The sequence below is a fragment of the Cibotium barometz genome, chromosome 34, assembly GCF_041138505.1.
Source record: "Cibotium barometz isolate CiBa-2024 chromosome 34, ASM4113850v1, whole genome shotgun sequence".
In the NCBI taxonomy this organism is placed as follows: domain Eukaryota; kingdom Viridiplantae; phylum Streptophyta; class Polypodiopsida; order Cyatheales; family Cibotiaceae; genus Cibotium; species Cibotium barometz.
The window spans coordinates 51,246,944-51,319,032 of record NC_141079.1 but is presented as its reverse complement, the minus strand read 5'-3'; the positions used below and the strand labels follow the sequence as shown (position 1 = coordinate 51,319,032).

The 72,089-nt window shown below is 42.1% G+C and overlaps 1 protein-coding gene across 6 annotated transcripts; it reads left to right on the top strand.

Annotated features, from left to right (window-relative positions):
* The first annotated feature begins 15,218 nt into the window (after nt 1–15,218).
* Nucleotides 15,219–51,399, top strand: LOC147619158 (uncharacterized). Of its 6 annotated transcripts, none has more exons than XR_015262033.1 (7): nt 15,219–15,683; nt 26,620–26,760; nt 49,388–49,507; nt 49,616–49,711; nt 50,542–50,634; nt 50,777–51,008; nt 51,103–51,399. XR_015262033.1 is itself a non-coding variant. In XM_086774334.1 (6 exons), the coding sequence occupies exons 1-6, from the start codon at nt 15,453–15,455 to the stop codon at nt 51,115–51,117; spliced, it is 696 nt and encodes a 231-aa protein (XP_086630460.1). In that variant the 5' UTR covers nt 15,223–15,452; the 3' UTR covers nt 51,118–51,399. The 6 variants fall into 6 exon arrangements, 3 of the variants coding, with proteins under 3 accessions (XP_086630460.1, XP_086630459.1, XP_086630458.1); XR_015262034.1 differs by having other exon boundaries at nt 51,093–51,399; XM_086774334.1 differs by lacking the exon at nt 50,777–51,008 and having other exon boundaries at nt 15,223–15,683.
* The last annotated feature ends 20,690 nt before the right edge of the window (nt 51,400–72,089 follow it).

The window sequence follows — 72,089 nt, the reverse complement described above, 5'->3', positions numbered from 1 at the left end:
TACTAGCTTCTGCACACTTATACCATTGGCACAGTCAGTGAGATTATGGTTGATATGCCGCTAGTGAATAGCAGCAGGCTGTGTGATAACCACATTTGTATTACTAGAGTATGGCATAGTTATAGCACCAATTCATATAGTCAGGTTCACACGATGGACTGACCTTTGTATATTATATGAAGAGAGTACTTTCGCTTATAGTATGTACTCTTATATCTTTAATTTATTCTTGTCTAATTTTCTATTATAGTATGTACTCTTATATATTTAAATTCCCAAGGATTCACTCACAAAATAAATGGGGGCATCACTTGCATGCATGAACCTCAAGAAAATTCCCTATATATGATGCTCATAAGATGATAATACCCCTCTATTTAAGCTTATAAGGATAACTTTTAAAATGACTATGTCAACCCCCTTCCTTATATCTATGTTTTTTCTCTAGCATTTACACACCCCCTCTCCTTAGATTAAAGTATGCTACTTTGAACCTTATTGAGTACTTCATGCATGCTACCAAGAAATAGATGTTAAGTACCAGGAAATCATGTAAATCACCATAACCTAGTTGAATCATTATTGAAGCATGTTGTGATCATTTCTTGATATCAATCATTAACATACATGCACCATGAAAGTGATGTGAAACCATGACACAACATACACATGGTGTGCAAAATGAGGACTTCCAAAATATATAGAAACTAATGATGTAGCATTAACTTTCAACTATTTCAAATGAGGACTTCTAACACCAATGTTATCATGGGATTTTAGCATGCTAACAAAGGTGTTTGTGTTTGGAGACAATTTAGTGCTTTCTCACCATGCCCATGTTGGGAATTCCCTAATATTAGTGTAGACTAGATGACTAGATTTCAGCATGCTAATTTAGTGATTGTGTTTAGATATATGTCTATTTGGAGACAATTTAGTGCTTGCCCTACTATTAGTGTAGACTGGATGCCCCCCCCTCCCCCTCCCCCTAACTTCAATTTAAGATTTAGTATTCACCTAAATACATGGCCTTACCGCTACCTTATAAGCTTATGCCTCATTTTAAAAAAACCTCCTCTTGTGTACTCACGTGATATCATAAGTTTTCTAACAGTGAATCCCCCAAGTTTAATTTATTGTTGTCTAATTTTCTCTTTTTATATTTGCTTGCAAAGGAACTCAAGCTCTCCCTCTCCCTCTCCCACACTCTCTTTATGGTATTAGAGCTTTGGATTGTGTGAGAGTTAAGAAGGATGTAAGCAAGAGGCAAGAACAAGGCAAGTAAGGAAGCAGTACACAAGTAAGGGTATTTCAATCTCTTTCTCTTTGATTTTGGAGCAACACCTTTAGTAGCTATGAGCTACATGAAAACTAGAAAGTCATTATCTCAGATTGAGGCATCCTCTTGGTGAAGGAAGAAGGCCATAATGTGTGTACTTAACTTTGTGAACTACCTTGGCTGAAGGAAGAAGACCATATTGTGTGTATTTAACTACCTTTTTGCAAGTTTTCAAGTGTGTTTCGAGCATGTTATAGGCCACTACAAGGTTTATGCAAGCACTATGGGAAAATGTTATTTCAGGATAATTTTTGGCCAAACACGTTTTTATAGAGTAGAACTAAAAATTTGTTGTGTAGACAATTTGTGCACATATCCTAAGTGTTACAGGTGTTGGCACATGTATATGTATGTGACTGGCTTATGAACTGGTTCACATACATTGACATTATAATAGATTTACATTACTGCAAGAAGGCAGGGTGACTATCAAATCTTGCATGTTACTATAAGTGAAGAAGTTGCTAAAAGTGCTTAGTTGCTCTATAAGTAAAGATGTCTGATAGAATATTGATCTTAGAGCACTCTTTATTCCTTAGAATTTCCAGGACCTTGCGCACATGGTCTTCATGATCTGCAGCATTCTTTGAGTATACTAAGATGTCATCAAAGAAGACAAGAACAAAATCATCCAAGTATTCTCTGAGAATATCCAGCATAAGACGATTAAATGTCACCGGGGCATTAGTCAATCCAAATGGCATGACTATGAACTCATAATGCCCATAGCGAGTGTTGAATGCTGTCTTTGGGATGTCCTGTTCTTTGATTGTGATCTGGTAGTACCTGGATTTGAGATCTATCTTTGTGAACATTTGGGATAGTATACTTATTCTTAATTGTTAACTGATTCAATCCTCTGTAGTCAATACAGAGAACGGGCGCACCCCAAGGTGAAACACTGGGTGTGATGAATCCCTGCTCTAACAATTTTTTTAACTGCTCCTTAATTTCTATGGCTTCGGGGACTGGCATTTTGAATGCACTGGGCTATTGGTTGAGCTCCGGGGGTTAACTCGATCTCATGATCTACTTCGCGAGTCGGAGGCATCTCAGTCAGCTCTTCTGGGAACACATCTACATACTCACTTAACCACTCTGGTTCTTTAGCCTTACATTTTATGTCTACCAGATTCATCTTAACGACATAAGCACCTTGCCTCTTTCTGAGCCCTTTTAACAATTTAGAAGCCTTGACTAATTGCAGCACTGGTGGGGATCCGAAAATTCCAACTCCTTGAACTTTATTCCTGTGAAGGTCAAGGAAAGAAATGGTTCCATTGTGACAATGAATGTCAGCCTCCTCTGATTCTCATGGAGCCAATCCATTCCAAGGATTCCATCATAGATTCCCAAGGGTAGGACTCTAAACTAGCAATCTGCTACGTTCCCATCTAGACTAAACTGAATAGGGTCTGTCTCAAGGTGTGTGAAAAGAATCTTTCCACACTGGGCCAATTCCACTTACTTAGGTTTCCCTGATTTTTTATTTAGGACTTACATAGACATCTTGGAGAAATAAAAAAATGAGTACTGCCTGAATCAATCAAAAGCTTGAATTGCTTACCCTGGTACTCTACTGGAGTTTGGAGGATTGAGAATTGACGATTCTGCCTCTAATGCTCAATTGTGGCATAGATCTGTCCTTTTTCTTCCTCCACTTCCTCAGCTATAGTGATGGCTCTAGCTGCAGTCCTGAGGTGGAACTCTCTGTTTGGTTTCCCCAATTCTGGGAGAGAGTTCGGAGACTACTTTGCATGGAGGCTGCAGGCTAAGCTAGCACTCTTCTGGGGTTGCCCTGATTTTTCGCGCAGGGGACCCTGATTGGACTGATACGAAGGAGTCTTTCTCTGAACTCTGGCTTCCTTCGCCCACAGAAGGAGATGGGCAATCCTTGAGCTGGTGCCCAATCCCCTGGCATCCAAAACATCTGTTTTAACTTCGAAGCTCTTCCCTCTGCATTCTTGAAAGAGTCGGAGTTCCTAAGAAAGAGCTTTGAGGAAAAGGTCTTCATTCCTGAAACTTCCTGTCTCCTGATTTTGATTGGGACCTTGGTGTCTCTTTGGAGGCGGAAGGTTGGAAGAACTTCCCGGTAGTGTTTGGAATCTCTTGAAGGATGAGGGAGTTGGCTTTAACGATAAAGGCTTTGGCAAAGTCCTTCACCATCCTTGCAGCTTCAGCCATGGAAATTGGCTTGGCATTCTTAACCACCAGGATGTCCAAAGGTTCGTTCATTCCTCGAATGAACCTGGCCATGAGTTGCTCTCTTCGTCTAACGGTGGTGAGTACTTGAGGAGAAGAGCAAACGCCTGGTGATATTCTTCAATAGACTTGCTCCCCTCATTTAACTCTAAGAATTCATTCATCTTGGTTTCTAAAAATTCGGGGGGGACAAAATCTCTTCCTTAGATAAGCTTTGAGATCATTCCAGGACTGGGTGTTCCTATCCAGTTGGTTGGTATCGCAATGGTTTCTCCATGTCACCCTGGCTGTTTCCACTATCTTCAGCCTTGCGAGAGCCATTTTGCTCCTCTCATTTTCTAACCGGTGACATCAAAATATTCTTCCATGGCCTCAACCCACTTCTCCACAGCCTTGCCCAAGTTCCCCCTTCACCCTTGAAGGGACTTGGCTGAGTTCTGTGAAGGGCCTTACGAACATCGGGGTCAAGTTCTTCCTCATCTATGAGGAGAGGATCCGGCTGTTGGCCACAGTTTGCTTGCCTCGTGATTTTGCCAAAACTGATACATTATTAAATTTTTATTTTGATTTCGTCAAAACGAGATCCTAAGACTTAAGAGGTTTGGAAAATAATTGCTTAAACAAGATAAACGATCTTATTGGAGATCTATGACATATGTCCGAGTAACAGATCTTGCTTCTTCAATTCATCATATAATAAACAATCACTTATATAACAGGGAATTTTCCACAAAACATTTCTTTATTTACATAAAGGTTGCAATATGTATATAGAGCATCTCGGCTCCAGAAAGTCAAAACCTCCGTGGGAAATGCATGACGGCGATACTGGGCTACAGACATGCCCCTATACAAATGTTCCCTCAAAGGAGCTACTATCTTACTACTTGGGATAAAACATCTAAGAAGTCTATAGATATGGCAGGAAAGTCTGAAATCTCGAGGCGTGGGGTGATACAGAATAACACGATGAATCACTTTTAACCTCAACAGGACCATGGCCAACGAGATATTCTCCCTCAGCAATCATGCGCTGGTTGCACGAGGCGTGGACATATTGCCCTACGTGCCACTTGTGCTGCTGTCTCTCCGCTGGATCTCGAAAATATAAATCCTCGAAATGGCTTGCGAGTTTGGCTTGGCTCATTCGAGTTGTAGCAGAAGAGACGATATACTCGAAGGCGAAGGCAGTCATATCCTATGTGACTGGGTGAGATCAGGAATACCGGATAAGCGTGGAACTTCCATCTATAAAACCAAATTCTTTGATTAAAAATCTTCATTAAAATGAAGCTTAAGGAATGAAAATATAATATGTAAATGCTCTTTCTGAGTTTTTATTATAAATTTTTTGATAACAATTCTTTTTTTCCTTATTAGCTTTTCACGATGCTCTGATACCAGCTGTGAAACCCAAGCCCCCTCTCGAGGTGCCCCCTCCTATGTAAATGCTCTTTCTGAGTTTTTATTATAAATTTTCTGATAACAATTCTTTTTTTCCTTATTAGCTTTTCACAATGCTCTGATACCAGCTGTGAAACCCAAGCCCCCTCCGCCGTGGTGCCCCCTTCGAGGGCGCTGGCGGTGGAAGCAGCGTCAGCCTCTTGCACAGGGCAGGGATCCACACTCTGGGCCTCACCCCCACACATGTCCGGACAAGAGACTAGCCCGACGGTTCCTCCGAAAACCGAACCCGAAGAAACTTCCCTCACTTGGAAGGCACGGGCGATTCCACCAAGAAAATCATCTAACGAGAGAATTGATTTAACGAGACAAAGTCTTAGCTAACCAAACTGATTCGACCGAACCCAAAAGTCACATGGTCAAATGAAGGAAGAGACTTGCACTTGGTCCATAGAATCACCGCGTTTTTTTCCCTTTTGTGAGGCACAACCGCTGGTTCCCTCCCACCACAGAACAAGGGTCTTCCTAGGTCTTAATCTAACTAACGTAATTTAATCGTAAAACTAATTGTATCGCAGGAATCCCCCGATCCACCAGCCTCGGCCCATGGGTTAGCCAACCATTGTAATGGGATTCCTTTATAAAAATTTGGTTATGTTTTCCTCAGGTACCGAGGAAAAGAGTTCCCAGGCCCCCTAGCCGGCACTTCCAGCAAAATTCAAGTAGTCACACCACTTACACACCCAATATGAAATTGCCATTATAATAGATTCGGTTGTCTTTAAAACAATCTTTCAATGAAATCATAGTATTGCTGATCATAATCCTCCAAAATATTGAGTCCGTTGTTTTACAAAGATTTATCATCTAGACTCTCCGTTGAAGACCAGCTAGTCAATGAGATCCAATATCAAAATTCAGTTCACAAAGGTAATTCCCTTCAATTCATCCATATCTTCCGACATACGCATGGGTGTCCTAGCAACCGCAAACCTATGCATCACCTAGTCAAAACCCTCTAGGATCCTACTTCGGTGTCCTAGCACTTCACTCAGGGACCGCTTCGTTGGTCCTCGCCCATCGTACCGAAAGCGCACCATTTTAACCATACCGAGGTTGGTTAAGACCTCGGCAGGCTTTGCTACGCAACGTCCCTCGTCGACAACTCCCCGATAGCTATTGCAACGAGTCTCTCAGTTAAATCCCAAACCAAATGCTTCCTCCAACATTATGGCGTAAAACAATCCTTTAACAACAACAGAGGTTCTATGCAAGTAGTAATCCTGGTTTGAGTTTGATTCCACAAAACCCTTTTTCCCACCATAATCCAGATTTTCTTAATGAGAATCATTGATCTCACATCAGGGTAATCTACCCATCATTTGATTGAATTTCCAACTTGATTCTTGGTGATTTCTGTTAAGAAAAAACTACTCTAATTCAACAGTAATCTATTCTTTGTGTCAAGATTTGAAATTGGTCACACGAGGTTTTTTGCTTGATTCAGATTCGAGAGATGGGCAAGTAATTTATTGGCCGCCATTCTTACAGTCGTGGTCTAACAAAAATTATTCGGTTTACTTCTAACTTTGATTCTTAAGGATTTTCTTCAGATAAAAATCTACTGAACTTCTAACCGTAAGGAAAATTCTAACTTTATGAATTTTATTTCTTCCTAACCACAATAGATTAAGAAATAGTTCTATACGAGAATATCGAGATTTTATAAAAATACTCTTCTTTCACTAATCCAATTTTGGGTATATATCAATTTGGTGATTTATCCACATAAATGTCTAAGAATATTCTTTCCACCAATTTTTAATATACCCTAATTTTCTAGGTGGGATTATGGTGAAAATTTCTTTTTTGTTATCAAAATTAATTAAAACCTTTTTCTACTTAAAATACCATGAAAATTCCTCTTTTTAATTAAATACAAATATCCATTTTTTGAATACGCCAAACATTTCTCTTTTTGCATTCCTCTTTTTAATTAAATACAAATATCCATTTTTTGAATATGCCAAACATTTCTCTTTTTGCATTTAAATGATTGAATTCCAAATGTCATGGGAATTCCTCTTTTATCATTTAAAAATTCTTATGCATAAAATAAATTTATCATAAATTTCTCTCTTTTTAAAATTAAATAATTATACATAAATACAAAAAAGTATTCTTTCATAAATATAGTCAAAATCATTCTTTTTACTTAAGATTTCTAAAGCTACAATATGGTAGGAGTTCCTCTTTTAGTATTATGCATAAAAATAAGATATGTATTTTTTTTAAAAAAAATTACCATAGCTTTGCTGCTATTACTGATAATTTTTAAATTTCCTAAAAGAATAAAAGCTTGTAATGAAAATATGATAGAAGTTCTACTTTTAAGCTTAAATTTAAACTATGAATTTAAATCATAATTTTAATCATAATTATAAAGATAATTATGATTATCCCACTAGATTAAGCTAATTTCAACATTCCTCCTTTTTCAATTTGTTAGGATAATCCATTTCTCATTTAGAATGAGTTAAAGTAGTTTTTTCACTTCTCATAAACAATCTAAAAGATTTAACCATTATTTTAATAGCACAAAATCATGAAAATATCACTCTTAATCTCTAGCTCATCAAGCCTAGAGTTTAGTTTTGAAATAAGAGATTATCTTTGAGAAACATTCTTTTGTTAAAGAATTAGCCATAGAGATGACTATTCTTTTTCAGAGAGAGATTTACTTAAAGAAAGCATTATAAATAAGCATAAAGATTAACTTTCTTAAAACTTTAAGACTCTTAGGGAAAGCTTGATTTGAATTAAAACAATCATTTAAAAAACTTCTCAAACTTGAGAGGGGTTGAGAAGAAGAAAGTCATTGAGAAAAATTGGAAAAAACCATAAAAATCATTCTTACCTCTAAGATTGGCTTGATTCTTTCCTTTATTAGGAGTGAAGTCCCCAACCAATCAATTGGTTAGCAAGAGAAGAAGAGAACTCCATACATACATACATACATACATGTATATGTATATGTATATGTATATGTATATATGTATATTTATATATGTATGTATGTATGTATGTAATACACACACATACATACATACATACATACATATGTAGAGAGAGAGAGAGAGAGAGAGAGAGAGAGAGAGAGAGATAAAGAAAGAAAGAAAGTTGTATTAACGTCTACTAGAGGTCGAACTTGACCTATGAGACAAATCAATGTACAACTGGATGTCCAAAAAAAAGGACAAAATGAACATGAAATAAATTATGAAAGTACTCAGCTAGTGGGGGGGTGTGATGGATGGAGCACTACTGCTGGAGGCTCAGTATGCAACCTATATGCATAGGGTATACAAGAATGCAATGCAGATCTGTCTAGCTCCAGCCAGTACCATAATGGGGGTGTAATATGTGATACAGAGGCGATGACGAGGCAAAAATCCCTCGGAGCATGATCTCTGGGTGTGAGTGTAAGTGATCTAGTTGCTCCTGGATATGGTGTTGATGTCGAGCTCGTATCTCTGTGATCTCCCTCTAATGTAGTATGGGAGTCTGGTAGCCTAGAAGAAATCAGTGAGCTAGAGCTGTCGCTCACCTCTCCCTGTGGTATAAGTTCATAGTAGTGCCTCTCTGTGGCGTTGTGTCTCTAGAAAGAACTGGCCAAATCTACGGTGGTCTGCGGATTTCATGATCTGGTGGAGTGAGGGATGTCCATTGAAGATGGTGGTGTATCTCTGTGATCTCCCTCTAATGTAGTATGGGAGTCTGGTAGCCTGGAAGAAATCAGTGAGTTAGAGCTGTCGCCCACCTCTCCCTGTGGTATAAGTTCATAGTAGTGCCTTTCTGTGGCGTTGTGTCTCTAGCAAGAACTGGCCAAATCTACGATGGTCTGCGGATTTCATGATCTAGCGGAGTGAGGGATGTCCATTGAAGATGGTGGTGTATCTCTCTCTAATGTCACTATATGCTAGGCATCTACATACATAATGCTCCTCACTCTCAACCTCCTCCTGGCATAGTCTGCATATCCTCTCTGCTCTGGGGATCCGTGTTGCCCTACCTGCCTCAATCTCAAGCTGGTGCGCTGACACTCTGAGTTGGCCAATCACCACTCGGGCAGTGTGAAGCATGTACACATCCATATATCCGAGTCGCTGAATGAATCCATCTGCTGAGATACACAAACTGATATCTATAGTATAGCATCGTTGGTGGCGGGGTAAAGGCTAGCTGGGTGTAATCCAAATCTTCTGAGTGTATCACTGCCATAAATCCTACCAAAGGACTCTGTTCCTCTCACTGTGAGAGTGCTGGATGTGTGGTGCATGTATATCATACTGGAAAGGTGGCAGGTGATCCATGTTGAGAGTGAGCCACTGTATCATCTGTGAGTACCATGATCTCCTATCTCCACTCTCTACGAACTGCCTGGACGCCTCAAAAGCTCTATGCGAGAGTCGATCTGATGGCATATCTCTGATCCTCTGTATGAAGCAGATCATCTGGAAGAGGACCTCTACTAGCATAGGAGGTGCAGCAAACTGACAATGTCATATGGGACAGAGGGTTTATTGTGGATCATCCGTGAGAGCATGAGAATTTGAGGCCTCTTTATCTGAGACCATGTGGAGGTGGCAAGCCTAGGTGCCCATACTGCTGCAGCATACATCAAAGCAGGGGTGACTAGTGTGTCAAACAACAACCCCTTCGTGCGGGGCTCTTGGTGACATTGTCTCTCTAGCATGGCCAGAGCTGCATACCCTCGTGTCCTTGCTGCCTGTGTCATAGTAAATCTTCCTGGCAGAGTCGCAAATGTAATCCCCAAGTACACATATGAGTCCACCACCTCTACCTGTCCTCCTGCTAGTATGAAGATGGCCTATCGTCGTCTAACCGGTCCTGAGGTGTAGAAAATCATGACCTTGGTTTTCCCAAGGTTCACTGTAAGTCCCCTCTGTGTGCAGAAGTCATCGAGTGCATGGAGATGATGATGTAGTCCCATCTGCGACTCAGAGACCAAAATAATATCATCTGCATATAGCATAATGTGGACTCTGGTACCTGAGATGTCTACCTCGTCCCCACCACCGTGAACAATGAAGTCAGCCACCTCATTAATGTATAACCCAAATAGTGTAGGAGAGTGTGCGCATCCTTGCTTCACACCTATGGTGCTTGCAACAATAACATCAGATAGCCCCCCCGAGACATTGTATACACCTGAGTACCTGCTCATATAAAGCATAGATGTCCCAAACCATATGTGATGGAGGTGCTGGAAGAGTCTCTCCCGTGGCACCGTGGTGTCAAATGCTTTGCGAAAATCCACAAAGCAGCAGTATAATCTCCTCTCCCGTGCCCTAGCCTGATCAATCAAACATCTCATAGTGAATATATGGTCAATAGTGGAGAAAGCTCGTCGGAATCCAGCCTGCCCTGGTGCTCGTAGTCCCTCCTTCTCTGCATATGAGCTCAACTCTACCTCAAGCACTGCATCATAAAGTTTGGCCAATGTATGACCAATCATGATAGTCTTGTAGTTGCTAGAGTCTAGCATGTCTCCCGCTTTGTGGAGAGGCACGATGGTGTGCATAGTCCACTCAACTGGTAGGCCCTCCGCTAGTGCCCTATTAAAGAGGTGAGCAACAAAGGGTGCCAGTGTGTCAGTTGCATAAATAAGATGCTCACTCTGTATTCCTGTGTGGTCAGCTGATCTCCCATGCTGTAACCGGCGAATAGCTCTCTCTACCATCGCGGCGGTAAAGAAAGTAGAGGTGGTGGTAGACAGGGCTCCTGTGGCTATGGTATGGGCAGTTGTTGCTGAGGGATATGGTGGAGGCTCTTTGTATATGTGTGCCATTTGCGAGGGCAAGGCTCTCTCATCCTATGCCATACAGTGGCTGTATCTCTGCTCATGAGTAGGTGGTATATATCCCAGTACTGTGCCTCCTCATATGCACGCCTCTTATTGCGTGTGAGGGTCCTTATCTGTTGGCTCGCCTGTCTTTGTGTAATGGTCCCCAGGCACGGAGGTGTCTGTATAGCTCTCTGCACTCATCATCATACCACCGATTCTGGGGCATGCTCCTAGATCTATCTGTGTGTGCAATGTGTGTATGATGGGGGAAGCTGCGGGTGGCGGCCGTATGTAGTGGAGATGACATCTGAGTGGTGAGTGTGTCTAGAGGTGACAGTGGATCCATTTGGAGTAGCCCGTCATATACATGATGCTCATACATGTCTGCTAGGTCATGGGTGAAGTAGAAAGTGGTATGCGATGCCTGTGTGGGCTGTGTGGGTGTTGGTGTGTGGAGCTCGCCAGTGAGACAGCCAGAGGTACGTGTGATCCGCACACTGATAGGACAGGGGGGGATGGTGAAAGATGTCACTGCCTGTGTGGTCTCCATGGACCCCATGATGTAGTCCACTATGCTACCTCCCCCTAACCGTGGAAAGCATGTCAGTGCTCCTGAATCCTGCCACTATCTCATCCTGTTATAAATAACGAGATGGTGTCAGGCTCCCAACTCAAGTAAGTGATGACCATATCTGGTGTTATCCGGCCCCATGTCCTCTGACACCCTACAAGCTCTCGTGTCCTCCACCTCTAGTGTGTGCATCACCTGGGGGTGCTCGAAATCATAAATATCGCATTGTCGGCTGTGCATTGAAGTCCCCCACCATAAGGAGGACTTTCCCCAGGTTGGAGTAGTGTATGATCTCATCTGAAAGGGCTGCATATGGTGACTCTCCTAATGGCCTTGTGTCCTCTTCCTCCTCTCTACTCTCCTCGTCTGCTGTCATGGCATATCTTGATCCTCTAGGAGAGAAGTAGCATAGAGCAATGTATAACACCATGTTTGTCGAGAGCTGCAGTCTGATCCACATGTATCTAGCTACCACCTGTAGGCACTCATGTAGCTCTCGCCTGAAGAGTACCGCTATATCTGATCCACATGTATCTAGATACCACCTATAGGCACTCATGTAGCTCTCGCCTGAAGAGTACCGCTATACCTCTAGATCCTCTCGATGTGCTCTGCCGTGTGGTCCCCCTTTGTGTAGACTCCCACTGATAACCCTCTACTTTGGGTAGCCCCCTCTCTAGGCTCTGGTGTGTCTCTGTAAGTAGTATGATTTCCCGTCCCTCCATGACCTCCTCCATCCTCCCAGGATGTGTCCAAAGTGCTCCATTGCAGTTCCAAATTGCTATATGTATTTGTGAATCTGGATCCTCCATAGCTGATGTCCCATAGGCCGCTTGGCGCTAATCATTGATGATGACACGACCATCGCGATAGAATGGTCTCTTGCCCTCTTTCTGGGCCTGTAGGACTCTCGGCATGCATGTTTTCCTGTGTTCTATCTGCATCTTCGTAAGGTCGACATCCAAATAGATAGGATCTCCCTGTAATCCTCGTAGAATCACCTTCTTCCTCATGAAGGTGGCCCTCTCCGTCTCTTCTGCAAACTAAAGGATGAGGGCTCGCTTGCGTGTGAAGTCTTTCCCGGCTCTCCATGTTTTGGTGAAGGGGAAAGGGTCCTCTTCCCTATAGCCGAGCTTCGTGTGCATAGAAGCTGTGCATAGAAGCTGTCCATATTTCTCGGGAGTGGAGTCGGGTGTCTCGGCTATACTTGTGACTCGAATGTTGAGGCGGCAGGCCTACCTCATCTTCTCCTCTTCAATGGTGGTGGGAATGATTTGGTGTTCTTCCCTGCGAGTCTCCTCCCTCACCTCTTTATGGATGTTCTTCTTCACCAGTTCAACCCATCATGATTGCTTGGCTTCAAGTTTCCCCTCCATGTACTTTGTGATCTCCTTGGAGATCTCTTCTTTGATGGCCGTGAGAGTGTTGCCATTGATCTCCCCTTCTTCATTCTCGGTGTTCTTGACAGCTACCAGTTCCACTTTCAGTGCACTCAACTCCTCCTTGAGTGCCGTGTTCTCTTGTTCAAGTTCCGTGACCCGTACTTCGAGGGCCATGATGTGCTCGGTGTAACTTGTTCTCCACCTCATTGAGGTTGGAATCGGATGTCTTCTTGTTCTCCTTGATTAGTGCCTTCATTGCCATCTCGAGGGCCTCGAGCTTCTCTTGGAGACTCGAAGCCATTCCTCAAGATTATTATGCAGTGCTTCCCACAGGGGCAGAGAGGAGCGAGAGAGAGAGAGAGAGAGAGAGAGAGAGAGAGAGAGAGAGAGAGAGAGAGAGAGAGAGAGAGAGAGAGAGAGAGAGAGAGAGAGAGAGAGAGAGAGAGAGAGAGAATTTTTGGCAGTGCAAGCACAGTGCGAGCAGGCTAGCACAGCGCGAGCACATCAGGGGTGGGCAATGTAAGCAGGGCAGCTCGGGCGGGGTGGGTACGAAGGGCAACGCCAAGCGCAGCACAGCAAGGGTGCGCAGACCACCAGCGCATAGCGTGAGACCACCAGCGCGAGCAGCGAGAGGGTGTTGAGACCACCAGCGCGCAGCAGCGCAACAATGAGAGAGCAAAGACGTCACGCCATGGACAGCGCGAGCAGCTAGAGGGTGACCACCAGCGCGCAGTGTGAACAGGGCGACCAGCGAGAGAGACCACCAGCGCGTAGCACGAGCAGTGAAAGAGGAAAGGCGTCATGCCATGGACAGCGAGAGACCACCAGCGCGCAGCGCGAACAGCATAGAGAGAGAGAGAGAGAGAGAGAGAGAGAGAGAGAGAGAGAGAGAGAGAGAGAGAGAGAGAGAGAGAGAGAGAGAGAGAGAGAGAGAGAGAGAGAGAGAGAGAGAGAGAGAGAGAGAGAGGGGAGTGAAACCTTACAAAGTATATTATTTCCATACTTGATATTTGAGATGATGTGAAAACATTACCTTTTGAGAGCATATGTTTTTCTTGTGCAATCAACAATATAAAAATTTGTTACTTTAGTCCACATCGACCTAAGTTGCTTCTTTTTATGTTATAGGACATTTGTTGCTTTAGATACACATTGGCTTTATTTTTTAGTCGTTTGATTTTGGGAGGAGTGTATGGAGAGCCTAGAAAGTATGCAAAGAGAAGTTTTGATACAAATTTAGTCAATATCCTTAACTATGACTATTATGTGTGCTTTCTTAAAGAAACTATATATTTTTTGCAAAAGAAGTTTTTGAGTAAATTTATATTTGTTTAGGTTGATGTAGGCATGAATATTATTAAGGGCTCTAAATAGAAAACAAGGAAAATAAAGACTTAAAAGGCTTTTGTGTGTGCCAACTTGCAAGAGTTAGGTTTATCCTTCATTGTTGCAGGCTACCATGTGCCACAAATGCTTTTATGTGTGCCAACTTGCAAGAGCTAGGTTTATCCTTCATTGAAGTAGAAGGCTACTGTATCACAATTGATTATGTGGCAAGACATTTTATCTCATCTTTCAATATGATATAGAGTGTATGTAATAAACAATTTGCATGATGTTACGTGTTATTGAATATAGATACAATCTTTTAAATATGATATAAAGTGTATGTAAGAAACAATTTGCATGAGGTTACGCGTTTTAAAAATTTTCTAGGTTAATAATCACAAACCTTCGATTTGAACATTGGTAGCTTTGTTATTGCCCCACTTCAAGATCGATTGCAAACACATGCAGGCTTACATGGCTATGTGATGAATAGGTCTATACACACTTTCTCTTTGTCGTGGCGTAGCATGGACTCATTTATCATGAGAGTTTGAACAATTAGAAATGGTGGCAACCATCATCGAATTCTACTTGGTTGCCAACCAATGGAGATGCGCTAATACAGACACCTTAAGGGCTTTACACACATAACGACCCATCCAATTCTTTCACCATGGCACCTATTCGACAAACAACCATTCTTTGTAAGGGGGCGTTAGATGGTTGCAGTTTCCCCTTTTTAGATGTACATGAGTAAAGGGTGGTGTCTTGTTATTGATAATCATGCAGGGCTGCACTCCTTAGACAGGGAAATAATAGTTTCTCAGCATGCATGCCAATGAAGAAAAGTATCACACAACCTGGCTTCACGCATTAGAAAGGGTGGTGTCTTGTTATTGATGATCATGCAGGGCTGCACTCCTTAGACAGGGAAATAATAGTTACTCAGCATGCATGCCAATGAAGAAAAGTATCACACAACTAGGCTTCACGCCTTAGACAGGAAATAATAGTTTCTCAACATGCATGGGCTCTTTTATGTTGTACTTTGCCAACCGAGAGCCCATCCTGCTATAAAAGTAGGGGAAAACTAGTTTTGATTTTGAGAGTTATCTACTGACCCACACATGCCCCATATGCGGCTCTATTACATGTCTTGGGAGATGCCCCGTTTGGACATGTCTTGGGAAGAACGGTATTCCGCGTCTTGTATTGTCTCTCGGTGGAGCGCGCCCGACAGGCCGCGCTCCCCTGCGCGGGACGGGGCTCTTACCTCTATAAAATGATGTTTGAAGCTGCATTACTGGCGAACGTAAAGGCGAACTTGAATTCAGAGAGACATTCTTCTGGCTGTCTATGGCTATGGACATGGAGATCGAGCCTGCGAAGGTGTTAGGGGTTGGGTTTTGCGCGTGGACTGCTGCGTTTCTGTTGGTGCGAGCTTTGCTACCCAAGCGTTCCCACGACTTCTGCAACCGCCTAGTCTCTCTTATCCATGTGGCCGTCTCGCTGGCCCTGTCGTCTCTCTCCGTCCAGGACTGGCACCGCATATTCTGGCCCCTCGGCAGCCCCCCTTCCCCTATGCAGGTCAGCTTTTCCTGCTTCTAATTGCCAGCAAAACTCAGATGGTTTTTTATAAAAAAAATTTTGGGGGAAAAATGAATATTGAATTAGGGTTTGCGTTTAGTTCTCGTCAGATCTTAACATTCCTCTGTGCAGAAGGTTGTGCTAGCAGCGCTGTGCAGTTTGGTAGTACAATAAAAAGAGATTAAAAATGTTTTGTCTCAAAATAAACATGAACTTCTCAATTTCTCTTTCAATTCGTCCACACCTTCCTTTCTGAGGGAACTCAACCAAACTTCAAGAAGACAAATTTCTAGGGTAATTTGCCACGTGGATAATTAGCACATGCCATGGGGAAGCCTTACTGCAGCATATTACGAGGAAGAGAATGGGACGTGGAACACATATTCCTGTCCGCGTGGCCTATGGCTTGTAGTGGTAGGATATAAGTGGACTTGTGCCTATTCACTGACATCATGAGCGTCAGGAGGCAGAGCATTTGGAAAGTACATAGCTTGGAGGTGATGGTTTTGTTTGATGTGCCAACACAACCGAGAATGTATGGCAAGTCACCCCATGGGCTTTTGACTTGCAGGTTGGGTGTTTATGACCCTTACAAGTACATGCTGGCAAAGCATGTGACACGTTGGCAAAGTGTGGGACATGCTAGGAAAGTATGGGACATGCCAGCAGTGTGTGGGACCCAACAGTAGCATACGATTACACATTACTGCTTATGAGATTAAGTGTGAATGGGTAATGTTCATGGGTGGCAGTTGTAGGCCAAAGACCTAGTGGTGTGTTGCATGGGGATACCAGCGGGGACAATTAGGGCACATGAGTATGGTGTGTGGCCGATAAGGTATACATTGGGTGCCCAAGGTCATTGGTATATATGATGGTTGGGTGGTTAAACAAAGTATGCCATGCTAGGCTTTTCATCTCTTTTAGAGGTCTATTCATCTTCTTCGTCTTCATCGTGTTTTTTCTTGTGTAGAAAACATGACGTGGATGCTATGGCGGATCAAATAGGAACATGGCCATGGCTATGGCGTAGAGAGAGAGAGAGAGAGAGAGAGAGAGAGAGAGAGGGAGAGCACACGACTCCCAAATGAGAGAGTGGCATTCTTTGTCATTGTAACGGGCGGGCACCCAAGTATGGACGGGCGGGCGTCCAAGTGTGGACGCCCGATGACCGGCCAAGAGCCTATAAAAGGGTGGCCAAGGTTAGTCATTAGTCATATAGAGATTCTCGCGAGTTTGTGAGAGCTCTATGGTCTTGGAGCCTGTATCTAGTGCAGACATGCACCTGCTTTACGCAGCCGAGGCCGGCAGCAATCTCGAGGTCCGCGAGGGTAGCTTCGTGGCGATATGGGACGTTGCGAGGAGGAGATTGGTCGGTACGTCAACCTAGTTAGCTTAGCTCGTGGCTCGGTGGGGACAGCCAAGACTGTGGGCTTGCCCACGGCTGTCATGGTTGGGAGGTGAGTCAGGCCTGCACCCCCTTGTTATTTGTTTGTTTATTAGCAAGTCGGTAGGTAGAGAAGATGAGGTCGAAGAAAGGTATGTGTTCAAGAAGCTTGCTGTTTTTTCTGTGCATATTGCTGTTTTCAGATTCAGTATGTTTGTTTTTTTTTTCATCATAAGAACCTGTCATGATAGCGATTGTGGTCTAGAAAGGGTTGTTTGCTTTGCAAAGAAGAGGAAAGATGGTTTTGAAATGTATAAACAGTTGCAGCAGAGAGAAAATAGAAAAAAAAAGCATGGTTGCTTTTGGATCGAAAGAGAGAGAGAGAGCGAGAGCGAGAGACGTGATGGATTAGTTGTTGCAAGTTCGCAAGTGTAGGCTGGTCGTGTGCTTGTTGGAGGCGCATGCATGCAGTAGGCCAGGCCTACGTAGGCAGTCGGCCAAGCCTTTGTAGGCGGGCGCTTAGGCCAGGCGGGCAGCCGCCCAGGCCAGGCCTATGCAGGCGCCCAGGCCAGGCCTACGCAGCTGCCCAGGCCAGGTCGGCAGGCGCCCAGGCCCACGCCGCCTTGTGGCCAGGCCTACGCGAGGCTGGCGCAGGCGTAGGCTGAAGTGAAAGCACCGGTAGTACAGTCGGCGACGGCAGCAGCGTGGGTGACGTCTGCAGACAGGCAGCAGGCGGCGCTAATCCGGGAGGGATGGAGAAAAAAAAACACAAAAGCATTCGATGCTTTTGATATTTTTTAGATTAATTTTTTTTAAAGAAAAAGTTTAAAAGACCCTCCACGTTTAAAGGTGGTGTTTTTTATTTTAAAGAAAACAGAATATATATATATATATATATATATATATATATATATATATATATATATAACACAAAAGCAAAAGCAAAAGCAAAAGCTCAAGTAGCTTTTGGGGCTAGTTATATAAACCCCGTAAGTGGGCTTCTTGCCACACATCTCTCAAGTTTTCAAGCTCTCAAGCTCTCAAGGTCCCTTGCACTTTTACTGTGCAAAGATCGAATTTTCTCTCTACTTATCCTCTTCACGATGTCGACCCAAGAATCGGAGTTGGAGGCCCTTGTCGAACGCGAAGGCATGCCGGCTACGGAAGGTACTGATGCCGATCTTTTGACGATTATGTGTCAAAATCAGATTTCCAAGAGTTCAAAGTAGCTATTGAAGCTTCTTCTTCGGAACGTCAGGCACAAATTGCCGCCCAGATGTAAGCCTTGCGGAACTCCATCTCTCTTTTGACCACTACCCTCTGTACTCTTTCGGGTATGGATACCTTGGCCTCCGCTTTAGGCCCCAACATTACTCCGGAACCGTTCGGGAGTGAGCAAAAGCAGCGTACCAAGGAGATCGTGGATACATGGCTACATAAGTAGCAGGTCCATTTTCAGTTTCATCCATATGATGATGGAAAAAAGATCCAGTTAGCAGCAAGTTTCCTCTCCGGCAAAGCTTTGCTTTGGTGGAAGGAACTCAACCCTAAGCCAACAACTTGGGCACAATTCGAAGACGTCTTCAAGAAGGAATTCCTGAAGAAAGAGGATGATTATGATGATGTTGCCCGGTTTTCAGCTTTGACCATGACCTCGTCTCACCTCACTTATGAGGTCTACCTCCAGAAGTTTAGGGACTTACAGATGAAAGCTACAAAGATGGATCCCACTACTCTTTTGGGGTTCTTCGTAGCTGGTTTACTAGACTCATACTGTTTACATGTTAAAAATAACAAATGCAAAACATTGGACGAAGCCATTCATTCAGCTCGTATCTATGATGATACAATGGTCTCTTCCAAGTCGAAACCTGTTACCGAGCAAGGGAACAAGCATAAACGAAAGTTCTCTGCGCTTATGGCTAACACGTATGAAGGAAAGTCTTCGGACCAACCTTCGAAGAATTCAAGTTCGACACCAGCGAAGAAGAAACGACTCCTTAGGACTTTAAAGCTCAAGAAGGAAGGATGTTGTTTTATTTGCGAAGAAAAAGGACACATGCGTAATGAGTGCCCAAAGCAAAAGGGTGCAAAGACCAACGCAGGACCCAAGCCAAAGGTAAGCTAACCAGTTGTCTTTGATAGGTACGTCAATTAATGTACTTTCTCGTCCTAGTACATGTTCTGATTGTCTGTTTAATTCTAAAGTATTTGGCTTGCATGATCTTCTCCGCGTTTATGGAGAAGTGAATGGCCATAAGATTTACATTCTTCTAGACCCTGGCAGCTCACACAACTTTGTTAACTACAAATTTATGCAGAAATTGAGTCTTGATACGACACCCAGCGATCATACCTATGAGGTACGCCTACCTGCGGGAGGGCAAGTATGGAATCGAAAGGTGGAGATGCTTCCAATCCAGATTCAGGACTACAAAGATACTCTGGAATGCTATGGTATGCACCTAGAAAATGTAGACTTGTTATTAGGGATTGAGTGGTTTAAAACTCTTCAAGTCCAGATAGATTGGTCTAGTCATATTTTTTCTTTTCAGCATAGAGACACCCAGTATAGTATTTTAGGTGATTGTATTCATCCCTCTCAGGGACCTCTTGTAAATACAATTGATTTTGGAAATATAATGGATTCTTCTTTGTATACCGCTTTCCATTGTGTATTGATTGCACTTTCTTTATTTCTCATACCTTCCATGGATGTCAATGAACTAAGTGTGTTTGAAAGCAAAGAATTACAGAAGATACTTGATTTGTTTCAAGACGTACTTCCTAAGGAACTGCCATCGGGTTTACCACCTGAACGGGCAGTAGATCATCGTATTGACTTGATCCCTGGTGTTCATCCTGTCAGTATTACACCTTACAGGACGAGCCAAGCTGAGGAAGATGAGTTGGCTAAACAACTCGAAGATTATCTGAGGATGGGCTAGATCCGTGTAAGTAAATCACCTTAGGGTGCATCTGTGTTGCTTAGGAGAAAAGGACAATACCTGGAGAATGTGTATAGATTACAAGAGATTGAACAAGCTGCCAATTAAGAACCGTTATTCTCTCCCTAGATCAGATGATCTCATTGACTGGTTAGCAGGAGCGAAATATTTCACGAAGATAGCTTTACGTACTGGCTATCACCAGATACGTATTCATGAAAGACATGTCGAAAGAACTGCCTTTCGGACTAGGTATGGCCATTACGAGTTTCTCGTATTACCTTTTGGGTTAACCAATGCTCCAGCCACTTTCCAGCAAATGATAAACGATCTTTTTCGTGAACATTTGGAAAAATTTGTGGTGGTGTTCCTGGATGATATTTTGATATATAGTTGTACTCTTGAGGATCATGTTAGACACCTCACGATTGTCTTATCTATTTTAAGATAGAATCGACTATATGCTAAGTTAAGTAAATGTGAGTTTTTGATGACAGACATCATTTACTTGGGACACAAGATCACTAGAGATGGATTGAGCATTGACTATGACCGAGTTCAGAAGGTTCTGGATTGGCATATACCGCGAACAGTGAAACAACTTCGCTCTTTTCTCGGTTTTGTTGTTTTTCTTCGAAAATCTGTGCGGGAGTACTCTCAGCTCACACTACAGATGGCCGACTTATTGAAAGGTCGTGGACGTAAGTCAAATCAGCCTATCACTTGAAATAACGAGACTTTACAGACAGGTCGATCTCCGAAATTATCCCCTAGATACTGTGGACTATTTCGTATTACACGAAGGATTGGTTCAGTTGCATATGAATTGGATTTGCCTTCTCATGTGAAAGTTCATCCTGTATGTCATGTCAGCAGACTTAAGGAAGTACTGGGTGGAACAGATTAGCTAGTTACTCCTCAAGAAATTATAGATGTCGAGGACATGACATTTGTTCCGCACGAACCTGAAAAGATTCTTGGATTTCATGAAAGAAGATTGTGTAATACGCTTATCACGGAATACAAGATCAAGTGGAAGGATCGTGTTGAGAAGGACGCTACATGGGAGACATTAACTACTCTTCAGAGAGATTGCCCTGGCTTTTTAGTGAGCTCTTAGAGGAAGGGGAGTATGTCATGTGCACAACGTGTATCTATCGTGTGCTACACGCACACAAGACTAGCTTCGAGGTTTGGGGAAGCTTGGAGCTAGGCAAGCTGATTGACGAGCTAAGTTACGGATAGACTAACGGGCGGGCACCCAAGTATGGACGGGCGGGCGTCCAAGTGTGGACGCTCGATGACCGGCCAAGAGCCTATAAAAGGGTGGCCAAGGTTAGTCATTAGTCATATAGAGATTCTCGCGAGTTTGTGAGAGCTCTATGGTCTTGGAGCTTGGATCTAGTGCAGACGTGTACGTGCTTTACGTAGCCGAGGCCGGCAGCAATCTCGAGGCCCGCGAGGGTAGCTTCGTGGCGGTATGGGACGTCGCGAGGAGGAGATTGGTCGGTACGTGAACCTAGTTAGCTCAACTCGTGGCTCGGTGGGGACAGCCAAGACTGTGGGCTTGCCCACGGCTGTCATGGTTGGGAGGTGAGTCAGGCCTGCACCCCCTTGTTATTTGTTTGTTTATTTGTAGGATTCGAGTCTCGAACCAGGAACGATCAAGAGGAGATCTAGTGGGGATTTGACAACTCCTCCTTACATTGCAGGATAGAGTCTCTCCTGACCGCTGACTCTCCCGGTAGAGGCCTGGTTCCTTGGCAATTGTCAGAGATGGGAGATCATCAACAGCATAGCAGCATGGCATCCCAGACTAGCATTGCCTAGGGCTCTTTCTGCTTGAGCTCTGCTCGCCAACCAACCATCACGAATCTCTTCCGGACCCAAGAGGTGGACACCCATTAAGTGGATCGTGTGGGCCCATTGTAACTTGGTTGAACACAATGCTAATCAATACACTTAAATACACCAAAATTTAATGGACACCATGCTCAATACAAGAAGTAATTTGTTGAATTGACAAGAGACCCACAATGAGTCGAAACGGAGGGTTCCTCTCTCAAATCAAGTATATTGATCTTGGGAGAATCAAGTACATAGTGTCATGGGTATTTCTGACCAGATTTTCATACCAATGCATATGAATACAGTATTGCAAACAATGTGGTTGTCGATGTAGACTTACTTCACACTACTTTTTCAAGTGTCCATGTTCCTTACCATCTGCTCTCTATTGTTCCACCAACACATGGCAGCAACAAACTGCAAGAGAGCTTGTAGGACAAGAGAACACTACACAGGGTATGTTAACATGGAGTCCTGTATCTTCCTCTTGCTACTTGCTTCTATATTTAAGTATCAAAGCTTACCAATTGTAAGTAGAGTCGATGATGACAGCGGAAGTCTTCACGATGGTTGCACCAACACATGGTAGCAACAAACTGCAAGAGAGCACGTAGGACAAATTAACACTACACAGGGTATGTGAACATGGAGTCCTGCTTCTCCCTCCTGCCACTTGCTTCCATATTTAAGTATCAAAGCTTACGAATTGCAAGTAGAGTCGATGACAGCGGAAGTCTTCGCGATGGAAGTGTTTGGAGTGTTTAAATCTTTAATCTGTCGCGATTCTTTGCAACAAAAGTCTTCCAGAGGATAAGGGAACCTTGGGAAAGCTTCCCCTATGGTTCAACTAGAGAAAAGAGGGCTGAAATTAGAGTTGTTAGCAAAAAGACTAGAAATTACAGTAAAAATAAGAGCGATTTTACTGAATTTCAATCTCACTAGGAGTGTGTGGGAGAGTGAACACCACCTGGAAACACTCTTGTAAGCTTGGAAAACACACAAGCAAGCTTGCATATGGAGTTGGGCATATGGAGTTGGAAAGGAAAAAGTGCAGAAAATACAACCAAAGGGGCCTCATGAATGGGGCGCCTACTTCTAGAGAGAGGGAAGAGAGAGATGGTGAGTTGTCCACTCTAGGTGTCAAGTAGCGAGGACAAGTGCCTTGTGGTGCAAGCTAGAACGGACACATGCCTAGTTACTCCCTTTGTACAAAGGGAATAAGATTTGGGTGGTGGGCATTGGGTTTTGTCCACCTCGGGACATCAGTGTGTGCGAACACAAGGCTGGTCATAACTTATAAGTGAGTTTTGGTCGTCCAAAACTTAATGAAGTGTGTACACACTCATTTATAAATTAGTGCTAATTCCTAAGGCTAGGTTTATGACCAATACTTACCACCTGTCACATGCCACATAACCATGTCAGCAAACAATTTCACATGCACGGGTCACGGGTGGGCGTTCCCTTACCCAGAACTACACATTGGTCAAGCAAGCATGAAAATAACATGCAATTTCAATTGCAAGCAAGCACATAAAGATGCTATTCAATGCAGCATTGGTATGGACAATCCCCGTTTACGAAACTATACCAAAATAGATGTGCTCCAGGCAAGTACATGAGGTACCAGACCCAATGGAACACCAATCCTCCGGGCATTTCCCGGCATGTACACACTTACATAAGTCCCAACCGAAAGCCAAATCCACAGTATCACATGAGTGGCATCAATCCCCGGCATATGCAATTGCCATGGGCGCCAGTCCAATGTACATACATAATGAGAGCACGTGTGGACCAATTGGGTGCCCAAATGGTGACACCCATCTTGGGCTGCTCTGGACCCACCTCGCTCGAGAGGAGTTACCTCGGACCGAGCCTCCGCATTCCAGCGTGCCCGACGCTTGTGGCCTCTCCGACATCGGCCATAATTTCCTCATCAGCTCCAGATCCAAGACATGCTCCACTGCCATCAAGCTACCTTTCCACGTGACGTAGTTGAGAGAGACCTCTCGGCCATACTCATTAGCCCCATGCTCATTGGGTCTTAGTAGACGCTTAATATATCTTGCTTTCTTTCTTCTCTCTCTCTCTCTCTCTCTCTCTCTCTCTCTCTCTCTCTCTCAAGCACCATGTAATCTCAACATGGTATTGGAGCCACCCTATCCACCTCTTACCTACGTTTTCCATCCCACCATGTTCATGCTTGGCTAACCCTTTCTCCATGCCATCATGCTCATCTACTTTTTTGCGCTTTCAGGGTTTCTACGTTTTTAGAGTTTTTGCATTTTTTAGTGTTTTTGCACTTTTAGGGTTTCTGCGTCTTGATGCTACCATCGCCATCATCATCATGATTGGGGCTGCGTTTCTTTGTCCACGCCAATTTTTTGTACCCCGTTGGCTGCCCATTGTGCTTCCATCATCATCAGGGCTGCATTTTTTTTGTCCACATTGATTCTATGCATTTTTCTATACCCTATTGGCTGCCCACTCTTGCTGTCCATCAAGCGTTTGCTGCCTCCATCAGTAGCCACCATAAGATTACACATGGCTGCATTTTTCTTTCTTGCATGAGCTCCATTTTGGATGAGTTCTTCTTTACTGCATGGGCTACATCTTATCCTTCTTTCGTGAAGTAATTCACATGGTCTTCATCGAACACCTTCACATGCATGACTTGTTTGATCTTTGACACCATGAATGTGATCCAGGCCACTACAACACCCGTTGTTGCAACTTTGGGATCTTCTTCAGGATCATGGGCTTCATTGATAGTATCTTCCTTCAAAAATATGCATGAGCCCCAAGTCACATTGGCTTGGAAACGACAATGCAAAAGCATCTTCATCGGCATCAAGGGGAGACTCTTCTTCCTTGGCTTCTATCCCTTTTTTATTTGAGTCAAGGGTTCTTTGCCCGGGATGTCCCCCAAAATCTGAATATTGAGTCAAGGGTTCTGTGCCTAGAGATGTTCCCAAAAATTTGAATATTTTGTAGTCATGGGTTCTTTGCCCGGGATATCCCCCATAATCTGAATATTTTGGGCTTCTTTTTGTATTGCTCCATTATTCCCTCTTTACCCTGCTTAGAGTGAGGGGGGTTGCTTTGATATGCTGATGTAGGCTGTCTTTGTCTCCCGAGGCAGGACCCAACCTTTGATTCTTTCGCAAGCTGGGTCACAACTAGAAGCTCTGATACCAATGTAACATGCAACGGGTATGATCGTGTAATGCACAGCATGACCTTCTTTATACCTTTATGTTAGTGAGCATGAAGCAACCCCCTTTAATCTTTTATTCACAAGAGAGAGGGATGAAGAGAGAGAGAATGTAGAGATGACATTGGGTCCCAATTTACCCACTTAAGGGCCCCTCCCGCAAGCAAGAGTATTTTGGAGAACTTCTTTTACAATGCAGAAAACTTACTGTAGACGATTGATGGAGGATTGCCAAATGCAAGGATGATGTAGACCCAACGTCTGCTAAACCATCAACTAGGCTGCAAGGTATTGCCAGATATGTATATCCGAGGAAGAGGTTTTCATACTCAATATAACCATTATGAGTTTCTTGTATTACCTTTTGGGCTCACAAATGCTCTTGCGACTTTTCAGGAGATGACGATCTCTTCAGGGATTGCCTCTAGGGGGGAGAGAGAGAGAGAGAGAGGTGTTAATGTCGGTAGAATGCAACATGAGGCCATATACGACCAACGGTGGGACTTGAACTCGGCGGGTGGATCACGGTCTTTATAAGTGCCCTCGCACTAGCACTAGAGAGAGAGAGAGAGAGAGAGAGAGAGAGAGAGAGAGAAGAAAGAAAGTTATATTAAATGTCTTCAAAAGACCATAAGGTCTATGAGACATAAGGGATTACAAAGAGATTGTGTTACAAAAAAATTGGTAAATAGACGAAAAGACATAATGCTGCCGAACTAAAGCCCCAAGAGAGAGAGAGAGAGAGAGAGAGAGAGAGAGAGAGAGGCACACAAATCTATTCAAGAATCAAGGCTCCAGCTATTGGAGTGTGATTCAGATAGCATCTACTTTCTTGCGACACATTTTTGTATCAAATTGACACTATCATCCTCAATTATCTACTAACTGAGCACCTTTTTGGGCTGAGTTAAACTGGCAACTTCATGTTTGTTAACTGGCTTGATGAGAAGCTGAGGTCAATTTTGTCACTGATATTGTTATTCTTGCTAGGCCTTCTTGCTCTTTGGAGCCAAGCAAAGCGCAACAATCATTGGAATGCAAGGCCAACACTCTTGGCCTGAATTGTATTTTGTGGCTAGCACACGGCTTATTTTAGACTTGATGTGGCTGACAAGCTCTTCTTCTAAGAGCTTAATCATCTTTATTAAATTTTTTTCCTTGTCTGCAAACTTGCTAGTTTATATTTCAGTTATTGGAGATTTGCAGAAGCATAGAAGGCCAATCACAAAGTGAACTTTGAATTCTTGTGGGTCATGGGATGTGTGCTGATTCCTTTTGAAATTTACTAGGCAAATTTCAATATTTTACCCCCTGAATTTACAACTAAACACAACTTAGCATGGATTGACTGTTTTGTATTGTGCCATTGGCCTCTCTTATGGCAGATTGAGCTAATTGTGTATCCACAGCATGGGTTTTATTGTGTGCATGGGAAGATGTGTGAATTTTGGCTCTTCTTTCATACAGGGACAATTCCAATGAGGATCTTTAATGGTTCTGAACAAGCTTTGGCTCCTTTTTTTTTCTGAAACACAGATGTTGACAATGACAGTGAGCTTGGCGTATTTCATATATGATTTCTTCTGTTGTCTTTTCGACACACACATTGATTATTCCAACATTGTTCACCACACGGTCAGCATTAGCAGTCTTGCATATTCTGTATTCTACAACAAGGTATGGGACATTCCCTATCTTCTTCCTTTAATTAGCTAAAGATGTTATAGCATTTTGGACATTTGGTTTTTAAAGACTCTGCCTTTTCCTGAAGACCTTAACTATTTTTATAAAGCAATGTTTCATAGTATTAAGGCTGGATACACACATGTATGTGTTGCATCAGCTGTGAAATCATGGCTGTTTGATTGCTGCGACGGTTTGGTTGCCTTCCCTTTATGCATATGAGGTGCTCACCCAAGGCATGCTGATGGGGCCTCCAGCTGGTGCCTGCCAAAGCTGGAACATGAATGGTCAGATTTTTTGCCTCATGGGAATGAACGCCAGTCAGCATTCAAAAAATTTCTAGCAACGTTTACCAGCAGATGGCATGAAGATTGCCAGTTTTAGCGTAACGACGGGTGCCTTGATGTGTGTAGTTAATGCCTGCCCTCTGCAAGGTTGCTTGCCTTGCTGTATGGGCACTATGGGATTTGTGTGTATCGAGGTAAATGTGTTAGGATAGCATGGGTGCTGGGCTTTGAGTTTACTTAGCATGAGACCAAGGTCTCAACAAATGTTGACCCAACCTGAATAATCTTGTCAGCATATGAGAATCAGGACGTGGGCTTCTGGGGTGGCCTCTAGTATGTGGGGGTGAAAGCATGATGGCCCCATTATTTGGGCATTTTTCTCAAGGCCCATCAAGAAAGACAACATTTTGCTTCATTTTTAAGCATGTGTCTGAAAGAATGGCTGTAAATCAGAAAAAACAGCAAATAGATCTTGCAAAGAAACACACGTGCAAAAGAACTGAAGGAGAAAACTTGTTATCTGCTGAAGTAGAGCACGAGGGCTGCCCGTAGGTGCATACAACCAACAACAATGGCTGAATAATGATGTGCTAATGATGCTAACCCAAGCCACCTATTTATAGGTTGGACAAGAACTAGTCGGCCAGTATAAAACAGTGGGCTGGCCGACTATGCAAAAAATACTAGAATAATGTCTAAAAAAATAGACAAAAATAGCAGAAAAATATCTAAAATAAGATGAATGCATGGCCTCATAAATCTGGCCAGATGCAGCATGAAATATGCACATATATGCCCAATCTGGAGATGATAATGCCAACACCTCCTCTTCAGCGCCAGATGGGCGGACCAACTTCAGCACGCTGAAGAAAGACCTCCAAAGAGTCTGAAGGAACAACCTCCTCATAAAAGGCACAAAGCTTGCGGAGATATGGTACATCTAAATACCAAGAAGGTCTTCGGAAGAAGCCACGAGAAGATCGAGAAGATATTGAAGATGAAACAATAGGGTCAATCTGAAGAGAGAAGCCTTGAGGAGATGGAACCATAGATGGTACCTCCTCTCCATCTGCAACAAGTATTGGGACCGAAGTAGACTTCTCCTCTAAAGAAGAAGGAAATGAAACAACCATTGGAACAAACTGATCATCAGTGATAGTAGAAGTTGTCAGGTTCAAAGTAGGGACAGGCTCCAAGATAGTGGAAGATGCCTCCTCTGAAACATAGGAAGGAGAAGCAACTGCCAAAGTAGGAAGCTCGAGAATATGTGAGGATATCTCGGCAAAATCATGCACATGCCGAGTAGAAGAACCACTATCCTCCTCTGAAAGAGACGAGAGAAAATCTGCAATAATAGCATCGGCATGAAACAACACAAGGGAAGGGAGATACTCATCCAAAGGAATTAGAGGAACTGATAAGGTCTCTATCAGAAACTCCTGTAAATAATCCTCTGTTGCGGATAGGGCACTGACTTCTGAATCAGAAGTCCCCTTTGTGACCACCAGGATGGACTCATCCTGCTCTTGTGAAGATGAAAGAACAGGGGGATCATAGACAGCAAGAAAAGCCATCTTAGCATGAGACTTCGTACCCTCCTCTGTCGTTGGCGAAGTATCTGAACCATCTGTCGTGGGTGAAGTGTCTGAGCCATCGGAGGAGGACTCCTGTTTTGCTTTAGCTTTGCGGGAAGCAGCCTGTCTGGCAAAACATTTGGCCTCAGAATGACCAAGTCGGCCACAAGACTCACAAGATTCCTTCATCCTGGAACCCTTGTTGTTGTCAGAATCGTCGTCGTTAGAAGATAACTTTGTGGTGACTTTCTGCTTGTTGTTGTTGGAGTTCCCTTTTCCGCCTTTGCCTTTGCTCTTGCCCTTGTTAGAGGCAACAAAAGCAAACTCTGACTTGCCTTTTCCGCAAAGCATGCACTTGTCGTGGAGATAACTCACGACTTCCTCAAAAGGGGGGAGAGGATCACGGAAATAAATGTGATCTTTGAAAGAGTCAAAGGATGATGGCAGCTTACCAAGCAGTTTATGGATCAGGTTGTTGATTGAGCTCCCATACTCCTCAAGCTGCCTCTTGATCCTTGTGAATTTCCCAATCTTATCAATGATATTATCTTCTCAAGATCCGCCTCCAACTATCTTCACGGAAGATACTCTTCCGAACCTCCTCTGAATCTCATTCCACATGTGGCTGGCATCACTTCGGGAAGATATGTGTAACCAATTGGCCGACCATTTGGTCCATTCCCACATTTTTGCGTCTCGTTCACTTGAGGCCAGGCCAGTGTCTCGTGTGAAGAGGCCAGTATTTTGCTGACATGGACGGGAGCCAGACTGGTGCCACCCGTGTGTTAGCAGGATGGTGTCGTATGGACGGGAGCCAGATCAGTGCCACCCGTGTATGACCTGGACTGTGTTCGATCCATGGGACTGTCACGCCATGGAAGAGCCAGAATTCGTGCCGTGTTTTACCTATGGGACTGTCACACCTAGGGAAACTCGTGCCTGGAACTGTGTCTTACCTATGGGACTGTCACTCCATAGGAAGACCAGGTTGTTATGTTTTATGTCGAGCCAGTTTTGTGCCGACAAATATTTTGTACATGTTCCATGAACGGGAGATATGTCCATGTTACTTTTTGCACATGCACACATATTTTGCATGTTTGAAACTGTTTTCGCATGACATGTATTCGTGTGTTTGCCTGCCTGACGTGTTACTTACTGAGCGGGGACGCCTGCCAGTGAGTCGTGAAGTCTGCCCTGTATTCTGACGAGTTTCAGTGCATGTGAACAGGTGGTAAGTATATGGTACATGTTGTTTTAAATGTTTTAAATACTAACCCATTGATTTATAAGGTGAAGTGTTCACATTCATTTAAATGTGGGCACCACTTTGGGCACCCACTTTGGGGCCAAGGTGGGGAGCCCCATTTAAGTGAGTGTGGGGGTGGGCAAAAGCACCTACCCAAACTCCCCCATCCTCATGCAAGCGTGGAGTTATACTCCACATTAATTTTATTAAAAGAAAGGGCCTCCTTCAAGCGTAGAAAAAAATCGTTTTCCACCTTACGTGAGAACCGGCGACTCTTCCTCTGTCTGGCACACGTTTTCATGAAGGCGACTGCTCCTGTTTTCTCTGCTGCAGGCTGCGCCTCCTTTCCTTCAGGCGGCCAGCATAGACTGCGGGTGTGCTACACACAGGCTGCACATGTCTCTACTGGCGGCTGAATATATTGCTGGTGGCTGCGTTGAATTCTGCAGGGGGGGTACTTATGCTGCTGCTGCCTGCGCCAAACTGTCTACAGGCGGCTGTGCTGCACACGACTCCCTCCTTCCTCTCCAATAGGTGGCTGCTTACCCTGCACAACAGCTGCCACCTTTTGAGGGCTACGTTTCTCCTCCTACAGTCAGCCGGCTCTTTGCAACAAGGTGCTTCCTAGTGGTTGTTTTCTCTCATCCTCTCAGGCGGTTGTGGTCTTTCGAGGTGATGCTTGTCTTGGTGGTTCACCACGAGGCAACTGCTTCTTCATCAAGGGTGGTTTCATCCTCAGCAAACCACAAGTTTTGGTCTTTTATCAACCAATTGCAAGTAAGTGATTTTTCAGATTTGAGTAAAGCATTTAATGTTTAAATCTGGTAAAAGAGTCGTCCCGCTCGGCCTACACCCGCTCGGTGCCGGGTTGTCCAAGCTATATGGGCGAACCTCGGTCCAAAGGTGCTGAGATCGGGAGAGCAAGGCGTTAGTACGAGAGCGCCTGTCTGTGCGTGGTCTCGGAACACCAGTGTGGTGCTCTCTGCGGAGTCCAGTGAAAGCACAGGACCGTAGCGATTGGACCACACCAGTGGTCGTACTGCTTCGAGTATTCATCATCGAAATCCGAGCCTACTTGTTTGGTATTGTTTTCATATGTACATGGACATTATCTGGTTCTCAGAACCCATGGAGCATTGTATTCATTAAATACTCCCAATAAATATATCATATATTGAGGGGGGGGTCGGCCCGTTCCGGCCCCAGTGCTGGTGTCCATCTTTCCATTTCTGTTCATTTAAATTTCAAGTTGTTTTAAGTTGTCCCTTTCATATTTGTGGTTTTAAAGTTGTGCTATTAAACGTGTAGGTGTCCAATTGAGTCTTTCCCACTTGACGGGATCGGTTTCATTGGTATCAGAGCACGGTTGTTTCCCTCTTCCTAGTGGGGAAACGAACCTGTGTATTGGACATCCCGCTTTTAGCAAACTTTGAACACAATGGACAGCCAAGGCAACCCTTTGGAAGTACCAAATTCGAGGGGTCTCTCTAGTGCTTCTCGTGGGTCTGATGCCCTGCGAGGTAGACACAAGCCTCTTGAAAGGGTTCTGGATAGTGAATCCAAAGGTCAACTGTCTCCAGGAAAGACAGTTATGCTTGAACAAGACCCTGATGCTATGAGGGCTGAAATGGAACATATGAGAAAACTTTTGCAGGCTCAAGAGCAAGAATTGAAGTTTTTGCATGAAGATCCTCATCTGCAAAGTGCTATTGAAGCCAGGAAGGCAGATGCTATGGTTGATGTAACCTTTGAATCTATGGCTCGTGAAGTGGGCAAGAAACCAAGGGAGTTGGCACTTGCCTATCTCCTTCGCAAAGGTGATATCAAAGAGGGGGATGACGGAGAGCTAAAATTCAGAAATCCACCTCGTTTAAAGCATGGAGATCCTGCATCCCAGAGGCTGAAATCTTATATGCAAAAGGAAGAGGTGACTGTCACCTCTCGTCATGCATCCTCTCCCCAAGGCACTAAGCCTGACAGAAATATGTATGCCAGTGCTCATGGAGGGCACGAAAGTCACATGCATGCAAGATATGTATCTCATGGTGACAGGTCTGCTTCCAGGAAAATTTTGCCTTCTGAGTTGTCTCATGGAGAGACCATGCCATATGCAGGTAAGTCACATGCATCTGAGCTTCGAGTTCGTGGAGCACATGCCACCGTGCCCCATGAAGCTTCTATGACGGCCCATGGAGCCCATGCAGACAGGGCTACCCCGTTGGATAAGGGGAAAAGAAAAAGAGAGGACCATGAGCCTCATGCCAGGAAGCTCAAGGAGTTCAAAGCAGGTGATAAATCTGTCAAATTTGATGTCTTTCATGGTGAACATGATGCCTCTAAGGTGCTAGCGTTTGTGGCACAGTTCGACATTGCTTTTAGCGATGAAGACATGCTAGTATGTTTCTGAAAGGCACTGCTGCCCATTGGTGGATCACCGAAAAGATCACCAAGGATCCCATCTCTACTTGGAAGGAATTCAAAGATAGGTTTTATGCTCAGTTCATGCCACCCAATGCAGAGCAAACTCTCACTCAAAAGTGGGACAGGCTGGAACAAAAAGATAATGAGAGTGTGCAACAGTATGTGAACAAATTCTGGAAAGTGTTGCTGGAAGTGACTCCCTTCATGCTAATCTCTGAGGAGGAAAGAAAGAGGAAGTTTCGTTCTGGATTGCAACCTGCTTATAGATCGGGTATTGAATTGCACCCAAAACATACGTTGCAACAACTCACAGCTTCTGCCCTTGCTACAGAGCAATTGATGCTCAAGATCAAGCAAGATCAAGGAGGTTCCAAGGTGAAGGACAAGGCTGCCCCAAATCAGCAAAAGGGTGGACAGCCACCTAAAAAGAACTTCCGGGAGCCTTACAAGGGTGGTAAAGCTGAAAATAAAGAACAGGGCCCAAGAAAGAACAAATTTGGATTAACCCCGGAGCAAAGAGAGCAATATGCTAAGGATGGAAAATGCTTTTCTTGTGGTAGCAAAGACCACATGTTTCGGCAATGCCCAGATCGCAAACCAAAGCACGAGGACAAGCATACCAAAGCAAATGTTCATGCAGTTCCTGATGTGCAAGGTAATACAGGTCATGATGCTAAAGAGAGAATGGTTTGCAAGGCTTGGGGGCAAATCAAGGATCAGCCCGCATTATTTATGTTTGATGACTGTGCAACTGACAATTTTATCTCTATGCAAATGGCAGCTGCATTGGGTATTGAGGTTGAAAACATGGGACCTCAGATTGAAGCTGAAGCTGCATTTATTGGCAAAGAGGTGCAGGTTACCCCTTTGATTGGGAAGTTGCGTATTCATATACAGGGCTATCTTGACAATGAGCATTTCTTAGTTGCTCCTCTGAATGGATGTGATGTATTGTTGGGCAAGCCGTGGCATCATAGGCTTGAGCCCCGCAAAGACTACAAGTCCAATATGATTTCTTTTATGCATAAAGGCCGCATGCACTTTATTGATGCTGGCAAAGAAGGGGATTCCATCCCAGTTGTATCACACATCCAAATTAATAAAGCAATGAAAAAGAGTCTTTCAGCGTACTTGATTTTTGTGCGTGATAGTCTTGTGCCAAATCATCAAAGTGTGGATGCTATGTCTAATGATAGGCTGAATTTTCTTAATGCATTCAAAGACTGTTTTGCTGACTCATTGCCAGGTGAACTACCTCCCCAAAGGCCCGAAGATCATTGCATAGATCTTGTGCCAGGTAGTTCTCCACCTAACAAACCCGCATACCGAGTGAGTGCTGCACAACAAGAAGAAATTATGAAGCAGGTTAACGAGCTTTTAGAGAAAGGTTTGGTTCAGCCCAGTTCCTCACCTTACTGCTCTCCTGTGCTTCTTGTTCAAAAGAAGGACGGATCATTCCGTATGTGTGTAGATTATAGAGCTTTGAACAAGCTTACCATCAAGAACAGATTTCCTATTCCACGTATTGATGATATCTTGGATAAGCTTGATGGTTCAGCTTGCTTTAGCAGACTTGATTTGAAGAGTGGTTATCACCAGATACGTGTGGTGCCACAAGATGTCCATAAGACTGCATTCAGGACAGCCTTCGGATTATATGAATTCTTGGTAATGCCTTTTGGTCTCACCAATGCTCCTGCTACTTTTAATCGTATGATGGATAGGATATTCCGATCCCATCGTAAGTTTACAGGAGTCTTCTTTGATGATATCTTGGTTTTCTCCAAGAATGAGCAGGAACACAGAACTCATTTGGTCACAGTGTTCGAAGAGTTGCGGAAGCATAAACTTTTCGTCAATGCCAAGAAAAGTGAGTTTTTCCTTTCAGAGATTCATTATCTGGGACATATTGTATCCAAGGATGGAGTTACAATGGATCCTGCAAAGATAGAGACTATTCGGAATTGGCCCGAATTGCAAAACGTACATCAAGTACGAAGTTTTCTGGGATTATGTTCATACTACAGGCGTTTCATAAGGCACTTTGCTATGATTGCAACTCCTCTACATGATCTCACGAAGAAGAAAACTGTTTTCAAATGGACTTCAAAGGAACAGGATGCTTTCTTGCAGCTCAAGCATGCGATCATATGTGGTCCAGTATTGATTGTTCCTGACTTGCACAAGTCATTCGTGGTTGAATGTGATGCTTGTGGTGATTGCATAGGAGCTTACCTTCGACTTACCTGCATATGCCTTTCACTGGACTCCGCAGAGAGCACCACACTGGTGTTCCGAGACCACGCACAGACAGGCATGGCGCACCTGTGCAGGTAAGTCGAAGGTGCGCCATGCTAGTATGTTTCTGAAAGGCACTGCTGCCCATTGGTGGATCACCGAAAAGATCACCAAGGATCCCATCTCTACTTGGAAGGAATTCAAAGATAGGTTTTATGCTCAGTTCATGCCACCCAATGCAGAGCAAACTCTCACTCAAAAGTGGGACAGGCTGGAACAAAAAGATAATGAGAGTGTGCAACAGTATGTGAACAAATTCTGGAAAGTGTTGCTGGAAGTGACTCCCTTCATGCTAATCTCTGAGGAGGAAAGAAAGAGGAAGTTTCGTTCTGGATTGCAACCTGCTTATAGATCGGGTATTGAATTGCACCCAAAACATACGTTGCAACAACTCACAGCTTCTGCCCTTGCTACAGAGCAATTGATGCTCAAGATCAAGCAAGATCAAGGAGGTTCCAAGGTGAAGGACAAGGCTGCCCCAAATCAGCAAAAGGGTGGACAGCCACCTAAAAAGAACTTCCGGGAGCCTTACAAGGGTGGTAAAGCTGAAAATAAAGAACAGGGCCCAAGAAAGAACAAATTTGGATTAACCCCGGAGCAAAGAGAGCAATATGCTAAGGATGGAAAATGCTTTTCTTGTGGTAGCAAAGACCACATGTTTCGGCAATGCCCAGATCGCAAACCAAAGCACGAGGACAAGCATACCAAAGCAAATGTTCATGCAGTTCCTGATGTGCAAGGTAATACAGGTCATGATGCTAAAGAGAGAATGGTTTGCAAGGCTTGGGGGCAAATCAAGGATCAGCCCGCATTATTTATGTTTGATGACTGTGCAACTGACAATTTTATCTCTATGCAAATGGCAGCTGCATTGGGTATTGAGGTTGAAAACATGGGACCTCAGATTGAAGCTGAAGCTGCATTTATTGGCAAAGAGGTGCAGGTTACCCCTTTGATTGGGAAGTTGCGTATTCATATACAGGGCTATCTTGACAATGAGCATTTCTTAGTTGCTCCTCTGAATGGATGTGATGTATTGTTGGGCAAGCCGTGGCATCATAGGCTTGAGCCCCGCAAAGACTACAAGTCCAATATGATTTCTTTTATGCATAAAGGCCGCATGCACTTTATTGATGCTGGCAAAGAAGGGGATTCCATCCCAGTTGTATCACACATCCAAATTAATAAAGCAATGAAAAAGAGTCTTTCAGCGTACTTGATTTTTGTGCGTGATAGTCTTGTGCCAAATCATCAAAGTGTGGATGCTATGTCTAATGATAGGCTGAATTTTCTTAATGCATTCAAAGACTGTTTTGCTGACTCATTGCCAGGTGAACTACCTCCCCAAAGGCCCGAAGATCATTGCATAGATCTTGTGCCAGGTAGTTCTCCACCTAACAAACCCGCATACCGAGTGAGTGCTGCACAACAAGAAGAAATTATGAAGCAGGTTAACGAGCTTTTAGAGAAAGGTTTGGTTCAGCCCAGTTCCTCACCTTACTGCTCTCCTGTGCTTCTTGTTCAAAAGAAGGACGGATCATTCCGTATGTGTGTAGATTATAGAGCTTTGAACAAGCTTACCATCAAGAACAGATTTCCTATTCCACGTATTGATGATATCTTGGATAAGCTTGATGGTTCAGCTTGCTTTAGCAGACTTGATTTGAAGAGTGGTTATCACCAGATACGTGTGGTGCCACAAGATGTCCATAAGACTGCATTCAGGACAGCCTTCGGATTATATGAATTCTTGGTAATGCCTTTTGGTCTCACCAATGCTCCTGCTACTTTTAATCGTATGATGGATAGGATATTCCGATCCCATCGTAAGTTTACAGGAGTCTTCTTTGATGATATCTTGGTTTTCTCCAAGAATGAGCAGGAACACAGAACTCATTTGGTCACAGTGTTCGAAGAGTTGCGGAAGCATAAACTTTTCGTCAATGCCAAGAAAAGTGAGTTTTTCCTTTCAGAGATTCATTATCTGGGACATATTGTATCCAAGGATGGAGTTACAATGGATCCTGCAAAGATAGAGACTATTCGGAATTGGCCCGAATTGCAAAACGTACATCAAGTACGAAGTTTTCTGGGATTATGTTCATACTACAGGCGTTTCATAAGGCACTTTGCTATGATTGCAACTCCTCTACATGATCTCACGAAGAAGAAAACTGTTTTCAAATGGACTTCAAAGGAACAGGATGCTTTCTTGCAGCTCAAGCATGCGATCATATGTGGTCCAGTATTGATTGTTCCTGACTTGCACAAGTCATTCGTGGTTGAATGTGATGCTTGTGGTGATTGCATAGGAGCTGTCCTAAATCAAGAAGGGCATGCAGTTGCATACGAGAGCCGTCGTTTGCATGATGCTGAGCTTCATATGGATATCTATGAGAAAGAGCTCTTGGCTGTAATTCACGCCTTAAAGATTTGGAAACACTACCTTCTTGGGGCTGAATTTGTGGTCAAGACAGATCATCAAAGCTTGAGATACTTTCTATCTCAAACCAAGCTTTCAGAGAAGCAAATGAGAATGGCGAATTTTCTTTCCATGTTTCATTTTCAGATTGTGCATACTCCAGGAAAGAAAAATGTAGTGGCCGATGCACTATCTAGGAGGCCTTATATTGCTGCAGTCTCAGTGGCCTCTCATGGAGATCTATCTGCTATGAGAGATTTGTATCATTTGGATGCTGATTTTTGCCATATATGGACTGATTTGATGGCTGGTCATTCACATGCCTCTTATGTTCTCAATGAGGGTTATCTCATGAAGGATAATTGCCTATGTGTGGTGAAGGATTTGCGTCCAAAGGTTATGGACGAATGTCATGCTCCACCTTATGCTGGTCATAGAGGTATTATGCCTACTACTCGCATGATCCAGAGGTATTTCTTTTGGCCAAGCATGCGTAAAGATATTGAGGCTTATGTGCGTGCATGTATTACTTGCCAAAAGGTGAAATTTGATAGGCAAAAGCCTCCAGGTTTGCTTCAGCCATTGCCTATTCCCTCGCAACCTTGGGAAAGTATCACGATGGATTTTATTATGGATTTGCCTAGATCCCAGCATGGGAATGATGCTATTTGGACTATTGTGGACAGGTTTAGCAAGCAAGCTCACTTCTTGCCCGTCAAGAAAACCATCAAAGCTGATCATATGGTAAAGCTTTTTCTTGCTAATATTTTCAAGCATCATGGTATGCCTAAATCCATTGTTGGGGATAGAGATCCCAGGACTACAAGCCTATTTTGGAGGGCTTTGTTTGATAATATGGGTACTAAGCTTGAGTTTTCATCAGCTTATCATCCCCAAACGGATGGCCAAAGTGAAGCTGCGAATTCAGCTGTATTGGATTTATTGAAGTGTTATGTGGCAGATCAAAAGCATGCATGGGAGAAGTATCTTCCACTTGTTGAGTTTGCCTACAACAATACGATCCATGCTTCCACAGGAAAGGCTCCGTTTGAGATTATTTATGGCAGAGTGGTCTTGCCACCCATCCTTCGTACCAAGGATGAGATTTTTGCTGCTGATGAATATGTTCGTGACTTGGATGTTGCCTTTGGTCAAGTGCGGACAGCCATTGCAAGATCTCAGGATAAGCATAAAAAGGCTGCTGACAAGCATAGAAGGGACATGGAAGTATTGCTGAAATTTGAGAAGGCTAGGCTTCGGAAGAGGCCAGGACGAGAAGGATCATATCCTAAGCTTTCTCCTCGCTATTATGGACCCTTCAAGGTGATTCACAAAATCAATGAAGTGTCCTACAGGCTTGCTCTACCTAGTCATTGGAAGATTCACAATGCTTTTCATGTGAGTCTATTTCGGAAATATGTGGGGCCAGATCCTGATGAGCCTGTCACAGAAGATCCGCCAGAGATTGAAGAGCTTGAGGAGATCCTCCAGCCAGAACAGATTGTTTTTCACAAGGAGAGAAAGCTACCTGCAGGAAAGCTTTCCAGGAGATACCTTGTGAAGTTTAAAAATTATTTGCCTATTGATGCCAAGTGGGTAAATGAGGATTATTTTGCAGATTATCCGCAATTGTTGCAGGCATATCTTGAGGCTTTTAAGTTGAGGTCAACTCTTTAGAAGCCCGGGGGGATGTCACCAATTGGCCGACCATTTGGTCCATTCCCACATTTTTGCGTCTCGTTCACTTGAGGCCAGGCCAGTGTCTCGTGTGAAGAGGCCAGTATTTTGCTGACATGGACGGGAGCCAGACTGGTGCCACCCGTGTGTTAGCAGGATGGTGTCGTATGGACGGGAGCCAGATCAGTGCCACCCGTGTATGACCTGGACTGTGTTCGATCCATGGGACTGTCACGCCATGGAAGAGCCAGAATTCGTGCCGTGTTTTACCTATGGGACTGTCACACCTAGGGAAACTCGTGCCTGGAACTGTGTCTTACCTATGGGACTGTCACTCCATAGGAAGACCAGGTTGTTATGTTTTATGTCGAGCCAGTTTTGTGCCGACAAATATTTTGTACATGTTCCATGAACGGGAGATATGTCCATGTTACTTTTTGCACATGCACACATATTTTGCATGTTTGAAACTGTTTTCGCATGACATGTATTCGTGTGTTTGCCTGCCTGACGTGTTACTTACTGAGCGGGGACGCCTGCCAGTGAGTCGTGAAGTCTGCCCTGTATTCTGACGAGTTTCAGTGCATGTGAACAGGTGGTAAGTATATGGTACATGTTGTTTTAAATGTTTTAAATACTAACCCATTGATTTATAAGGTGAAGTGTTCACATTCATTTAAATGTGGGCACCACTTTGGGCACCCACTTTGGGGCCAAGGTGGGGAGCCCCATTTAAGTGAGTGTGGGGGTGGGCAAAAGCACCTACCCAAACTCCCCCATCCTCATGCAAGCGTGGAGTTATACTCCACATTAATTTTATTAAAAGAAAGGGCCTCCTTCAAGCGTAGAAAAAAATCGTTTTCCACCTTACGTGAGAACCAGCGACTCTTCCTCTGTCTGGCACACGTTTTCATGAAGGCGACTGCTCCTGTTTTCTCTGCTGCAGGCTGCGCCTCCTTTCCTTCAGGCGGCCAGCATAGACTGCGGGTGTGCTACACACAGGCTGCGCATGTCTCTACTGGCGGCTGAATATATTGCTGGTGGCTGCGTTGAATTCTGCAGGGGGGGTACTTATGCTGCTGCTGCCTGCGCCAAACTGTCTACAGGCGGCTGTGCTGCACACGACTCCCTCCTTCCTCTCCAATAGGCGGCTGCTTACCCTGCACAACAGCTGCCACCTTTTGAGGGCTACGTTTCTCCTCCTACAGTCAGCCGGCTCTTTGCAACAAGGTGCTTCCTAGTGGTTGTTTTCTCTCATCCTCTCAGGCGGTTGTGGTCTTTCGAGGTGATGCTTGTCTTGGTGGTTCACCACGAGGCAACTGCTTCTTCATCAAGGGTGGTTTCATCCTCAGCAAACCACAAGTTTTGGTCTTTTATCAACCAATTGCAAGTAAGTGATTTTTCAGATTTGAGTAAAGCATTTAATGTTTAAATCTGGTAAAAGAGTCGTCCCGCTCGGCCTACACCCGTTCGGTGCCGGGTTGTCCAAGCTATATGGGCGAACCTCGGTCCAAAGGTGCTGAGATCGGGAGAGCCAGGCGTTAGTACGAGAGCGCCTGTCTGTGCGTGGTCTCGGAACACCAGTGTGGTGCTCTCTGCGGAGTCCAGTGAAAGCACAGGACCGTAGCGATTGGACCACACCAGTGGTCGTACTGCTTCGAGTATTCATCATCGAAATCCGAGCCTACTTGTTTGGTATTGTTTTCATATGTACATGGACATTATCTGGTTCTCAGAACCCATGGAGCATTGTATTCATTAAATACTCCCAATAAATATATCATATATTGAGGGGGGGGTCGGCCCGTTCCGGCCCCAGTGCTGGTGTCCATCTTTCCATTTCTGTTCATTTAAATTTCAAGTTGTTTTAAGTTGTCCCTTTCATATTTGTGGTTTTAAAGTTGTGCTATTAAACGTGTAGGTGTCCAATTGAGTCTTTCCCACTTGACGGGATCGGTTTCAATATGAATTGTGCCTGGATAGATGGTGTCATACAATGGATGATGATGAGATGGCCCCGTGCATCCAGAACTCCACGAAACACGGGATCCACCAAGTGAGGAGTGGTGACAAAGGGCCACACACCTGCTCCTTCAAGAAGCAATTGCGTATAAAACGACCAAGTATGGTAGTTGGTAGCAATCAGCTTTATGGAATCACTCACTTGAGGGGGTGAATAGGATGGCACATGGGACGGGGTTGGGATGAGGGTTTGTGGGAGGGGAGAAACAAGAGAAGTGGTGGTGGTGGGGAATATGGAAGGAAAAGAAGCAGGAATCTGGGAATAAGGTAGAGAAATAGGAAGCTGGGAAGAAGATCCTTGTGAATTTGGAGCTTGGGATCGGGGAGAAGAAAAGAGAATCCCCCAGTGAGAAGAATGACTATGACCAGAAGCCATATCTCCGATAACGTAGCAGAATCCTCCTCTTCAACAAAGCTGATCAGAAAATCAGCAAACTCCTCCTCGAAAGCTGAGTGCAGCCAAGAGAAAGGAAGGAGAAGAAGGGATGGGAGGGTGGCAAACCAAAAGGAGAGGTAAGAAATGACTCCCCTGGGTTAAAACCCTGTTGTAGCACCAAAATACGGGGTTGAGATCTGAAAACGCAAATCTCAGGCTGAAAACGCAGCACCTCTGTGGAAAACGTAGGTCCTCAACAGAAAATGCAGCTCCTCGGTGGAAAACGCAGCTCCTCAATGGAAAACGTAGGTCCACAACAGAAAACGCAGGTCCCTTTGTAACACTGGGCTCTGATACCATGAAAGAATGGCTGTAAATCAGAAAAAACAGCAAATAGATCTTGCAAAGAAACACACGTGCAAAAGAATTGAAGTAGAAAACTTGTTAGCTGCTGAAGTAGAGCACGAGGGCTGCCCGTAGGTGCATACAACCCAAGCCACCTATTTATAGGTTGGACAAGAGCTAGTCGGCCAGTATAAAAACAGTGGGCTGGCCGACTATGCAAAAAATACTAGAATAATGTCTAAAAAAATAGACAAAAATAGCAAAAAAATATCTAAAATAAGATGAATGCATGGCCTCATAAATCTGGCCAGATACAGCATGAAATATGCACATATATGCCCAATCTGGAGATGATAATGCCAACAGTGTCAAGTGAAGATCTCAGGACCACTATTTGGTGAGATGACCATCTTCCCTCAGTAGGGCTATTCTTGGCTGTAGGAAAACTTAAAAGGAATATGATATGCAATAGAGTATGTGGGGCATGTGTATGTGTGCTTTGTGCGCAGACACTGCAACGGGAACCCTTCCCTGTTTCCCACTTCCTTCTCCGGCCTTACTCTCGTCTGGGTATTCTTTTATTTCAGAAACCTGGATAGCATGCTTTTCAGAGGCACAAAATACACAGTCCTTGGATTTTGCATGCACACAAACATTAAATTGCACTTTCTTATGAGGCTAATTTGGGCATGTTCTTGGATTCATCGAGGTATATATATTAAATACCAACCAGGGTGGATTTGGCTTTCGGTGTTGAGGATTTCTGTACCCCCCTCTTTTTCCAGCAAGTTCGGGTTGCTACAAAGTCCAGAAACTTTTACTTCTAGAAAAGCGATAGTTCTTCAACAGACCATACATTCCCTCATCAAGCAGACAATCAAGATTCAGTCTGAAATCGGCGGTACAAAGACACCCAGCTGCCAGATCAGCACTTGGTCCAGTGGCACCGGTTCTCTGTACATTGGCGTTCGCTGTCCACACAGCAGCAATCTGCTTTCTTGGTCGTGCGCTGTTGGTACAGAAGCTTTGCCCTGTCGTGGCCATACAACACAACATCCGTGTAGAGCGGGACACTGAACTTAGCCTTACAGCAGTGTCTGGACACCCTTGTACTCCGGTCAGCGAAGGAGGCAGGCTGCTAAAAGGCTGCTCACGTTTTTCTGATGAGGGGAGTATGTGTGTATTTCATTGGAGGGTTGGCCACTCTTAATACCTGAAAAATAGACAAAAAGCATGGAAAGTAGAAAGTTTATAACTAAAATTTCACTTATCTTGTAAAATAATATTGACTTATTATTTTTCCCACACATTATTATTTATAAAATTCCTAGTCCCTTCTTTATGGCTTACAAATAGTGTATAGGCAATCAAATCCACGCAATGTCCATGCATAGAAATTGATATAGTCCGGCAACGCATTCAAGACAGTAGGCACCAATGAACTGTCAAGATATACTTTATCAACACTGGTCAATAGCACCTTAAATTCTTGATTTTTGTAAGGAGATTGTCCATGGAGTCTCCGTCATTCTTATGCTGTGACTCTTATTGTTTCATAGATAAGCAATGCGTGCTTCATTACATACCTGGTACAATGACGCAAGTGCATCCCAAGCATGTTTAGTCCTGCATGACCGAATGTCCTCAGCAAATAACATCCGAAATACATGATTGTTTGTCATTTTTGATAATACCAACGCAAGTAATCAGGCCACTGTAAGTGTGTCATGTGCACATTGTGTATCTACCGTGTGCTACACGCACACAAGACTAGCTTCGAGGTTTGGGGAAGCTTGGAGCTAGGCAGGCTGATTGGTGAGCTGAGTTAGGGATAGACTAACGGGCGGGCACCCAAGTATGGACGGGCGGGCGCCCAAGTGTGGACGCCCGATGACCGGCCAAGAGCCTATAAAAGGGTGGCAGGTTAGTCATTAGTCATATAGAGTCGCGTGATTTGTGAGAGCTCTATGGTCTGGAGCCTGGATTTAGTGCAGACGTGCACCTGCTTTACGCAGCCGAGGCCGGAAGCAATCTCGAGGCCTGCGAGGGTAGCTTCGTGGCGGTATGGGACGTCGCGAGGAGGAGATTGGTTGGTACGTCAACCTAGTTAGCTCAGCTCGTGGCTCGGTGGGGACAGCCAAGACTGTGGGCTTGCCCACGGCTGTCATGGTTGGGAGGTGAGTTAGGCTTGCACCTCCATGTTGTTTGTTTGCTTGCAGGTTTCGAGTCTCGCACCAGGAGCGTTCCACGAGGAGATCCGGTGGGGATTTGACAGTGGTATCAGAGCGTGCCGCGTGAACGAGCAAGTCGGTAGGTAGAGAAGATGAGGTCGAAGTAAGGTATGTGTTCAAAAAGCTTGCTGTTTTTTCTATGCATACTGTTGTTTTTCAGATTCAGCATGTTGCTCTTTGATCATAGGAACCCGTGATGATGGCGATTGTGGTCTAGAAAGGGTTGTTTGCTTTGCAAAGAAGAGGAAAGATGTTTTTGAACTGTGTAAACAGTTTCAGGTGAGAGAGAAAAAAAAGCACGTTTGCTTTTGGCTACACGAAAGAGAAAGAGAGAGAGAGCGAGAGAAGCGATTGCTGGCTATGCAACGTCGGGTGCTGGCAGGGTACTGCTGGTCGTGTACTGCTGGTCAGGTACAGTTGTACTGCTGTTGTAGGCGCAAGTGAGTAGGCGGCTCGGCTATGCAGGCGACTAGGCCTATGTAGGCTGCCATGTTGGCAGGCGGCCAGGCCTACGTAGGCAGCCGTGCACAGGCGGCCAAGCCTAGGCGCAGGCTGGCGCAGACAACCATGGCCACCCGGGCGAAGGCAGCGCCGGCAGCAAGGTAGGCGACGGTAGCAAGGCAAGCTGGCGGCGCTAATTCCAGGAGGGGGGAGAGAGAAAAAAACAGGAAAATCATTGAAATGCTGATTCAGTTGCTTTTGGTTTTTTTAGATTAAACTTTTTTTTAAAAAGAGTTTAAAGGCCCCCTCTAAGGTTTAAAGGTGTTTTTTTTAATTTAAAGAAAGCAGAATATATACATATATACATACGTACGTACGTACGTATGTATGAACACAAAAGCAAAAGCTCAAGTGGCTTTTGGGGACAGTTTTATAAACCCCTTAAGTGGGCTTCTTGCCACACATCTCTCAAGTTTTCAAGCTCTCAAGCTCTCAAGTTCCCTCGCACTTTTATTGTGCAAAGATCGAATTTTCTCTCCACTTGTCCTCTTCACGATGTCGACCCAAGAATCGGAGTTGGAGTCCCTTGTCGAACGCGAAGGCTTGCCGGCTACGGAAGATACCGATGGTGATCTTTTTGACGATTATGTGTCAAAATCAGATTTCCAAGAGTTCAAAGTTGCTCTCGAAGCTTCTTCTTCGGAACGTAAGGTACAAATTGCCGCTTAGATGTAAGCCTTGCAAAACTCCATCTCTCTCTTGACCACTACCCTCTCTACTCTTTCGGGTATGGATACCTTGGCCTCCGCTTTAGGCCCCAATATTACTCCGAAACCGTTTGGGAGCGAGCAAAAGCAGCGTACCAAGGAGATCGTGACACTTGGCTACATAAGTGGCAGGTCCATTTTGAGTTTCATCCATATGATGATGGAAAAAAGATCCAGTTAGCAGCAGGTTTCCTCTCAGGCAAAGCTTTGCTTTGGTGGAAGCAACTCAACTCTAAGCCAACAACTTGGGCACAATTCGAAGACGTCTTCAAGAAGGACTTCCTCAAGAAAGAGGATGATTATGATGTTGCCCGGTTTACAGCATTGACCATGACCTCGCAGCACCTCACTTATGAGGTCTACCTCCAGAAGTTTAGGGACTTGCAAATGAAAGCTACAAAGATGGATCCCACTACTCTTTTGGGGTTTTTCGTAGCTGGTTTACCAAACTTATACCGTTTACAGGTTAAAAATAACAAATCAAAACATTGGACGAAGCCATTCATTCAGCTCGTATCTATGATGATACAATGGTCTCTTCCAAGTCGAAACCCGTTTACTGAGCAGGGGAACAAGTATAAAAGAAAGTTCTCTGCACCTATGGCTAACACGACCGAAGGAAAGTCTTCGGACCAACCTTCGAAGAATTCAAGTTCGACACCAGCGAAGAAGAAACGACTCCTTAAAGCTTTGAAGCTCAAGAAGGAGGGACGTTGTTTTATCTGCGAAGAAAAAGGACACATGCGTAAGGAGTGCTCGAAGCAAAAGGGTGCAAAGACCAACGCAGGACCCAAGCCAAAGGCAGCTAACCAGTTGTCTTTGACAGGTATGTCAGTTACTGTACTTTCTCGCCCTAGTACGTGTTCTGATTGTCTGTTCAACTCTAAAGTATTTGGCTTGCATGATCTTCTCCGAGTTTATGGAGAAGTGAATGGCCATAAAATTCACATTCTTCTAGACCCTGGCAGCTCACACAACTTTATCAACTATAAACTTTTGCAGAAATTGAGTCTTCATACGACACCCAACGATCATACCTATGAGGTACGCCTACCTGCGGGAAGGCAAGTATGGGATCGAAAGGTGGAGATGGTTCCAATCCAGCTTCAGGACTACAAAGATACTCTGGAATGCTATGTTATGCATCTAGAAAATGTAGACTTGTTATTAGGGATTGCGTGGTTTAAGACTCTTCAAGTCCAGATAGATTGGTCTAGTTATATTTTTTCTTTTCAGCATAGGAACATCCAGTATAGTATTTTAGGTGATTGTATACATCCTCTCAGGGATCTCTTGTAAATACAATCGATTTTGGAAATATAATGGATTCTTCTTTATATACCGCTTTCTATTGTGTATTGATTCCACTTTTTTCCTTTCTCATCCCTTCCATGGATGTCAATGAATTAAGTGTGTTTGAAAGCAAAGAATTACAGAAGATACTTGATTCGTTTCAAGATGTACTTCCTAAGGAACCGCCATCGGGTCTACCACCTAAACGGGCCGTAGATTATCGTATTGACTTGATCCCTGGTGCTCATCTTGTCAGTATTCCACCTTACAAGATGAGCCAAGCTGAGGAAGATGAGTTGGCTAAATAACTCGAAGATTATTTGAGGATGGGCCAGATCCGTTCAAGTAAATCACCTTAGGGTGCACCTGTGTTGCTTAGGAGAAAGAAGGACAACACCTGGAGAATGTGTATAGATTATAAGAGATTGAACAAGTGACAATTAAGAACCGTTATCCTCTCCCTAGATCAGATGACTCGTTGAGCTGAGTTAATGCAAGATTTTGATTTTGAGATTCGTTATAGAAAAGGGTCCATGAATGGTATTGTGCTTAGTCGAATTAGAGAGGTGAATACTTTGTCATTCACTGAGATTTCTACTGACTTATTTCAGTCATTGAGAGGGCTTTGTAAGACTGATAGTTATTTTGGTCCATTTTGGCAGAAGATCCAGGACGGGAGCTCATTGATTGACCAAGACTCGATGACTGAACAGCCTACCATTCAGGCTGCAGGAGGCCAGTAGATGATTCGGAATGGTTTACTATTCCGTAATGACAAAATTTGTGTACCACATATCCCGGACATTAGGTCCAAGATTCTTAAGGAGTGTCACGACGCCCCTTCTGCTGGACACCCTGGGGTACACAGAACGTTATCGTTAGTGAAACACACTTTTTATTGGCCAAAGATGAAAGGGTATGTAGAAGATTATGTTCTCAAGTGTCAAATTTGTCAGGCAAATAAAGCTGAATACTTTAGACAGGCTGGGTTGTTGCATCCTTAGCAAATCCCAAGTAATAAATGGGAAAGTATTTCCATGGATTTTATTACCGGATTGCCAAGAACACATTCTATTTGGGTTGTGGTAGATCGCTTGACAAAAATGGCTAGATTTTTACCGACCCGGAAGACTATTACAGCTACGCAATTAGCACGGCAGTTTATCGAGCAATTGTTTAGATTGTACGGGTTACCATAGGACATAGTCAGTGATAGAGACTCTTAAGTTTACGAGTGATTTTTGGAAACTTGTTTTTGAGAAGTTGGAAACAACTTTGAATTTGAGTTCCTCATATCATCCTCAATCTGATGGCCAGACTGAAAGAGTGAATCAGATTTTGGAGGATATGCTTCGAGCATATGTATCCAAAAGACAGAGTTCATGGAAGGATTATCCTAAAGACCCTTAAAACGTGCCCAGAATGAAAATCTGCACACATCATGGCCCTCTTTCTTCTCCAAAAAGGGCTCCTTGATCTGAATCAAGAAGACAGTCAACTCAGGATGAAGGGTAGGCGGCAACACGGGCGAGGAGCATATGCTCTGATACCAAATGTTGGAAATAGGGTTGCAAGAATGCGCGCGCGCACTCGCACACAGTGGAGAAGCTCAAGGGAGCACACAATGAGATGATAGATAGGTCATGAATGTGTGTTGTACAAAGACGATAAGTATACCCCAAGATGGGTGTATACTAGTATGGGAAAAAACCTCCTGAAGAAGGAAAAAGTTACCTCGGCTGATCCTAGTGTGTTCGCACACATCACTACCAAATATGGTTACAAAGGCTATCATGTCATCCTTCGAAGCTAACTCAGGGGCTCCTAATAGATAAGGTCTCGCCATTTGTTGCTCTATCTATAAAGAGAAACCCAATAATATACCATAATTTTCAGTTCCAAGGCTGTGCACCATATGATAAAATCACGTCTAATATGGTGAGCTCATATTTAAACTTGGCTTAGCTGACCACCTGTGAGAGCTCTAACTCTTTATGTATGGTAGCGGAATCACACTAAGGATAGAGCGACTCACTCGAGGCTTCATATCACAATGTCTAACATATGGCTATTCTGTCATCTCCTCTCAATTTGATTAGACAAAGGTGAATGATTCCTTCAGGTGTTTTCCCTTGGTAATTCTCAGAAGCAAGTCATATCGAGCAGCTCCTCGAGACTCAACAAGATTTTCCGACTCCTCGATAATTCTTCTATCCCTCTTTATGATTGCCAAACTAAACTTACTCATCCTAGGCTTTTCTTGTTCTAACAGACACATTTGTTTTGTTTTGGAAGTATCCACAACTTGGGTCCACTTGACCGCCCAATTTCAAATGTTTAATCCTTTTTCTACTTCGAGATCCATAGACTCAGCCTAGCCTCGTCCAAGCCCATGGGTCTAGTCTTTTGCCCTCCACTAGACCTATGGGCTTGGTGTAAACTCATGCACCCATGATTGAAAATTGTCAATGTACTCACACCACTTAAGATAAGTTCACACAATGTAATTCACCCGATCAAGTGTGAGTACTTCTTGGGAATTGTCTCGTAAATAATTAGCACTTAGCACTTAGCACTTATGAAATGGAAACAACACAAGACAAAGAGAATGCTGAAATGAACATTTGCAATGTACTTGGGGGTGCATGTTATTCAGGAGATGAAGTATGTGGGTTCAGCTCTTTTAGTTGCTGCAAAATTGTGAGTAGACCCTCATGGTGCAGATAGAGCTAGGACTTGGAGCACAAGGTGCAGTGTTGGACTGGAGAATGGACTTGCATCCCTGTCGGCTGAACCAGAAACAGAACAGGAGCTGTCGGCTGAGACCAGAAGGGCTGTCGGCTGAACCAAGACAAAGGTGGCTACAGGCGCATGATGATTAATGAATTTTTGTCCAGTCAGCTGGCCAACAGCAGTCGGCCTCTCCATGAAGTTCAAGAGACTATAAATAGCAAGAGTTGCTCCTCATTCTTTTCATTCAACTCATTTAGGAGTTGGGTCCTTATAGTCCATATTAGGACTAGACTTTTGGGTGTCTAACACCTTTTGTATGAAGGCAGCCTAGGGCTGCAGATTTAGGTACCTTTTTGTACCATTAGAATATACTGAATTTTCCAGCATCTCTCTCTCTTTACTCTCTCTTCATGTCTGCGTTTTGCATCAGCATGTTTCCAGGAGTGTGTAGGGTTTGAATTTTTTATTTTGTGGACTGTGTGCAGTGTGGAACTGAGATTGTGATGTGTCTTTGGCTGTCGGAGCTTTCGAACCCATTCATGCATGCCCGCGAACTTCTGAAAGAGCTTGGTTTGAAAGACACAACTTTGGCTCTTGCAAATGATGTAAGATTGCACAACCCCCATGTATTTTTGCACGAGGCACACAGAAGATATTCTGCATGTGTTTTTGGACTACTCTATTAACGATGTGTCCCTCAATGTGCCTTGTAGGCATGTTTTGCTCTTGTATTTGGTTTGGCTAGGGTGGGACTTGGACCCTACCTGGTGTATTTGACGGTGTTTGCTGACAACCCAATACCTGTGAAGGTGTGCATAAGCTCAAGACACTTCCATATCTAACTTTGCATACTGAAAATGTACGTAAAAAGTGTGAAGCAAAAGTATACCCAAACAAAGTATATGCCACATCTGTGCTGAGAAGCTGCAAAAATACAAGGTGGTTTGGAGATATGTTGTTTGAAATTAGAGACATGGAAAGTAGCGTAGGAAGTGGGAGTGCATGCGTGTGTGTGGGGGTGTGCATGTGCATACACACATATGCGTGGGTGTGCATGTGTGTGTGTGTGGGGGGGGTTGTGTGCACGTGTGCATGGGTATGTGTGGGGTGTGCACATGTGTGCATATATGTGGGCGTATGCCTGGGTGCTTATGAGTGTTTGTTCAATTTGATGAGTTCTGATGATGCATATTTCAGGTGGGATCTTTGGGCATCCAGTTTGTGAGCATTTTCTGGTTCTATAAAATTGCCAGAATGGCTGTTTACAAACTCTCAAGAGGAAAGAAGTCCAACAAAAAACTGCAATAGCACGCATGCACGCGTGGAATTCTTAAGGGGGCTCTTTTTTTTTTTTTGCCTTAGTTTCAAAGGTTATATCTATTAGGAGGTTTTTTGTGGTGTTTACAAACTCTTCAATGTTTTCATGAAAAAATGTCTTATGACGGCAAAAAATGCAGCCAGAACTTCTGCTTTTTGAATTAATTATGTGCCATGCAACATAGGTGCATCAAATTTTGCCAATCTTTTTCCTAACATTTGATTCAAGTTTCTATAGAAAGTTGCAGCATTTGTGTAGTCTCACTTAATTCTTTTGACTTCAGGATCAAGAATTTCTTGAGAATGTATTTTTGTGATTCAGGTTGGATACACCTGCCTGCCAACGGGTCCATCTAGGCTGCTTGTCAGTGATGGATGGGCAACTTCGTCTGTCCAACTCCCTGGACCATTGCAGGTTGTGTATCTGGCCTCCTATTGAGAGGTAGACGTGTATTCATGCAACTTGTAGTGCCTTTGGTAGAAAATGTAAGGATTTTTCTTTGATAATGCATGAATTAGGCATTCACTTATTAACTTACATGTCCTCGTGAATTTAGAGTTTGCAAGCCCAATTTCATGGAAAAAAAACTGCTGCTGTCATTTATTATCAACATTCTTTAGAGGTACACACTTGCATTAGCCCCTCTGTGGCGCTCATGTATGTATCTGGTGTGAGCCCCTCAACAACAGCATTGGCATGACCCATCCACGTGGTTGCATCTTGGTCGTACACGTGACATTTTTGATGGTATATTCTGAAGTTTGAAGCCTTCAACTTGCCCTTTGTAGGTGAGGTTTTAAATGGATGGTGGTCTTTTGTATTAATTACAACTTTCATGGGGCTTATTACAATCGATAAATGGTTTGTTTCAGTTGTTTTCAGGTTGTGATCCTTTAGTTAAATGGACAAATCGATTAATCCACACATGCAGAACAATATTCGAGAGGTTTTTAAATGTAAAAGAGGCATGTGAAAAATCTGTGATTGAGTTCTTCACTGTGAAACAAGTGAAGCATAAGAGATGGAAAGACTGTCATAAAGATCAATTATGATTAGGAGTGTCAACCATCATGCAAAGAGCATGAGTAAGAGCAAAGAGCACGAGTAAGAGAAAACATCCTTTGTGGTGTGTTATATGATTGTAAATTGTGTCATCATAATTATGACTTACATTTGCTAGCTTCATATTTGGATTGTGTAATGAAATTTTGTTATCATGAAATCATAATGAATGGGATGGATGTATGCATGCTCTCATAAGCATAGAAAAGCATTAAACTTTGAAGTCATGATGCAAATGTTTTTAAAGGAGAAGGTTACCAAGTAGCGTGTTGAAATATAGGTCCTATGCTAGAGTCAAGGCACCATAGGTAAAAAAGCTCGTGGTTGAAGAGTTAAAAGTGCATGGGTCTTTTGAAGACAATTAATCTCTCTCTCTCTCTCTCTCTCTCTCTCTCTCTCTCTCTCTCTCTCTGCAAACATGCACATTTGCATGGATGTACACTACAACATATTTTTGAGCATTTCTCAATGTCCTTTTCACATTTATGGGGCTTTGTAAAACTTGAGATCAAATCATACATTTGTAGGATGCTTAGTATAGAGTCTTTGTGTCTTTTAGTTAGCACTTTAGGTAGTACAAAAAGATAGAAGTCCCAAGTAAGGTGGCAAATTACTAGAGACTATATTAACCTAGAGTAGACTGTCTGTGAGTGACACATTGGGCACCAATGGGATAGATGACACACAAAGGTGGCACATGGAGATGCCCTGATGAGTCCTAAAATTGGATGAATTATTAGGAGCTAATTTGAGCAGTCCAAGTGGTCTCTGTGACATGCTCTTACATTGTGTGTTAATCACTTCTAAGCTTGTCAATGCTTTTAACATTAGTGAGTTTTCAGACTATTGATAAGTTCCTCGAATTATCTTTGTTGTGTTTTGCTTAGTACTTTGTTGCTTGTTATATCTTAGTTTATGAGTAGCCCAAAGTCATTGGGAGAGGTCTTCTAATAATTTTTTTTACATGATATCAGAGTGCGAATTCAAGGAGTCAATTTCATGTGTGAGATAATAGTGGATGTGTGGGTAAGTCAAGTTGTAAATCTTGTTATTTATTAGTGATTGGCACAATATGGGAATAAGTGTTGTCTTTGTGAAGCTTACTACTTTGTAAGTTTCTTTCTCGTCTCTTTATTAAGTGGAACTTTGGAGAGTTAGAAAGAGCAATTACTTTTGTGATTTTGTCTCTGTGAATAGTTTTCTATGTGAAATGGTAGAATGAAAGTATTGTTTGTAAAAGACACTTTGTCTATCTTAGTACTTTCTCTGTTTTAGAAAGTACAAAGAGATGATTGATTGTGTCATCATGAAGAATCAAGCAACAAGCTACCATGAGCCTTTGTTTTTTTCAACTTTTTGACACATTGATTGAAGATATAGTCTTAAACATCCTTGTGGACATTTTTTGGAATGCATTTTCATTCCCTAAGTTGAGATTTCAAGCATGTGTGAAATGCCTTGATGGCATTCACGTCCTTGGTATGTATTTTTGCAAACCACTTTGTGGGTGTGCACGTGTTGTGCATCATCTCCTATTTCTTTGAGATCCTTGTCGAAATGTTGTGTCAAGCATACTTGCCTAGTTTGGTTGGTCACACCATCATTGGCACTTTGGTGGGGCCTTCTACCACTGAAGTGTCCATGCAAACTTCTTTTGATTTGCATGCTTCATTTAGGATAACCTTGGTGATATTGACACGTTGTCATCAACTTGGTAGGCATTACATTGACTTTGTGCCGTATGCAATAGATATATGTATCATTATAACTTAGTGTTTATAACCTATGTGGTAAACATGAATGATATATGTGACCATCTTTCTGGGCTCCTTAGTCAAAGTACCCCGTGTGGTATGGATTCTTTGAGCAAGAAAGAGTGTTAAAAAATGTGTGATCGAACCATCCATTTGTTGGATGTAAGTGTTAAGTTTTTGTGACGTTTTATTTAGCACTTTGTGTAAGTGCAAAGGTCTGTCAAAGGGAAAAGTCCCAAGCAACGTGGCAAATTACTAGGGACTAGATCAACCTACGGTAGACTCTAGAAGGTGGACAGTTAAGTGGTGTAGGTGGCACACAAAGGCGCCCTCAGGGCTCTATACATTGTCTTTGTTATTTTTCAAAGCTAATTTGAGTGATCCAAGCAGTCTTTGTGGATGTCGTCTTGGATCTTGGGTATTTTCTATCATTATGCTTTTCTCATTAGGGAGTTTAGTCCATTGAGTACCTTGAATTATATTTGTGACATTTTTTCTAGTCAATATGTCTCTTTGACGCTTGTCTTATACCTTGCTTTGTGAAGAGCTCAAGGTCAATGACAGAGGTCTCTCAATATAAGATTTCTCCTCAGTCTCTCAAAATGTCCAGCATCTTTCTCTGTAATCAATCCTCTCTTCAGAAATATAAAAGACCTTGTTTCTAACTGTTTTGACTTAGAGAGAGAATATTCTAGAGAGAGAATATTCAGATTTTGAATATTTGTAGATAGAAAAATTTCTCATCTTATTAAAATAAGTTTCCTTGAAACAGAAATTCAAAAAGAACTTTTCAATGTGCAATTGGAATTAATTAGAAATGAGTATGAAGGACCTTAGTCTAAGAGTCTAGATTTTCAGAAATTTTTGGATTATGGTCTAATTAAGGTTCCTATGGGTCAATAGTATCAATCCATGTGTAGGGAGATAGTATCAATCCATGTGTAGGGAGGAGATAAATCCAATTTTGTAAAAGAAGATACCAAAAAATGAGTAAATGCTCACATAAGATGAAGAGTTGAAAATGTACAAGGTTTATTAGTAAAAAACTATGAGCAATATTAAAAATATGAGATATTTTGGGTATCCAAAAATGAGTAAATGCTCACATAAGATGAAGAGTTGAAAATGTACAAGGTTTATTAGTAAAAAACTATGAGCAATATTAAAAATATGAGATATTTTAGGTATAATGATTTTATTTTGATACATATGTAAGGAAGGGGAGTTCTTTAAAGGAGGTGCATATTTCACATGCTTGAATGAGTTTTAAACTCATAAAAATTGAGATATTTCATCTCTCCTCTCTCCTAATTCAAGTCTAGTTTCAAAAAGTTAGCTTAACTGACTTAAAAATGGTCAAACAGTGAACAAAGAATCAAGCAATTTGTAAGGTAAATGGTGAATTTTGATCTTTTCTATAATTTCTCAATGCTTCTCTCTTCTATAATTTTGATCTTTTCTATAATTTCTCAATGCTTCTCTCTTCTCAACCCCTCTCAAGCTTGAGAAGCTTAATTGGAATGGTTTTTGAATGCTAATGAAGTTAATTGATGAATGGTAGTGAAGAGTTATATAATTTGATGAATGCTATTGAAGTAATTGATTAATGATAGTTAAGAATTACATAAATTTCTATTTATGATTAATTCAAATGATTTTTTATGTAATTTCTCTCTCTCACTCAAGAAATGGCCATACTCATGACCCATTCTCAATCCAAATGAAGCTTTTCATAAAGCTTTTCCTTAATCCAAGATTAATCTATACTTGAGGCTAAATTAATAGCTTTTTTCTATGCTTTTAGTTTATATATTTCATGAATATTGATGATTCAATCCATTATGGATTAATGATCCAATTAGGGATCATTCTAATTATTTTCTTAATGATAAGCTTTATCCCTTAGAAAAATTGAGATTCATCAGTCATAGCAGCGGAGCTATGACAAAATTTTTATAAAAATTATGCATAAAATAATTTCATTCAAAGCATGAAAAGAGGACTTCCTACCATATTCTAGGAATTATCATCCTAGATTAATTAAAAGATATTCATTGTAATCATAGAGAAATTGATTTTTATATTATGCAAAATTGATTTTCATGCATAGAGGTATGCATAAAAGGTTATTATTTTAACATAAAAGTGTTACTTTTATCATAATTGAATTTCATGCATAGAGGTATGCATAAGAGATGAATATTTTATTATAAAAGAGTTACTTTTAGCATAATTGAATTTCATGCATATAGAGGTATGCATAAGAGATGAATATTTTATTATAAAAGTGTTACTTTTAGCATAATTGAATTGCATGCATAGAGGTATGCATAAAAGATGAATATTTTATTATAAAAGTGTTACTTTTAGCATAATTGAAATTCATGCATAGAGGTATGCATAAAAGTTGATTATTTTATTATAAAAGTGTGACTTTTATCATATTTGAATTTCATGCATAGAGGTATACATAAAAGTTGATTATTTTATTATAAAAGTGTGACTTGTATCATATTTGAATTTCATGCATAGAGGTATGCATAAAAGTCGATTATTTTATTATAAAAGTGTTACTTTTATCACAATTGAATTTCATGCATAGAAGTATGCATAAGAGTTGATTATTTTATTATAAAAGTGTTACTTTTATCATAAATGGATTTCATGCATAGAAGTATGCATAAAAGATATTCTTTTTATACTAAAAGTGTGATTTTCATCATAAATGGATTTTATGCATAACTTAGATGTATAAGAGAAATTCTTTTATTCTAAAAGTGTAATTCCTACCAAATTGAATTTATGCATAGGAAGATGCATAAAGATTGATTTAAAAGTGTCATTCTCATCTAAATTGAATTTATGCATAGGAAGATGCATAAAAGATTGAATTTTAATTCAAAAGTGTCATTTTCATTTAAAATGAATTTATGCATAGGAAGATGCATAAAAGATTGATTTTTACTTCGAAAGTATTAATCTCCTTAAATGGAATTTATGCATAAATAAATGTGTAAAGAAATCTTATATCAAATATAAGAGTTCTCTTGTATTCTATAAATAGATATGAGATGAGATAGGATGTGATAAGAGGTGTATAAGATGTGATACGAGGTGATAAGATGAATTAAGATGTGATAAGATGTGTATGGGATGAGGTAAGAAGTGTATGTGATAGGATAAGATGTATATGGGTTGTGATAGGGCGAGAATGGATGTGATGTAAAAGATTAGATGTGAAGGCATATGGGGTTATATGAATGGGAATGTGAAAATGGATGTATGTATGTGGATGTGTGGATGTGGAGATGGGAGTGTGGATGTATGAATGTGAAAATGGATGTATGCATGAAGATGTATATGCATAGATGTAAATGTGGATGTAGATGTGGTTGTATAGATGTGAAAATGAATGTGGATGTAGATGTGGCTGTATAGATGTGAAAATGAATGTGGATGTAGATGTGGCTGTATAGATGTGAATTAGGAATGTGGATGTGGATGTATGTATGTATGTGGATGTAGATGTGGATGTATAGATGTGAATGGAAATGTGGATGTGGATGTATAGATGTGAAGGTGCAATGTGGATGTATGTATGTGGATGTATAGATGTGGATGTATGTATGTGGATGTATAGATGTGGATGTATGTATGTATGTGGATGTAGATGTGGATGTATAGATGTGAATGGGAATGTGGATGTGGATGTATGTGAATGTGGATGTATAGATGTGAATGTGGAATGTGGATGTGGATGTATGTATGTATGTAGATGTATAGATGTGAGTGGAAATGTGGATGTATGTGAATGTGGATGTAGATGTGGATGTATAGATGTGAATGTGGAATGTGGATGTGGATGTATGTATGTATGTGGATGTATATGTGGATGTATAGATGTGAATGGAAATGTGGATGTGTATGTATGTATGTGGATGTAGATGTGGATGTATAGATGTGAATGGGAATGTGGATGTGGATGTATGTGAATGTGGATGTGGATGTATGTGAATGTGGATGTAGATGTGGATGTATAGATGTGAATGTGGAATGTGGATGTGGATGTATGTATGTATGTGGATGTAAAGATGTGAATGGGAATGTGGATGTATGAATGAGGACGTGATAGTGGATGTATGCATATGGATGTGGATGTATGGATGTGGATATGGATGTGTATGTATGAATGTGGATATGGGATGTGGATGTATAAATGAGGATGTGAAAATGGAGGTAAGCATATAGATATGGATGTATGGATGTGAATGTGGATGTGGATGTAGATATGGATGTGAATATATGATATGTGATGTGAAGGAATCTGAAGTGAAGAGATGGAAAATGATGTGATTGGATGAGTACACATATAAATGGAATGTGGAATAAGTAATGTGGATTAATGAGGGATAATGTGAAAAAATGAGAGGCTTAGCATATCCATTGTCACCTATGATGTTTAAGTCATCTATATACATATAGGACAACCAAAGCAATATTTCCATGCCTTTTTAGAACATACAAGTTAGCATATAAAAAACACTCCTAGTAAACCCAATCTTTTTAAAAAAGTGGTCTATCGTGTGATACCATGCCATTGGGACCTATTTTAGCATGTGTAATACCTTCTTCATTTTGCAAACTTTATTTTTTGATCTGGGCATCTCAAAACTTGGTCGCTAAGCTACATATATCTCTTGCTTGTGATGTTTGTTTAAAAAGGCTAATTTGACATCCATGTGAAAAATTGAACTATTTATGAGTAGCCAAGGTAAGTACCGCCCTGATAGTTGTCATGCAAGCTCTGAGAGAAAAGGTTTTAGCAAAGTCAAAACCCTCCACCTATGAAAATCCCTGTGCAATCAACCTAGCTTTGTATTTTTCAAGTGAGCCATCAGCCTTATACTTAGCTTTCCAAACCCATTTAGTATACGAATTACCTTTTTGTTTAGTGGTCGATCAACTAGATCCTAGGTGTTATTCTTTATGATGCTGTTGTAGTCAAATTGCATTGCAACTTTCCACTTTAGATGTGCTAAGGCTTCGTCCAAGGTGGCTGGCTCCTTCACTATTCCCATTATCTCAGCCATCAAGGCCACATTGTGACTATGAGATCAGATGCTCTTCTCTGCTCCTCTATTCTCCTTGATCTACATGCTCTATACAAACACTGAAGATTCTAGCATCTTAGGTACTAGGTTATGCTCATTAAAGAGCTACCATGCCCACTTTGGAAGTGGCTTTCTGTGTGGTACAGCAGAAAGCTAGTATGATCTGTGAGAGCTTTCATCCTTTGAAAACTCCTCCTCCTTAAGAGAAAGTCTGGCTGGTGGCTCATGGTGGATTATTTCTTTGGCTGATGATAGAGTGGATGGACCTATCTACTCCACTGTGTGTGTGCTCAACAAACACCACATCTCTACTGGTGATTATCTTCTTCACCTCTAGATCATAGAGTCGATAAGCCTTTGACTTGATTGTATCCAAGAAATAAACTTTTTACTTTTGGCATCAAGCTTCTTCCTAGATGCATTTGGTACATATGCATATGACATTCACAACGAAATGTTTTGAAATGAGACACTGATGAATGTTTCTTACCAGAGTAACCTCTTGCAATGTGATACCCTTGAGCATCTTTGTGTGGCTCTAATTGAGGTTGTAAGTTGTTGTGCTCAGTGCTTCAATCAGTCCAAAAAGTGTTTTGTAATCCGTTCCCTTTTAGCATACATCGAACCATTTCTATGGCAGTCCAATTATGGCATTCTACAACATCGTTTTATGGAGGTGTGTGAGTAGTGGTGGTGAGTTGGTGCTTCATGCTATTCTCCTTACAATAGCTATCATATTCTATTGAATCTTGTCCATGATTTGTACAAAACATTTTCACCTTCTTTGTTGTCTCATTCTCATCATAAGATTATGCCATTGTTTAAACTTCACCTTCTTTCTTGTCTCATTCTCATCACAAGCTTATGCCACTGTTTAAACTTACTAAAAGCTTCAGCTTTATCTCGAGCCTTATCCCAAAGTAAATAAACCCACATCTTCCTATTGTAATTGTTGACTAACAACATAAAGTAAGATGATCCCCTTAATGCAATAGTAAACATCTTACCATAGATATCAACTTGTACGTGCTCTTTGCCCTATGCTGCTCACCTGTGGAAATGCTTTTACACTATTGTTTGCCCATTTATGCATGCCTTACATGGTTCTTGCAATTCTGAACATGCAAGCAAATTAGCTACCATTAAAAAACAAAATCTACTTCAACACTACAAATCTGATGTGACCAGATTGCTCATGTTGAGCCTACTCGTGCTCTTATTGATAGATAAGGGCACTCGGCTTGTACAAATTATTGCACCTTGCTAGATTAACTTGCCAACGAAATCTAAAATTTTTGCTTGAATTTTCTTAAAGCATACTTCAAGCCCAAGATCTGTTCATCAACCAAGAGAAGGTTCCTCTTGATTTGAGCTACATAGAGAGTATGTCTAATAGCTTATTCTCATCACCTGTAGCTACCGTAAAAGAGATGGTTCCACACCCTCAACTAGACATTTAGCATTATTCCTAACAACAACACCGGCTTCTAGAAACTCTATTGGCCCTTTTTACCAGTCATGTGTCGGGATGCTCCACTATGCAAAATCTATGAATCATCAATTAATGGAGCTTGAGAAAATGAGCATACCTCTTTAATAGCACACAAAGTTCAAGCTCGGTTTGATATTGTTAATTGACTCCTTTCCATTACATGAAGACTTTAGGGTGTGCCATCCTTCTCGTCATAGAGCAAGCTACTTCTTTCTATAGTTTTTGATAGCGTGAATCTTCTTATTATAGTAATAGCAGCTCCCTTGAAACTTCTTCTTCTTTGGCTCCTTCTTCTTATTATCATAAAATGATTCCACACTTGTTCCTTTAGCATTGGTTGAAAATGTACTATCACCACCATTGGTGGGTCTTTAACCGCATCTCCTCCCCTCAAGCAACATAGCACTAATTCTTCAAATGATAGAGATGGTGTTTAGTGCTGCAACTAAGCCATCATACTTTTGCAAAAGAATTCGAATGCACCTTTGGGCTAGTTCCTTATTGGTCCTTGTAATCACCCACAACAGCCATTTGATCCCACAGATTTTTGATCCGTGTTACAAATGCTTCTTTAGATTCTCTTTCAATAAACTTCTCATCAACAAGCTGATTATCTAGGTTGTGAATCCTGATCTGATTCTGGGTCTCATACTCTCATTATGGTCCAAGCCTTTGATGTCTTAATTGTGTGTTGAATCAGAGTAAGAACAGAATCACTTACGCTGGTGATGATTGCACAAAGTGTGTCAACATTGCATCTCTTCCAAGCCCAAAGAAGTGTAGTATTAGTGGAAGTGTGTTCGTAGAGTTGTTGGGATCGGGGGTTCAATTGGTTCTACATTTGTTCCCAAAATAGTTTGTAGAAGCTCATAAGATTCTAGAATGGCATTGATTTTGAATTTCCAGAGAGTATAGTTTAACCCATCAAGCTTACCTTCTATGAAGGCTGGTGAATGAATGCACAACAACACAACCAAGGTAGAAGCTATCACTCTCCTAGTATTCTATACAAAGAAAGACTAGACTTTATGCACTATGTCTACTAAAAGCACCCAAGCTCTGATACCATATAAGAATATAGCATAATGGAAAGATAGAGATAGCAAAACAAAGTGCAATAGTCAATGCAATAGAGAGAATTAAATTTTTTTAGATAGGTACAATGTGATGGTCCACCCGTGTGCTCTCAAGTAGAGCTTAGATGGTGAACATATAGAAATTGTATTTGTAAACTGTTTGTAAATGCTGTTTGTAAATGGCTGTTTTATGTCAAGAATGCTGGGGAAGCATTTTGACCGTCTTGTGATTAAGGTCATGGAGACCTAACTGATAAAGTTGCAACTGCTGATGGAGAGTCAATGGTCGACTGAGGTCTTGACCAGCCTCGGTTTGATTAAAATGGTGAGCTTCCGGTACGGTGGATGAGGGACCAAGGAAGCGGCCTATGAGTGAAGCGCTAGGTCACCTGCGAGGGATCCTAGAGGGTGCTGACCATACGGTGCTCGGGCTCTAGGTCGCCTAGGATACCCACGCGTGCGTCGAGGAAGATATTGGAACAAGGAGTAAGAGTTATTTTTTGAAACCGGGCATGGATCTGGTTGATTGACCTTGCTGGTCTTCAATGGATGAGTCCATGGCTCTTTTTATGGATCTGTTGGTTGATCTTGCTGATCTTCAACGAGATCCATCTTGATTTTTATAAGTGATTATATTACCGAGTATTATGGGCTAGGAACTATTGAAAAGACCCCTGAGTGGACAGGTGGTGAGCGTTCTAGTTGCCAATGATGCCATAGATACTCTGATGAAGGAATAATGGGAAATTATGAATCAACCGGATAAATTGGAAGATTGTGATCAGTGGTACTATGGTTTCATTAAAGGATTGTTTTAAAGTTAGCTGATGCTAAGAAAAAGGCAATTTCATATTGGGTGTGTAAGTGGTGTGGCTAGTTTTATGTTTGCATGAACTTCCAGCTAGGGGGCCTTGGAACTCTTTTCCTTGGTACCCGGGACAAAACCTAACCAAATTCCAAATTGGATCCCATCACTACAGTGGTTGGCCCATGGGATCGGATGGGGTTAGGCTGGACTGATGGATCCGTAAATCGAGACTCAAAAATTCTGTTATTACGATAGATAAAGTAAATCTCGGACAGTAATTGTTCTATGGATAGGAATCAACGGCTGTGCCTCTTGAATGGGGAAAAAAGCGTTGATCCCAATGATCCAAGTGCAAGTTTCTTCCTTGATCTGATCAAGTATCTTATAGATGCAATTGGATCAGCTCGATCAGAAATGATCTTGACTACATTAGAGTAAAAAGTTATCCTGGTGGAATCGCTCGTGCTTTCCGGCAAAGGAAGTTTTTTTGGGTTCGGTTTTGGAACAACCGACGGATTAGTTTCTTATCCGGATATCCGTGGGCGAGGCCCTGAATGTGGGATCCCTGTCCCCCGCGCGAGAAGTGCTACTTCCGCTGCTAGTATCCCGAATCTGTTGCTCGGTGGGAACAGGGATCTCACAGTTGGTATCAGAGCAAATTGACTAATAAAGATCAACTGAGAGTCAAAGATGTCAAAAATTTATCAAGAAGCACAAAAAGGTTGTAATTGTGTGATATAATTCATACAATTTGATATTCAAACTGAAATTTCGTAAATTAGTAATTGGGTCTTCAAATGGAAGTACCGCAATTATATGGAACCCTGACTTGCTTGAGGCTTAGACATGATGGTATTTATCTTATAATTCCAAGTATCATGACTAACCGTATATACCGAGGGTATAACTGTAGCTCTTTACCGGCAGTATATACGAGTAAATCCAAGACTTGAAATTATAAGCATTAATGCTATCCAGATGATGATTTCGAATGTGGTTGAAATGATTTTTAATTTTGTTTGAGAATTGATGAGTTGATTTGGATTTTGAATTGAAAAATGATGATTTCTAAAATAACCTGAGCGAAACCACAATGAGGATGAATGGGACGAGTCCCTGTGATGATATTCATAACTGGAATGATTATAATGAATTCAGCAAATCACTATGAGATTAGTGGATTGTGCTGTCAGATTACTACTATTAACACTTGACCGATAGATCAAGTTAAGGGATGACAAATTGAGAACTTACTTGACTGAAATTCCCATGGAGGAATGTTCAGAAGGAAATTTTTCGGTCTAATGGACCATTATCATGTTAAAGATATGAATGATATGATCTGAATAAATTGTTATTTAATGATGAGTTCTATATATAAAGGGATATTTATCCCAGTATTCAGTTGGGTTGACCAGAATATAAGGAACCCCAGAATAAAATTGGATCTTAAGAAAAAGAGTTGTCCTCTACCTTGCGAGATGAGGACATCTCGCACTTTTTTAAGTGGTGTAGAATGTAAGATTCCTCCCCAACCTTCGAGGTATACAGGAGTAAGAATCTCCCTTTTTGATCTTGTAATTATTCCCTCTCTAAAATAAAAGAAAGATTCTGTTTAAAAAAGGAAGACCCTCTCCCTAGAATACTTCTCAAGAGTCACGCTGTTTTAAGGATTCAAAACAATGAGTTCAGAAGTGAAAATCGGTGTTTTGGATACCAAGGTTTTGGTTTTCATAGTTCTTTATCTCTTGGGGAGTATAAGAAGTTATCCCCCAGATATTGTGAGCCTTATATCTGAATTCAATGAAAGTAGGTGACTTAGCCTACAAGCTTCTTTTACCTCCTCATCTCAAAGTTCTTAATGTATTTCATAGAAAATTGTGCTAAACCCAAATCATGGAAAGACGATAAAACTTCAGTGGCAAGATACCGTTGGCTTCTAAGTTACGCTAGTTCCTTCCTTTATATAAGTCGTAACTTTTACCTGTCGCTCACAGTAATCTTACTTCCATCGATCTCCCTTCTTCTTAATCTCCTTCATGGCTTGGCAATAGGAATTAGTTTTATCCGTGATGATTTCTCACCTTCAAGACGCAAGCGAGTCTGTAAAGAAAGATTTTATAGAACAGTATGAGCGCTCACTTTGTCCTCACCTAGGAACTTCTGTAGCTCAGACCAAATGGCGGACCTATCAAGACATAACTAGGGTAACACCCTGGGGTCAGCAGCACTTTCGTAACAATGTCCGCTTGGCCATGGTTATTGAAGCTTTGGGTTTGGGTCCCCGATACTACTGCGTCATGAGATCAAGACATCTTGGGTTTTCTGAGCGGGTCTTCTTACTGGCGTGTTTTCTTCCTCATCAGAAGATATGCCTTTACCTCATTTTTGGCTTGCCTCTCAGAGGTCCTTTTGTTAGATCACCTCATACCACTGAGATAGGTGCGGTAATAACCAACAGAATTATTCCTATAGATGAGTTACCTTATACGTGCACAGCTTGTGAGTGCTGCTTTTGTGATCATATGATGGACGGACTTATGGAAGTGTAAAGAGTTCTTCTATCTTTACTGTATATGTTCCAAGAATGAATAAAGTTTAAATCTTGTTCTTGTCTTGACCCTTACTCTCCTTGAGACTTTTTTATTTGGTGGTTAATCTTAATTAAATTTTTCTCTAAATCTCATGTTCGTGCATCTTGCGAAATTATCCCAAGTTTGCGAGATGAGGACATCTCGCGTTTTTCAAGTGGGAGAGAATGTAAGATTTCTCCCCAACCTCTCAAAATGTCCAGCATCTTTCCATGTAATCAATCCTCTCTTCAGAAATATAAAAGACCTTGTTTCTAACTGTTTTGACTTAGAGAGAGAGAATATTCTAGAGAGAGAATATTAAAATTTTGAATATTTATAGATAGAAAAATTTCTCATCTTATTAAAATAAGTTTCCCTGAAACAGAAATTCAAAATTAATTCCAATGTGCAATTGGAATTAATTAGAAATGAGTATGAAGTAGTCTAAGGGTCTAGATTTTCAGAAATTTTTGGATTATGGTCCAATTAAGGTTTCTATGGGCCAATAGCATCAATCCATGTGTAGGGAGGAGATAAATCCAATTTTGTAAAAGAAGATACCCAAAAATGAGTAAATGCTCACATAAGATGAAGAGTTGAAAATGTACAAGGTTTGTGATTGGATGAGTACACATATAAATGGAATGTGGAATAAGTAATGTGGATTAATGAGGGATAATGTGAAAAAATGAGAGTTAATATAGAAATTGTATTTGTTAACTGTTTGTAAATGCTGTTTATAAATGGCTGTTTTATGTCAAGAATGCTGGGGAAGCATTTTGACCGTCTTGTGATTAAGGTCATGGAGACCTAACTGATAAAGTTGCAACTGCTGATGGAGAGTCAATGGAGGACGTCTCGCGTAGCAAGGTCGACTGAGGTCTTGACCAGCCTCGGTTCGATTAAAATGGTGAGCTTTCGGTACGGTGGATGAGGGACCAAGGAAGCGGTCTATGAGTGAAGCGCTAGGTCACCTGCGAAGGATCCTAGAGGGTGCTGACCATACGGTGCTCGGGCTCTGGGTCGCCTAGGATACCCACGCGTGCGTCGAGGAAGATATTGGAACAAGGAGTAAGAGTTGTTTTCTGAAACCGGGCATGGATCTGGTTGATTGGCCTTGCTGGTCTTCAATGGATGAGTCCATGGCTCTTTTTATGGATCTGTTGGTTGATCTTGCTGATCTTCAACGAGAGTCCATCTTGATTTTTATAAGTGATTATATTACCGAGTATTATGGGCTAGGAACTATTGAAAAGACCCTTGAGTGGACAGGTGTTGAGCGTTCTAGTTGCTAATGATGCCATAGATACTCTGATGAAGGAATGATGGGAAATTATGAATCAACCGGATAAATTGGAAGGTTGTGATCAGTGGTGCTATGGTTTCATTAAAGGATTGTTTTAAAGTTAGCTGATGCTAAGAAAAAGGCAATTTCATATTGGGTGTGTAAGTGGTGTGGCTAGTTTTATGTTTGCATGAACTTCCGGCTAGGGGGCCTTGGAACTCTTTTCCTTGGTACCCGGGACAAAACCTAACCAAATTCCAAATTGGATCCCATCACTACAGTGGTTGGGCGGTTGGCTAACCCATGGGATCGGATGGGGTTAGGCTGGACTGATGGATCCGTAAATCGAGACTCAAAAATTCTGTTATTACGATAGATAAAGTAAATCCCGGACAGTAGTTGTTCTATGGATAGGAATCAACGGCTGTGCCTCTTGAATGGGGAAAAAAGCGTTGATCCCAATGATCCAAGTGCAAGTTTCTTCCTTGATCTGATCAAGTATCTTATAGATGTAATTGGATCAGCTCGATCAGAAATGATCTTGACTACGTTAGAGTAAAAAGTTACCCTAGTGGAATCGCTCGTGCTTTCCGGCAAAGGAAGTTTTTCTGGGTTCGGTTTTGGAACAACCGACGGATTAGTTTCTTATCCGGATATCCGTGGGCGAGGCCCTGAATGTGGGACCCCTGTTCCGCGCGAGAAGTGCTACTTCCGCTGCTAGTATCCCGAATCTGTTGCTCGGTGGGAACAGGGATCTCACACTCTTTGTGAGAATTTTTATCGTTCTACATGGTTCTAACTTATCCACATGATTGAGCAATCCTTATTCCTTTTGTTTTTATCAATTTTGTGGGTTACATTTTGATATCAGTTAGGCCTTGTGCCACTTCCCTTGGCAAGGAATTTGAGCTTTTGCTTGAGGTGGTGTTACCATTATTGTGGGTAAGGTTTTGATTGTTGATGGTATTAGGCTTTGCCACTCCAACATATTGGCATCTTAAAGCCTTTCCATTATGATGGTTTTAGTGAAGCTATGGAGTTTACTTGGAAGTAAAGGGCCTCATTTTTTTTTACTAAAATAGTGACAAAGGATCAATTCAAGGAGTAGCTATGCGATACTTTAAGGTGGCATATAAGGTAAAAGTTACAAATGCCTCCTATGATGTATAAGTTTCCTTGGCCTTGTGGATATATGCATAATCTTGGTCAATTAACTTACTTATAGTTTTGCTAGAGTTACCTTGACTCTAGTGTGGCTTACCTTGACTCTAGTGTGGCTTGATGGGAAAGATTCTTAGCAATTGTACCAAGTTGTGAAGATAGACCGTGGCACAGTGGCTTAATAATCAATCCGTTGTTGCCTTGCTCTATTGGAGGGCCTCATATCTAGCCTCTTCTTGAGTTATTAGTCTATTTGACAATGGCATCTCCCACTTCAAGGCATGAAAAATGACCTTGGTAAGCAATTGAGGATTTTGAATTTTGCTCTTGTGGGTAATGCTTGCTATGTGTATTTTAGTGTAGAAATACTCCACCCAGTTGGAGACATGCTAGATATGGGTCTGAACTCCACTTTCTTGGGTTGTGGGGGTGTCCCAATAAGGTGTTTCAGCCGGCGGATGACTCTGGAGTGCAAGCCGCTCGAAGGAGATGGTAGTTCCACTCAAGGGGTTGATAGTGGCCAGTTGCCCTATAACATGCACCTCGCGATGGTTGGTTTCCCCTACAACATACACCTTTTTGGATAGTAGCTTGAGTACTTCCACTCTAGTTTTGGCTATGACAAGGTCGTGCCCTTTCTTATATCTCCTTGATGTAGTGCCATTTGGATATCATTTATATTTATAGTTGTTGCTGGCTATTGACACCACAACAGTCTCAATTTGTACTAACCTAGGGCTTAATGTGACCACTTTCCTTGAGGTGTGCCTTTTTCTAGTTCGAAAATCTTGACAGAGTGATGTAACAAAGAAGGGGATGAGCACTGATTCTTCCCTAAGAGGTGGTGCCTTTGATGGGGTTAATATGGAGAAAAACTTATGGTGGTGACTATGATGATCCATGGAAGGCAAACTTCAATGCATCTAGCAATGTGAAATCTAGTCAGATTGGCTCTAGAGGTAGAGGCTCCAGAATTGGATCTTTTCGTCACCTCTTACGAATGGTTACGATCTCGGTCAAGGCCTTTGGCAGGCATTGAGGTTCCCTTATTGCTTCTATGATTGGCTTTGGGATAGAGTTAGGCTCAGGTAGGGTCAATGGTTCATACTCGACCACTTACTCAAGTACTAGTTGTAGTTCAACTTGCACCTTTCTTACAAGCTCTTGGGCTTGTAGTTCAACTTGCACCTTTCTTACAAGCTCTTGGGCTTTTCATTTTCTCTTTCTCCAACAATAAGGTTCGGCTTCTCCTTGAGTTTATTTGAAAGGTTGTCAATGGACTCTACTCTTTGAGAAGAGTTGGTTTGAATGAGAGATCAATTGTTGTCTTCATGAGCTTCAGAGCTATCATCCGAACCTCTTTCAATGGTCACAACGTCATTGCCCTTGATAAATTGACTGTGTTTTTGCGTGCTCTTTGAGGTCTTCTTCTTGTGGAATGTGTAGCCTTTGGGGCTTGCACCTCTCACTTTTGGGTTGTTGGCTTCAAAGTCGGCTTCAAAGTCGAAGCTTAAGCTTTTTACTTCTTTGTTACCTTGAATGTTTCCTTGACAACTATACCCTTGACTTGGTTTGGAGCCTTGTGTGATGCCATTAATGGGGATTTTATGAATATGTCCTCCATGGACACTTAACAAGTTATGTCTCATTAAAGTGGCTGATGCTCCTACCAGCGAGGTATTGTCACTCTATTGGGCATTAAGGGAGACTGTATTAATGAATGTCATCCTTGGACACTTAACAATTTAAGGCTCATTGAAGTGGTTGATGTTCCTGCCCCACTGAGGTGATTGTGACTCTATTGGGACAATCCTTGAAGGCATGTTCGAATCCACACTTGTAACATATGCCTTTGTATGGAATGACATTGGGGTTTGGCACTCGATTCAGGGATGGAGTTGGGGGCACTCGGCAACCCAATGCCCCTTACAATGGAAACATTGTAGAGGTGGCCTACATGCCATATTGATGAGGTCCCTTGCTCTTTGTTGCACCATGGGAATAGATGTTGGTGGCCTTTTTTGCGGTTGCCCTTGGGACTTGGCCTAACCGGTTTAGCAGATTCTTTGCCAACTCATCCATGGTAATTTCCTTGACTAGGACTCTCATTGGTGGCACCCTTGGGACAATGAGTCTTTGGATAATGCATTCCCTATCTCTTGGTTTGTTCGGGTGGATGACTTCTACATCCTTGTCTTGTAGGTTATCTACCAAGTCTATTGGCTCATGGGAGCGAACCTTAAGGTTTCAAGTCTTGCTATTGCTCCTCCATTAGCGCCTACCCAAAAATAGAGCGGTTGAACACTTTCTTCATAAAACTTAGGTGTTGTTTATAGAGCGAGTTAGTGAATCCAGAGTTCTAAGGACCATGCGTCTCCTATTTCCAGGTGTTCTGATGTTCCTTGACTTATGTTTGTGTTTTATTACCTTATTTCCTCCCAAAGTTCCTCACTTGAGGTGGATCAAAAAGGAGTCTAGCTTTCTTAATTAGGCACTCTGTTGAGCGCTAGTCACATTTATTGGGATTGAAGGCTTGGTAGGTTTGAGGAGGTCTAGTTTGATGCACTATAATTGACTGTGTTGTTGTTTCTAGAAATTAGTCCAATTCAATTACGCATGAAAGATCCCTTGTGTTTTAGATCAAGCCTAAGAATGGTTTTAGACAAGTTTTTTTTTGGGTAAATTTGTTCATTTGTCTGTTTGTTTTTTTGCTGCTGCTAGTCTCACGTGTCCATGTTCACGTCTCTAAGTTTATGTCTTGACTTACGTCTATAGGTTTACGTGTTTAGACTCATGTATGCAGGTTCATGTCTCTTGGCTCACATCTCTCACCTCACATGTCCAGGTTTATGCCTCTAGGCTCATATATGTAGGTTCATGTGTCCAAGTTTAAGCCTCTAGGCTCACATATGTAGGTTCATGTATGTAAACTTGCGCCTCTAGGCTCACATATACAGGTTCACACATTTCTTTGTATGAACTAAATTATTCATGTAATTCCTAGCATAAAATAAGAAAACTTGGGGCATGGAGATCGAACTCAGCCCCTGATGGTTTTGAGGAGAATTTGTCCAGAACCCAAGTGGGAGGCACCCACTCTTCCATGAGGGTCAGTTCTGAGAGGTGGATTCGGTCCCAAGAGAGGAGGAGTTAACTGTTACCCCAGGATGGACTCTCCCAAGGCTTGAGGGAGGCGAAATCAATGAAGTGTTCCAAAAAAATGTTTTAAGAAAAATTTGACCTATTTTTTTTATTTTCTTGTAATGACGAAAAAATCTAACATTAAAAAAAGGATATATTTTTTTAGGCCTTCAGATTTTTTTAAAACACATTGTTGGGTCTCCAAGGCTTGAGAGGGGCTCAGAAGGGCCCACGGCCTAGCACAAGGCAACCTAGGCCCAAGGCCTAGACAAGGAGCCTTATTTAAGCCTAGGTCTGTGGTGCTGGCTTGGGCCCTTTTGAGCTCATCCAACCCCTCTGAGGCCTTGGGAAGGCCTTGGAGGCCCAACAATGTGTCTAAAAAAATTATTTGACGGCCTAAAACTTGGGTCAAAATCTGTGTCTCAATTTGTGTCACAAATATTTTACCCTAAATTTTCTCTTCATTATCGAGTCACCTTCGAAGAGTTGATGGGTTTACTCTTGCAAAAGAACAAACAAGAGAAAACCTATCAAGCAACCATGGTGGTGACAAGGCATTTTTAGCCCAAGGACAAAAGGGAAAGCAAAGAGCTTTAAGCATGGAGGACACCAATGGAATAGGGTTGGTCATAGATAGCCCTCTTCTCTTATAGGGGTGATTAATCGGAAAAAAGGGATGCGAGCAAGCCGAAAAGAAGGGAAAATGTCACTAATGTCATAAGCCTGACCACTACATAAATGAATGTAGAAAGCGGATGGCAAAAGAGAAGAAGAAAGATGCAAGTAATGCGGTAGTTTTGACACTTCTAATGATGAAGCAAAGCAGTATGCTAATGTAGTCCATGAGTGGAGATTTTTGGTCACATGCACTAGTGACACACTATGTGCTATTACATAATAGGATATGTCTTTGTGTCATGTGCATGCACATGGACATGCTAATCCTTGATTTATAGAAATTTAAAACATTAGGTTTTGGAGCAGTGTGGTAGGTAGCTCACAAGCTTGAGGAGGGCTAAAAGGTGGACCGGAACCCCGTCGGCCAGATTTACGAGGTTGTGTAATTCCAGTTGTTTGGCAGCTTATATATTATGAGTGTCCATGATGGAACTAGAATAGGTTAGCCACTTGATTATTCCTCCCAAGGCATCTCATTGCTCATTGTTGGTTACCTTGGTTTTTCTTGACGACGCCAACCAATTTCTGGAGGTCTTGAACATGCTATGTTTCTCTCCTTGGACTTGTGCACTTCTTGCATAACCCATAAAGATGCATTTCACTATATTTGGATCCAACTATGTTCTCACTTCATCGAGAACATGCACATCTAAACACTTTCAAGTGAGACACATCTAGTTTTATGCCTATAAACTTCTATTTAGACGTTATACCATAAACAATTATTTTACAATGTTCATAATGTAAAAATAATTTGCTGCTGATTCTGCCAAAAAATAATTTGACATATTTTTTTCAAACATCAAGGTACATGCCACGTTTGTAATGTGCCTATAGGGTCTTCTTCCTTCACCCAGAAGGATGCCTCAGTCTAAGACAATGACTTTCCTATCTTCCTGTAGCTCTCATAGCTACCAAAGGTGTTGCTCCAAAATCAAAGAGGAAAAGAGATGGAAAAACCTTTACCTATGTACCGCTTCCTCGATTGCATTGTTCTTGCCTCTTGCTTACCTCGTTAACTCTCTCACATAAAAAACTAGATCTTTGATACCATAAAGAGAATGCGGGGAGAGGGAGAGCTTGAGTTCCTTTTGCAAGCAAAACATACACTTATAGAGAGAGCAAGACACACGAGAGAGATGGATGGATGAAATTTTATCTATCTTCTTCTCTTCTGTACAACCATAAACCATAGGGATAAGCATATATGCAATAAAGGAAAGTACTCTCCTACTATAACATACAATGGTCGATAGTGGATACCCGACTATATAAGTTAGTCCTATAAAGGAAAGTACTCTCCTACTATAACATACAATGGTTGATAGTGGATACCCGACTATATGAGTTAGTCCTATAACTATGCCATACTCTTGTAATCCAAATGTGGTTATGCCGCCACATAGCCTGTCATTCCCACTAGCGGCATAATATCAACCATAATCTAACCAACCATGCAAGTGCAATAAGTTTAGAAGCCATCACCCAGGTGGGTCATTAATATCCATAATAGTAGTTGAGCTTGATATCTCAACATCATACATGAGCTTGATGCTACAAAAAAGATGGAAGAATGGGAAGACCATACTATGGATGAGCTCAGAGTAGTGTGGGATGGATACCTTAACAAGCTTAAAGCTATGCTGGAAGCACCCAACCCCACCTATGTAGATAGGTGGTTATTTACAAAAAGATGATAAAAAGCAATTTGAGTCTGAACGAGGTGAC

What these genes read in the sequence shown, in the direction of transcription:
- LOC147619158 (XM_086774333.1), top strand. Translation starts at nt 15,453, where the DNA reads ATGGCTATGGACATGGAGATCGAGCCTGCGAAGGTGTTAGGGGTTGGG. An exon ending in GCCCCCCTTCCCCTATGCAG is followed by an intron (nt 15,684 to 26,619) that starts GTCAGCTTTTCC and finishes TCTGAAACACAG; the next exon opens with ATGTTGACAATGACAGTGAG. An exon ending in ATTCTGTATTCTACAACAAG is followed by an intron (nt 26,761 to 49,387) that starts GTATGGGACATT and finishes GACTGTGTGCAG; the next exon opens with TGTGGAACTGAGATTGTGAT.